At 42.3% G+C, this 72089-nt stretch overlaps 1 protein-coding gene and 1 pseudogene across 2 annotated transcripts; one reads left to right on the forward strand and one right to left on the reverse strand.

Annotated features, from left to right (window-relative positions):
* Positions 1–20268: 20268 nt before the first annotated feature.
* Positions 20269–58377, reverse strand: SEPSECS (Sep (O-phosphoserine) tRNA:Sec (selenocysteine) tRNA synthase). Its single transcript, XM_081303277.1, has 11 exons — positions 58141–58377; positions 57233–57387; positions 55215–55333; positions 54520–54678; positions 53561–53714; positions 48594–48696; positions 39723–39852; positions 39498–39589; positions 27864–27957; positions 26215–26305; positions 20269–24834 (listed from the first exon to the last, which is right to left on the reverse strand). Exons 1-11 carry the CDS (start codon positions 58252–58254, stop codon positions 24528–24530), a joined length of 1518 nt encoding a protein of 505 aa, XP_081159403.1. The 5' UTR covers positions 58255–58377; the 3' UTR covers positions 20269–24527.
* On the forward strand, positions 50629–52742 carry LOC308654770 (dnaJ homolog subfamily A member 1-like; annotated as a pseudogene). The gene has a single exon. The product of its transcript is annotated as a dnaJ homolog subfamily A member 1-like (transcript).
* Positions 58378–72089: the final 13712 nt, after the last annotated feature.

Raw genomic sequence — 72089 nt, forward strand, 5'->3', positions numbered from 1 at the left:
GCTCACTCGAGCCCCTGGGTTCGGGGACAGGTGGTCTGTCTCTGCTCCTGCTTCAGGGCATGGCCACCTCAGGACAGCATTCTGCCAGGGGAGGAGAAGCACAGGTCTCCTGAGGTCTGGGCTGCAAAATACACCTGTTGTCCTTCTGCATGTTGTTAATGGGGGGCCCTGAAGCAGCAGAGGGGCGGCAGGAGCTTGCACCCTCCTGTTCTGTCTGCAGGGCCTCAGCCGCAGCTGGCTCCCGTTCCCCACACCCGCCTTCCTCTCTTTCCCTACACATAGTAGGTGCTTAATGAATACTTGTTGAACTAATACTATCATTATATATTGCATATGGTATACATGTATATAAAATATAACATATACATAAAACATAACATGTGATATTCATATTTTATAGATAATACTGTATTTATAAACATAACAAATATTTTATTATGTAATATTTATATTTTATATGTGTGTGATATTATATTTTGGAGTGTGTGTGTGCTGCATGCTCTCTGTATTGTATATTATTTATCATACACACATTACATGGTATGTGCAGTAATAATGCGTCTTCTATTCCAGGTGCATTCTATTTTCTTTGCATATTAATTCATCCTTCTTCCCAGCAGCCCCAGGGGTTGCCCAAAGGTGCAGAATCAGTAGGGAAAAGACCTCAGGCTCTGGCTCATGCTAAGGAGAGGGAGGTTGGCCGTTTGGGTGTGGTTAATCTAGCAGGCCCTGGGGGCAGGGTGAAGAATGCTGGCTCCCTGGGTGCTGGCAGAGAAAGCTGGGGACCAGGCAGTCCTGGGTAGAGCTGCCTGCTGTCCCTGCTCCTCAGTCCCCCGGCCCTATGTCAGCCACCTGAAGGAGCAGCTGCCTCCCTGGCTTCCCAGCAGAGAGGGTTATGATGATCGCAGCCCACGGAGGCTCAGGGTACAGGCTTGGCTGCTTCAGGCAGGGCCCAGCTGGGCACATCAGGCCTTTGGTGGGAGTTTCGGGGGATTGTCGGGGTGCGTCCCGCCCCATAGGCATTCAGTGACTGGCGCCAGACCACCCTGGGTAGCTCAGGGCTCCTTCCCATCTGCATCATCTCTGAGGCTGTCACTTGGCGGCTGTGCTGGGGCTCTCTCCGCTATCTGGCAGCATCCTTGACATGGCAGCTCCTCTGTCCCCACCCAGCTTCCCACCCAGCTTCTGTCAGGACGGGTCCTGAGCCTCACCTGTGGGAGAAGCAGGCCCGGGCTGTATGCCCACTGGGCCGATGACAGCGAGATCTGGCCACGTCCATTACCACCTTCACCTGCCTTCACCTGCTGGCCGCTGGGCAGAGCTGCAGGTGGCAACAGCACAAATGGAACTTTCTGGTGTGATCACGAGGCAGACCCTTCCTCAGGCCTCCAGGCAACTACTGGAAGATTCTGGCCGCTGCCATGTCCTCCAGCCTCTGCCCTGGCCAGCTCTCCTGGGGGACACTGCCCCCTCCAGGCAGGGAAGGCCACTCTAGGGACAGACAGGGGAGTGGGAGTGTGCTGTCCGGGTGGCCCCAGAAGAGGTGACCGCGGCCCTCCCCGATGGCCAGAGAAATCTCCAGAGAATTTCCCTTTGTGTGGACAAAGCCACACGAACCCCCTGTCACAGTGACATGAGCATGCACCCTCAGCCAGTTCTCTAGGTGTCTCACGCACTCCACCTGCACAAGGTGGCACAGGGGGCAGGAAGGGAGAGGTTTCCCTGGTCGGCTGCTTGTCACCTAGACAGTGGTGACAATGAGAGGTTGTGGGGGTGAGGGGGGGCAGGGCAAGCTGGCTGTTTGTTTTTGCGTAAACCCTAAGTCCTCATTCTCCGCTTCCTCTAACACCTGGGGGTCCCCCTGAGCCGCTGGCTCCTGGGTGTGGGTGTGTAAAGCCATTTCCTGATGGAGGTGGCAAGACCTGTCCAATCTCCAGGGACCAGTTTGGTGCTTCAAGGTGACGGTGGCATGCGTTTCAGCCAGCCCATGCAGGGTTCCCTGATAGGAGGTCCTCAGCTGAGGTTTATCCGGGCCCCAGGCTGCAGCAACCAGACCCTTCTCTGGGCCGGGCCTGCTGTTGGCTGCTTCCTGGTTCCCACCCTCATGACCCTGGATGGTGGCAGCTCCCTGGGCGCATCCTCTGTGGCCTACCCGGGTGAGGACTGGGCTTTCCATTCCCCCGCCCACGACCTTGCCTCTTTCTCTCCAAAGACAGGTGCAGGCCTGCTGGGTCACCGGGTCTCCTTGTGAGCTGCGGCAGAGCTGATGACACGCTCCTCTGCATGTCCTCGGGTGCACAGCATGGGGACAGGCTTTATAAATATTCTGGCCCAACTGCATGAGATATTTATTAAGTACTTACCTTGCTTCAGGCCCTGAGCTCACTGCTGGCAAGAGGAAGAAAGAGCAGACGAGTCCTCCAAACCCAGATGGACATACAGGGCTTAGAGTTGAGCATCCAGCCCACTGGACGGGCAGGGATGGACACAAGGGGAACAGCCGACTCGGCAGAGGGTGAGGGCTGCCTCTAGTGGGCAGAGCTAGAAGGTAAGCTGGCACTGTGTCACAAATGTCACAATGCCTACTCCCTGTGAGCCTGAAACTCTCCTTCCTGGAACTTTTCCTAAGGAGATGATACAACGAGACAGAAAGCCCTCTGTCGGAGTCATTCCCCAAACATCTGCAGCACTGAGGAGCTGCTGCATGGTCAGGGCGCAGAGCTAAGTCGTGGGCAGAGCGCAGATCAGATGGGCTGTCAGGGGGCAGCGGGGTCTGGAAAGGCTCACCTGAGTGGACTCTCATCACCCGTCCACGGGTGGCTGAGTCCATACCTTTCTATACAGCGAGGTAACAGAATCCTATGCAGTCCCTAAAAATATTGACGTGTGTCCACAGTCACTGTTAGAGGAAGCGCTCTACGACATTGTTAAGCGAAACAGTGCAAATTGGGAAACAGCAAAATCCTCATTCTGTAGAGCTACACCAGAGCGTCTACACAGTACCTACGTAGAGCCAGCTATCCTGAGTGTCACTGTCACGATGCTCAGAGGACTCGTTTCTGGTGGATGGAGAGTTTGATCTTCTTTGGACCTTTCTGTACTGAAAGACATGACCCCAGTTCCCAGACCCCATCTTCGTCTGCAGAGGGATTGGAGGCCGAGAAGAAGAGGGGAAGCAAAACCGTATCAAAACCCACCCGAGCAGCCGCTGGCCTGGGAAGCAGAAGAGCCCTCGGGAAGCCCTGGTGCTTTACTGACTCTGCCCAGGAGGACCGGAGCTCGTGGAGGGCCTGGGCTGGCCCATGGCGAGCCTCTGAGGCCTGTGGGTCATTTGCGATGGCTGCTGCGGTGTGCTGATGCCCACGCTGTCCCTCTGAAGGACTCCTGGGCTTCCTCTGCTCTGACCACGGCAGGACTCCGTGGCCTTCCCTGCTTGGCCCAGCTCTGAGCCTCTGAGAATGGCCTGGCACCAGGGAACAAGGAAGCTCAATCCAGGCCCAATGTCAGCCTGGGACTTGGCTGCTGGCCCTGGGCTGGCCGGCGCTTCTTGTCTCCCGAGGCTGCACAGCCCTGGCTGACTGACAGGCCCAGCTGAGGCAGTTAAATCTGCTGAGCAATGCTCGTGGCTGTCAGGGTTATTCACCATAGTTTGGGTCCCCTGCCCAAGACCCCGTCTCCCCAAAGACACCCTTCCCAGCCCGACTCATGACTAATAACCCAAACCCAAACTGAGCTCCAGCTGTTCTTCAAATGCAGCGCCAACCTTCTGGCAGAAGCCAAGCTGTTTGGACTTGCAGTAAATCGGGGCAATTTCTCCTCTGGGGCTTGTCACTGGTTCAGAAACTGTCCTCATTCAGCAGAGCCTCTCATAGAGACGGGAACATGTCTTGGCAACATCATTAATTTGGAAAACTGGCTTTCTCCTACCACCCGGCACCTGGGCAAAAAAAGACCCCCTCGACCTGCTAATGCCTGCCCATTTCTGAGTGGCTGCATGATGGGCTCACAGAAAAGAAGAGGGAACACCTTGTCCCCGTCCCCACGGCTTCCTTCCATCCAATGAGGCACGACTGCAAACCACGTGGCCCAGAGGCTGCCCCGGACAGCAGGGGTCAGCTCAGCACTCGGTGGTCGGGGAAGAGGCCGAGGTAGTTGTCTGGAATAAGGCATCCAGCAGTCATGGAGGAAGAGCTGCAGGCCACTTTCAGACCAGCGGTGGCACAAGCCCTGGAACCAGCTGCCACCATGGTGGCGATGCAGGGGGAGGGGGGACGAGCACTTCTAGCAACGATGTGGGCAGAGCTTTGCTCTCTGCAAGGCACGAACCCAGACATCCTTCCAGGAGCTCCCGGGAAAGGACGGACCGCACCATTCATGTCCTCACAAGACTTGTGGCCACTCCGCTGGGTGACTGCACTAGCTGCGGTTCTCCAGTGAAACAGAGCAACAGAATGTGTTCATATAAAGGCAAAGGTTTACTTTAAGAGATGCACTCAGTTATAGAGGTTAGCAAGCCCAAAACTGCGGGGTGGATAAAGCCAACCGGAGGCCCAGGAAGAGCTAAGGCCACATTTGAGTCCAAAGGCCACCTGCTGGCAGGATTCCCTCTTGTTTGGGGGAGGTCAGAATTTTTTTGTTGCTGCTCTTCTAGTTAGGCCTTCGACTGATTGGGTGAGGCCCTCCCCTACTATGGAGGACAATTTGCTTGATTCGAAGTCTGCTGACATCCAAGTTCATCTCAAACAAAAATAACCCGCAGAGATATTCAAAATGATGTCTGACCGAATTTCTGGGCACCGTGGCCCAGCCAAAATGACACATGAATTCACCACCACCTTCATGTAGACATGGAAGCTGAATGCCCTGCCCTGTAGGTGGTCATGGGTTAGTAAGTGGAAGCGATCGTATGAAACCCAATCATAGTGCAGGAGCGGGTGACACCCGAGGGAAGAGACACCTGACGGTGCCACCAACCTGCATGCATCTCCTTTAGCATTAGGAGGAGCAGGTGTTCACAGAAGGCTTTCTTGAGGGCTCTTGAGATGTCACCTGGAGGGGGGGTGAGACTCACTGGGCACACAGGGGACACATGGCATCATGATGAGAAAGCAGAGGGAGAGAGACACAGAAGCTGTGTAGAGAGCATCCAGGAATTGACTACAATTGTGGATGGATGGATTTGCTGAGCACCTACTATGTTCCAAGCACTAATGGATGGTATCTGACTTAGGTAGTTTCTAACCCCCACTCAAAGAATTTAATCAGTGCCCCCAGGGCTCCCTCAAAACTCTGTGGTACAACCAACTTGCATACCCAGGTCTCTGATGTGGGACCCCTAGCTCTTGACACCCCAACGGTTCAGAAACACCTGGAAAGATTTTAAGGAACCACAGAGACCCAGGCCAGCCCCTGGAGATTTGGGTCACCCGTCGTGCATGGGGTCCCGCATTGGTGTCTTCTCAAAGATCTCAGGGTGCTCCCTCCTAATAGGCTGCCAGGATCAAGGTCGGCTGCGCCAGGTCAGGGGGCGAGGTTCTTATTTCTAGACAGTCGTTTCAGCCATTGTACAAAAATCACATGGCACCGACCTCCCAAACACTCCCGGCAGCTCAGAGCGACCCCGTGTTTCCGTGAACACTCTCCGTGGATTGCTTGAGTGACTCTGGTCACCCCTGACGGATGGGACCGCGGCTGACTTGGAGGATGGCGGTGTGGACTGAGAGGGGGCCGAGCAGCCAGACTGGAAGAAGAGGAAGTTCCTCTCTCTGTTTTATGCAGTCTGTCTGTCCAGAAAACACCCTTTAGAGAGCCTTGAGGCACTGCTGGGGAACTCGGGAGGGGGTGGGGGGGACAACTGCGCTGAGCCTGTAACAGCCATGATCCGTGCTCCGTTTCACTCCACTTACAATGTAGAACAAACATCCTGGTGATGTTTGGGGACAGGGTACCCAGCTGGTCCCACAAGCTCACCCGGCGGCAAGGGCCGGGAGCAGCCCGGCTCAGGTGGGCGAGAGCTGGCACGCCCTGTCTGGGGGCCGGGTGGCATTTCAGTGGTTGGGGGCAGGGGAGAAGGTTATTTGGATTTTTCCCAGTGTTTGGCCCAATGTGATCTTTCGGGACTTCCTTTGTGAACATCCTTCCTTGCTTTAAAAAAAAAAAAAAAGTGTCTGGACTGCAATTTTGCCTTTATGGCCTCTCTCAGGAGATCAGCTTTTATTTCAAAAGTGAAACCCAGCACAAAGGGTAAGGTGGCTGCAAACCTTGGAGGATGTATAGCAAGAGCTGGCACGAAAATGCTCCCGCAGCTCCTGGGCTATCGGGAGATGCCTCTGCACTTGGGCTCAAGAAGTCGCTTCCTTCCAATGTCACGACTGTGAATCCCCTCGTGCCTAGCACACTGCCTGACACATAGGTGGTACCAAGAAAACGTGTGTGTGTGTGTGTGCGCGCACACGCGTGGGCAGTTCACATGTGCAGTGTTTATTTATTTATTAAAACAAGAGCAGAAAATAATGCCTGGTGGCCCGCTAGCTTCCCCCCTCATCAGCAAGGCCCAGGAAGGCTTCTGTATGACATGAAGCATCCAACGAATTTTGATTAAATATGTCACCACTCGGGGGGAAAATTTTTTTAAATGCAAATATGAAACAATCCTAAATGTGTTGTAAATATTTCAATCTGCTTCAAAAACAAACAGGAAAATCTTTGAAACTGCATTCAGAGCAGCGGAGAAAGAGAATCTTCGATCCAGCAGAGGCGAGCCTGTGTCCCAGTTAGTGGAGAGTTGGCGCCTGGGAGTCAGCTCTGGGGACCTTCCCCTCGGGCTGATTGTCATGTGAGACTCTTTGGCTACAACCCAAGAGGGAATGGCCCAGCTGAGAAGATCAAGTTGCTGTTTCTTGTCCCAAAGGCTGTTGTGAGGGCCTCTAGTAACATCTCCCACGATTAAGTTCCCTGGGTCTTTTTTTTTAAAGAGAGAGTGAGCGAGAGAGAATTTTTTTTTTCATATTTATTTTTTAGTTCTCGGCGGACACAACATCTTTGTTGGTATGTGGTGCTGAGGATCGAACCCGGGCCGCACGCATGCCAGGCGAGCGCGCTACCGCTTGAGCCACATCCCCAGCCCTCCCCTGGGTCTTTGGCATCTGCTCCCTATCACGGGAGGGAAGCGGCTTGGGACGGCTGGTTCCTAGTGACCCCGAGAGCGCGGGTCCTTGCCCCTCTCTCCCACAGGGGCCCAAGCCGCCGGATCGTTCCCTGAGGGATGGTTACATGCCCGTCCGGGAATGCTGCAGTTCACCCTTTTCCACGTGGACCCAGGAGCACGCGGGTGCCGGGCTCTGGGCCAAGGGCCTTCCTCTGGGCTCACACGGGGTCCTTCCACAGCCGGGTGACGCAGCTGGCTATCAACCCTCTCGGGCAGAGGACTCTGATGCCCAGGAAGGCAGGTCACTTCTCCAAGGTCACACAGTAAGAAGTGGCCAAGGTAGCATTCACACCCACACCTTAATCCACACTGCCACGGGGTCTGTCTGTCCTCTGTCACTTTTCCTGAGATTAACAACTCAGATGAGATGCAAAACTCCTTGATGATGGGAGGATGGGAAATCACTTTGGTTTCAGTTTTTTGCATCAGGTGGTCAGTTGTTGGTAAAGCCCCTGCAGGTGGCCCCGCCCGGCTTTCTGAGCCCCAGCCGCCCTCCCACCAGGCACTTCCGACCCCAGGCTCTGGTGGGCTCCTCGTCCCTTCTCATGTCACCACGGCAGGGACACTGCCCTGCCACTCCTCACCTGGAGGTCACCCTGGCCCTCCCTCCTCTGAACTCTGTCCCCATCTGCCCTTCCAGAACCACAGGCCTGACCACGGCACCCCAGAGTGTGGCCTGATCTGGAAGTGGGGTCACTGCGGATGTCATCGTCAGGATGAGGTCACGCTGGTGACCAGAACAACTGATGTCCTCCTAGACAGGGAGACTGGGGCACAGACGCCGGCTGTGGGAGGGGGCGTCGAGGCCCGGGAGCTGGTGCTGTGGCCACGGGGCACTGGGAGGTAGGGCCTGGAGAGGCTCTTGCAGCTCTGGAAGGAAGCAGCCGCTGACCTTGGCCTGAGCCTCCAGCCCCAGGACCCTGAATTCCCCGAGTGTGCAGCCTGGTCACTCAGCCCAGGAAACAGACCCAGATGTCAACCACAGAGGAGGGAGCCAAGTCCAGTCAGCGGCTCCCCCAGCCCTGCCCTGCCCTTGGGGACCCTCCCCAGCCCCTGACCCTGGGCCGGAGAGAAGCCGGGGGGATGGTGTTGCTGCCATGGCACCCTAGAGTTGGTGACGCCTGTGGGTGGCCAGAGTGTGACTCTGAAAGGGTCTGGAGTCCAGCCTGAGCGCTCCTCCCACCTGTCCCTCCCGTGGCCCCTCCCGAGCCCCTCCCTTCCCTGTCACTCCCCCCCCCCCATGCCCTGATCCTGGGACTGAGCCCAGGACATGCCCCTGGGTCACCTCTGTGCTTCCTGCCGGCCTGCGGTTCCCCTGTCTGATACTCGTTCTGGATTTGCGGGTTTCGATGAAGGGACAGCAGGACGCAGCCCCCTGGGGACAGCATCCTGGGGCACCTGTGGATGCTCCTGCAGAGAAACATGATCATTCACACGAATGGGGTCAGCGGAGGCTGCGAGGAGCCTCGCGGGGTTTAAGTCAGGGGTTCAAGTCAGGTTGGGGTCCCTCCGACTGTGGCTTTTCGTGGCACGGGGCTGGGTGCCAGGGCCCTGGGGCAAAGCCCAGCGGAGGTAGCGCCTCTGCCCGTCGGTCTCCTTCCTAGTGAGGGAACTGGCCGGGGCAGACCACCTCTCCCCGCCGTGTCCTCGGGTCACAGGGTGAGTTTGGGGTTAAGGGCCCCCAAGAAACCATTAAGGACCAACCACTTGCTCAACGTCGGAAAAGCGCTTGGTCCTCGGTTTAAAGCCAGTGGGAGAAGCAGAGAGAGAGGAGCTGCACGCACCGCCCACTTCCGCGGTTCTAGGGCCACCTTCCCGCTGCCCGGAAGGCCAGGGCAGGTCTGGGGAGCACGGGGCGGGCAGGTGGCCCTGGAAGCTCGCCCTCCTGGGGTCCCTGGCCTCTGATCCTCGAGGGCAAGGCGGCCAAGAAGGGATCTCTGCTGTCGCTCAGGGTCCTAGAGCCTCCAGCCCAAGGCTCCCTCCTCACCAAGAGGATGAGAGGAGGGGGGCTCCGGTCCTACCCACTGTCCAGGCAGGAGGAGCCTGTTTCCTGCAGGTGGGCATGGCGCTTCAACAGTTCCACGTGACACCGCCTGGCCCGCCTGGCCCCGAACACGCTCCCAGTGCTCGCGTTTACTGTCCCCTGGACCATTCGCTGACCCGTCCCGGGGAGGGACGTGGGAGGTGGGCAGTGGTGGAGGGAGCCCTGGGGGACTTGGGAGCTTGGCCTCACTGCCCTGTGTCCCCCGAACCCAGGCTGGCCCACAGCTCTTGGGACCTCCAGGACTCCCTCCGGACAGTGGGCTGGACCCTGGAAAGGCCAGTCGGCCTGAAAGCCTTCCCTTCCCAGAGGTCAGTGCCAAAGCTCCCAGCAGCGCCGGGGTTAATGGCCTTCCTCCCTGGGGCACTGGGCCGCCACGGCTGACCTCACCCCTGTGCCTGGGGACCCCTGCCCTGGGCCACGTCCTCCACTCTTCCCAAGTCAGGGGGCTCAATGTTGGCAGCCACAGGGTCCTCAGAGACAGGGAGGGGACCCGGCCAGCTCTGATGACTGGTACTTACACACAGGGCAACACAGGCCTCCTGAGCTTCCCAGATTCCAGAATTCAACCGGTTAGGTCTGGAAAGATGGACTTACCTGTTCCCTGTGATGGGTGCCGTGATGTTGGCTCCTGGTGTCTCTCTGTGGATTCTTCATGGTCTAAGATGGTTGCATGAGCTCCAGCCATCATGTCTGTGTCCCATCTCTTCCCAGGAGCCCTACCAGCCGGATGATCATTACTGAATACATGCCTGGCTGATATGGGGACTGGTTTTAAGCACATCTACAAATTCTGACACTCCTACAAAGGTGGGAGTCTGTGTCCCCCCTCCCTGGATCTTGGCCAGTCTTCTGGCCAAGGAAATGTTACCAATGAAATGCAGGTGGAGAGACCTGCCGCTTCCCGCGGTGCTCTTGTCCCTCAGGACAGCACTATTGGGAAGCCTCCTGCCCAGCCCCGCCCCACGTGAAGGTCACATGTGAAGAGAGGCAGCACTGCTGCACAGACCCTGGCTGGGAACGGAGGTCCCTGCGGTTGGGTGGTAGTCCCTCTGCGTGCTGCCTTGCTGTGCACTGTGGGACTGCTGTGCAGGGCTACAGGGAGGAGGCCAGGGCTGGGATTCTCAAGCCACCCCACCCTGCATGTCCCTCTGCAGGCAGCGTGACCTTCCATCTCCCCGTCTGCAGTAGGGGACGATAAAGTCACAGAGTGCATGAACATGTCACTGCAGGAGACATCTTCGGACCACGGCTCTCAGGTCTCACCTTTCTTGACTTCGTGCCACCACTTATTCCAGGAACCCATAGAACGTGAGTGTAAAGGGGCAGGGACCACATGGCCATCCTCGCGACTGTCTGTCACCCCTTGGATGAGACTTGAATCCTTTGGATCAGATAAACTCAAAACCATGGTTTAGTGTGCAGCCGAGTATCTTCCTCTTCCGGACCATGTCGGGAGGGTGTGACCCCCGGGGCGGGGGGCGTCGTGGACCTTTCATCCATCATCAGAGCCCCCATCTACTTCCACCTCACTACCCCACCAGGCTTCGTGTGCCCACTTCATGGTCCAAGATGGTGGCTTGAGCTCCAGTCATCACATGTGAATTCTTTGTTAAGGACACTCAAAAAAAAAAAAAAAAAACCTTTCCCACAGTCCTATTCAGTGATTCAGCTAACATCTCACTGGCCTGACCGTATCTCACATGGTTATTGCCAGTTGGGAAGTTTAATCCATTGGAAGGGTGGCATTATTTCCAGTTAAAACTGGCGTTTTCAGGGAGAGAGGGGAATATTGATAAGAAACTAGGAGTCCTTGGCCAGGCTCAGTAAACCTCAGTCGGACTCCACCTTCCAACCATGCCATGGGGGTCCCACTGCCCGGCAAGTTAAACCATGGTTGACCTGTGGTTTGTGCAGCTTTGCTTAGTGGGTGGGGGCTGCTGCTGGACTGACTGGTTGGGAGCCCGAGGGCTGGCCCAGGAGAGGGGGCGCTTCTGGCCCCGCTTCTGGCCACATGCCTGCGAGGGAGCAGCGTCAGGGCTCAGGAGGGGGTGGGCAGGCACCGAGGCTGTCCCGAGGGGTGGTCAAGGACCAGGCCGACCCTCGGCTCCCAGCACTCAGCACTCCCTTCAGGACGCCAGCAGTGACCTTGCAGCCCCGGGCAGTGGGACGCCAGCAGTGCCCTGGGCAGGTGCAAAGGTTCAGCTGACCGCAGGAAACTGCAGGCCGGGAGGGGGGACAGTCCCCCTGTGGCCTCCTGGGTCCTGAGAGCCCCTCTCACCGGGGCCTGCAAGCTGCAGGGCTCCAGGTGTGGGACCTTGAGGGGGTTGGGTATTGGGTCAGGAACAGGTGACCGTCACACGTTCCTGCTTCAGAGAGGGGAGCACCACCAGCCAGGTGTGGGCACGCTGCCGGGCTCCATGCTGAGTGGGCACACTCGGGACTCCTGGCGGCTCCCTGTGCACCTGCACCGCCCAGCTCCCCACCCAGGCTCCCCCGAGGCCCATCTGAGCCCCCTGACCTTGAGTCCTGGCCTGGGACTGAGTCCTTGGGGTGCTGGGGGTGGAGGATTTCCCAGTTCCCAGTCCTCGTCCTCAGGAGGTGCTCCTAAGGCTGGGGAGGTGATGGAGAGCCCAGAGCCCCAGGGGTGTGTTTGGGGAGGACCAACAACTTCCCGGGACTCAGCATCATCTAATCGCCACCCTCCCTTCTCCTGAGGGCTGCAATGCGACAGTCACCTCACTGCATGCCAGGTCCCCGCTGCAGGAGGCTCTGGCTGCCCCCAGCGTGGTCATGCAGGTAACCCGCCGGATTACACACTCCGCAGAGGGCAGAACCGGCTCTAAAGGAGGGTCGGCAAGGCATGGGCGGGATCCAACCAGCCACCGTCTGTATGGCCCAGGAGCTGCGAATAGATTTTACACCTTTAAATGATTGGAAAAAGTGAATCAACAGAAGAGCATTTCAAGATTCATGAAAAGTATATGAAATTCAAATTTCCACATCCATCAATGAAGTTTTATTGGAACACACGATGCCCGTTCGCTAACAGGTCGCGGCTGCTTTCCGGTATCTGCAACAGCTAGTGTGGCCAGCAAGCCTGAGATCTCCTCCTGGCCCTTTAAGGGGAAAAGACGGCTGACGAGCCCTGCTCTGCTGTGAAGGTCCCCATCTTAACTCCTGGCGCAGTGTCTCCAAGAAAGTGCCAGGTGGGCGTCAGAGCCAGTCCGGCCCAGGGTTCCTTGTGTGGTTTGAATGTGCAAGATCTGGGTGTGATGACGCAAGGCTGCCCCTCGTGTCCCCTCTTGTGCAAGCCCTTGTTCCCCCTCCTGCTCTCTGCCATGAGTTGAAGCAGCAAGAGACCCCGCCAGAAGCCAAGCAGCTGCTGCCTCTCAGACCTCTCCACCTCCAGGACTGTGAGCCCAAGTTTTCCTTATAAATCACCCAGTCTCAGGCATTCTGTTATAGCAACGGACAGTGACCTAAACACAGACCCTGCCAGACAAACCATGCCAATCACCAAGATCCTCTGAGGCTGGGTTGAAAATAAGCGTGCTCAGCACACCCTGCGTGGTTCCAAAGACCGTCTGAAAACCAAAGCAAGATGCTGTGTTCCAAAGCATGTGTGACCCGGGAAGACGTCCACACCAATGCACGACATGATTCAGAGACATTTCTATTGTTTCAAACCTGGCAAAGCAAACCTTTGTGGACCAGGTTCACTTTACCTCTATGGGTTATTTCTAGCCTGAACAAGTTAACTGATGATTGTTTGTTTAAAAAAAAAAAAACAAAACCTGCTAAGGTCCCACACGATGTGGTAAAGCAACAGACCCCAGGGAGGATGGGATCCGATCGGAGGGACGTCAGAGGAGGCTGAGTACGTGAAGTCGAATCTGGGGATGTCGCCATGCTGAACCCAAGGAGAGGCCAGGGCTCAGCCAGTTTTGGGGTGGCTGGGTCGGGGCAGCTTTGCAACTGATGGGAGCGAGGGGGCGGCAAAGCCCGAGAATTGTGGAATGGAGGCACGTTCTGGTTGTGAGGAGGGGGTCGGAGCTGTTGGCTGTGGCTCCAGGGTCCCCACTGCTGCTCGGGAACCTCTCCAGGTGGGGGGAGCCCGCTGTCCTGGCTCTCAGCAGGAAGCCAGTCTGGAAGCCAGAGCAGCCCGGCTCCCCCTCCCCGCTGCTGGCACCCTGGAGCCTGACACTCAGCTGATCTTTTAAGAGTGAGACAAACAAAACTGTGTGTGGAATTGGATGTTTATTCCCACCATCTGCGTGGCGATCCCAGTTCAAGTTCTAATGGCATCCGCTCTCCATCAGTATTAGGGAACCACTGAAACGTCCACAGCCATTTACTGATTATAAACACACACTGGAAAAAAAGCGGCGAGTGGCATGTGGCCCCGCACCTGCTGCCTCTGTGTGCATCAGTCAATTTCATGCCTAGGAAGCTCGGGGCTCCATGGGAATGGCTGGGGAGCGGCCTGGTTGGGTAGATTGTGTTTCTATTCCCATTTATTATTTTTTTTTTCCTGGGGAACAGCATAAACCAAGCTGGCCCCAAAACACATTTATTGCAAATAGATGAGAATAAATAGAAAATAGACTCTGATCACAAATGCAATCCCCCCCCCAAAAATGCTGAATTTCCCCCATGTTAAAATGCCTATTTACTTTTTATTAGTAGGTGAGTATTTTTACAGGCCTTCAAGAAGTCAATGGAGGTCGGTCGGTGTTCAAAAGGCTGCTCCACCCCATCCCACCCAGGAAGGTCTGAGTCACTGGCAATGGGGACTCGCATGTCCGTCCGTCCACTGGACATAGAGAGCAGACTCTGGAAACAGAAGGCACAAGAGAAGCAGAGGCATGGTCTGTCCCGAAGCTGTGAGAATGTTCTGGGCCAACGTTTTGCCTTGCAAAGGGTTTCTCCATCTCCTTGGGCTGTTCCTGCCCCTGGCCTGGCCCGTGGGTGGCGCTGGCCTTTGAGAGCTGCCTCAACTCTGACCTTAAGCAGCTGTGCACTGTTGTGGGAATCTGTTCTCACCTGGAAGGGTCACGGTGGGGATCGGAGCAGCCCTGGGCCTTCCCAGGCACCCCTGAGCTCACCTTTCCGGGTGAATGGCTCCAAGGTCAGCTTGACTTTGGATTTTCTCTTCATAGGTTTCTACCTATACCTCCTGCCATTTGGGCGCGAAGGACCCTTTTATTGTGGGTGACCAAGATTTGGGGAGGGAGGAGCGTAAAATCACTGTTTAGTTCTTGATCTGGTCACAGATGCCAAGACCCTCCTAAAAACTCCGTTGTGTCTCTACTGTGATTCCCGAGACACATCGGGCAGAATCTTTCCCCGGGGCACCCCACTCTGCTCCTCTGGTCTCTCCGGGGACACCTTTCCACCTCCCGTTCCCAGGGACCACTGACGTGAGCTGGTGCTCCCCCTACACAGCTGGTTAAGCCCGTGTAGCTCTATGCACCTTCCATCCGCTTTAGAATCAGGGTGACCTCTGGGTGGGCGAGGACGATGACCCCAACCTGCTGCTAGGCCTAGTCCTATTCAGGATTCTAACTTAAAACCTCACCTTAAGGAAGTGGGTGTTGAAACTGACATGGATACGAGTCCTTTTCTCATCAGAACCAGAGGAAGTTGGAGCCAGTCAAATTTCAATTCCTCAGCAGGCTGCAAGCTCCTGGGGGGCTGGTGTGGAGGGGGCAGCCCCCACAGCCCAGCTGTTTCCCCGGCTGCCGAGCATCGCCACCAGGACTTCTAGACCCCCTGATGTGGGAGAAGCCCAACCTATAAATGGCCCTACAGGTGGAATTCAAAACCAAACTCCCCTGTACTGAGGGCCCCCGATCGGGCCTCTGCAGAAGCACTGTGACTGCCATCCCCCATCAGTGCCCCTTCTCAGCCTGAAGTAGCCAGAGCGGTCATGACCCCTTTCCCCTAATGGTACTTGGGGCACTCCTTCAGAGGGGGAAATGACAGGGCTCAGGCTGCACAGCCCATAATGCCAGCCCAGCAGCCTGGAACCCACCAGCGTCTGCAATCTGTGGCCCTCAACGTCCTGGGAAGCCGGGAGCCAGGCCACCTGCTGGGAGGGCAGAGGGCAGCAGACCTGAGTGGGCCTAGCCAGTCGCATTCGCCCCCTTCCAAGCCCTGATTAGCATAAGTTGGGACCAATAGCATCGACCCAGGTGCCATATAAACCTTTAGACCAGCATACTAAGAGGGCAGGACTGTCCAGTCCTCTTTCCCTCTGTGGAAATTCTGTTTTTATTGACACCTGAATAAATCCTCCTCTCCCGCTCACTCATCCTCGTCCATGAATTTCAGTCTTTGAATTTGTGAGACAAGAACCTGGGAAGAAGAAATTGGTGGTGAGCGTCTGGGGTCTGCGGCACCTGGAGGGCACAGCCCTCAGGAAGACCTGCACCACATTCCTGGGCTGCAGAGCCTGCGGTGCTGAGACCCCAACCCTGAGCAGTAATGGAAGGGAACCGAGCAGGGCCAGGAGCTCTCAGAACCTCCTCTCTGTGCTTCCTTATGCACTGGCTCCAACGCTCTCTGTTCCTCAACTCTCACCCTTTCCCACTAAAATCTACCCAGAGGTGCCCCCATTTGGATTCCGACTCAAGTGTAAAAGGAAAGTAATGAATGAGCCCTGGCCTTGTATTTGAATGATCTAGGTTCCCTAAGTCATTGCCAACACTTTTAGGTGGGCTAAGGATACCACAATTGAAAAAAAATCAAAGTCCTTTGCTTTGGAGGTACATATTAAGATGTGACCCTCACTCAGAAATGATGCCTGAGATTTGCTTTGACATACTAGAGGGCCAGTGGGTGTGTGAAACAAAATGGGACTTGGTGAATGCCAAGCTCAGCGAGGGACATGCGGTGGCCCCCCTGTGGGGGGCGGGGCATAGGTTTGAAAGTTTCTATGATAAAGAGGTTTTCTGTTAGTTTAGCTATTCTGTTACCCATTCTTGCAGTAGCAGTTGATAAACTCACCCAAACCAATGAACCAGTAACTGATAAGGATAAATGGCAGTTTCTAGTTCCCACAGCATCTGCATTTTAACAAGAGAAAAAGTGAAGCAACAGAAATGACCCCCACCATGGCAGAGCCAAGAGGAGGCAGGAGGTCATCTCCAGAAGGGCCACGTAGGCCAGGCACTGTGAATAGAGTCCCCAGCTCAATTTTCTTTTTAAACCTGGATAACTTGGTCTTAATCAACATAGGTTAACACACACACCTACGTCTCACAAGGACTACTTCTGTGCTATTTAGTAAAGAGCTTTTCCTTGGCCTTGCTTGTAGTTAACTTCCATTTAGTCATAGCGACATCACACCGCTCACCACATACCTGACTCCTTGCTCAGTACATGTATAATTTCATTGATCTTTTTTCACCCCTGTGAGGTCTTATTATCCTCATTTTACATGTAGTCAAAAGAAACTCGTGCCCAGTCTCTGAGTGGCAGAGCCAGGGTTGAAGTCTGGCCTCTCACTCTGTTGTCACTCTATGGCTTTGAAGGAAACTTCCTGAAGAGTGGTTATTGCATGATTGACATCTCTCACTGTCTGTGGACCACTTATCAAAGGTGTGCCAAGGCGTTAAGTCTGGATCCACACTTCAAAATGGAAATTTGTATTTTAAATCAGGAAATAGCTTAAAAAGGCCAGACAGAAACTGTGTGGATCTGTGCCGGCCAGCACAGGAGACTCAGGAGGCTGCGGATTACTGTTTGAACAGGGCCACGTGGTGCATGCCAGGGTTTGGCAGGTTCCTTTAAAGCAAGGGAGGAGGGAGCAAACCAGAGTAGAAAAGTAGGCGGGGGCCTTTGGTCTCAGGTATTGTGAATTGGATCCTCTGGAAACCAGAGGAAGAGCAAAGGAAGCAAAAGGTTTATGGGGGACCAACACCTGTCAAAGAAAACGGAGCAGCTGGGCGGGGGCGAGCAGTGGCCTGTCTGTGATGGGGCCTGACAAGAGTATCTGCCAGCCCAGCAGGGAGCCCCCCAGGTGAAGCTGTCTGCTGCAGGACACTGCCTTCTGACACCTGCCCCCTTGCCTGACTCAGAAACTGGCCGAAAAGCATAACTTTGGCTCAGACAGGAGGGTGTCAGCGGAGCGGCTGGGAGCAAGGCTTCCCTGCAGGGAGATCTTTGTGTCTGCCACCTCAAGGAAAATTTTTGGAGAGAGATGGAAAATTACTGAATAGTTTCAATTACTCACGATGGGATTTCATACGTAGTTATATAAATATTTAATAATACCTACTGAATCATTCATAAAAGTATTTGAGAATGCGTCGTGTGGCAGGTGAAGTTTAGGTGCTTGGGATACATGCGTAGAAGACTCTGCTTTGATGGATCTTCTGGTCTAGCATGGGGGACACACCAGGTGACATAATGAATATGTAAATTGCATAGCATGTTGGACCTCTGCTCCCCAGTGTGGTCCATGAGGCCCATAAATAGTATAGGTATCACCTAAGGATTTACTAAAAATGCGGCCCTACCCCAGACCTACTGAATTCCAACCTGAATTTAAATTGGAACACTGAAACAGAGTCCTCACTGTCAATTAGGGTTATGGTTTGGATCTGAGGTGTCCACCAGAAGCTCACCTGTGAGACCATGAAGGTTTGGAGGAGAAATGATTTGGCTGGAGCCTTAACCTAATCAGTGAGTTAATCCCTGATGGGATGACCTGCGTGGTAACTGGAGGCAGATGGGTGTGGCTGGGGGAGGTGGTTCATTGGGGGCGTGGCTCTGGGTATATATTTGTACCTGGTGAGTGGAGTCTCTGCTTCCTGGTCATCACGGAGCTTCCTCCCTCTGATAACACTCTTCTGCCATGATGTTCAGTCTCACTTGAGCCTCGAGGAATGGAGTCTACTGTTTATGGATTGAGACCCCTGAAACCATGAGCCCCCCAATTCTTTTCCTCCTCTACAGTTGTTCTAGTTGGGTCATTAAGTCACAACAGTGAAAAAGCTGACTTTTGAAATAGTGTTAAGGTCGGGGAGACAGCTACAGTATTTAAAAGGGTAGTCTTTGAAAAGGAGGAAATTTAATAAAAACTGCAAAGGAAGTGAGTTAGCCCGGCATGTGGGTTTAGAGGCCGGGGAACAGCCAGGGCTGAGGCTCTCCAGGTGTCCTGGAGCTGAAAACGTGGCTGAAGCAGAGGGGCAGGGGTGAGTGTGGAAGAGACGAGTCGGCAGGATGAGGGACTGGATAGCAAGGGTGGATGCAGCAGAGCCTTTGGGGACTTAGGAAGGACTCTGGCTTGTACTCGGGTGGTACAGGGAATTACCCGCAAGAGTTTGAGCAGGTAAGTGACAGGATAGATTTCAAGGGTCCCTCTGGCAGTTGCACTGAGAAAGAGACCGCACTAGGGCCAAGGTTGAGGCACGGAGACCTTTTGTGGGGGGAGGAAGAAGGCGCTAAGCAACACAACCAAGGAACACTGGTGGTTCAGAGCTGGCTGGTTACAGAAAGGAGAAAGGGCTTGATCCTGGGTACAATTCCAAGGCAAATATGACACAACTACTTGATTAGATGTAGAGTGGAGGATAATTCCCAGGTTTGGGGCCTAAGCAGTGGAAAGATCAGGAGCATGAACAGCTGGCATCCAAGAGACGGTGATTAGGCAGTTGTGTACAAGTAGAGGGATCAGGAAAAAAGGTTTGTTCGAGATACAAATTTAGAGCCATGACCAGCTGTCCTACATAAAGTTCTGGAAGAACAAGGCTAAAGATACCGAACAACTGTTATGCTTATAGGTCTACTGACTCCACCAAAATCCTTGCTGTCAGATAACACAATCCCGTGGCACCACTGTGATACAAACTTGTTCAAGGTTCAGATTTGAAGTTTCAGGTGCATAAAAGTGAATAATTGCACTTTAAAAGTGTATTGTGTATGTTTTCATCCTCAAATTTAAATGCAAAACCAAAGGAAACTCATAAAAACAAAGTAGGAAAACCCTAAAAGTTACACAGATTTTTAAAAAAGGTCATCTGAAGTCAACTATCAATGTTTGAAATTTATTTCCACTGGAGTATGGACAACATTCATTGACAACTTCCCTTAAAAAAGTTCTCTGGAATAAACAGATGATAAAGAAGACATTTTTACTTAGATCTAACACTGCTTAGCAGAGTATCACAGCAGTCAACAGTACTGTCTCCCACACTGAGTTAATCACTCCAAGTGTTATTTCACTCAACCCTCAATCCTATAAAGCTGTGTCCACTTCACATATCATTGATAGGAATGAGATTCAGAGGGGTCATGTGAGCTCGCATGGTAATTACCAGTACAGAGATGTGACTCCCAAAGACACCACCTCCATAATTCAAACAGCAAAAGAGGTTGTGGCTCAGCAGTAGAGTGCTCACCTAACATGTGCAAGGTGCTGGGTTCGATCCTCAGCATCACGTAAAAATAAATAAAGGTACTGTATTCAACTAAACTAAAAAAATATATATTAAAAAAAGATATCTGAAGTTACACTGATTAGTTTATTTTATGTTCAAATAAAAATGTTTCTTTTAGAAAAGGTTAGATACTATTAAGTGTCCAACTTTATATAGTCAATCAGCCCTTTGCAAAATGTCATCTTTTCCTTTTAAAAAAATAATTCAAGCTGGGTGTGACAAATGCCAGTAATCTTGGCAACTCAGGAGGCTGAGGCAGAAGGATCACAAGTTCAAGGCCAGCCTCAGCAACTTAGTGAGGCCCTAAGCAAATTAGCCAGACCCTGTCTCTGATAAAAATTAAAAATGGGAACATGGTTCAGTGATTAAGTGCCCCTGGGTTCAAACCCTACTACCAATCATCAAAATAATTCAGATCCCAGCCGTATGTCAGTATAGGTCTAACTTTTCTTGCTGATTTTTTGGGCAAGTTGATACTGATAACAAAATCAAACGACAGGCAAGTAATTTTGTGTCAGTTATTTGTACTTTTATGTTTTATCTGTAATAATGACTAGGTAGAATGATATGAGGTACTATTAGTGTTTATTAAAAATTAATTTCATGTAATAAATTATATAATTCAATTTTATATTCAAACAGTCTACACCAAAAATATCCCAGGAAACATTTTTTTCCCTTTGATAAGACAGGCTGATGTTAGCAGGCTGACATCAGCTTCATATTCTCACGGCTGAAACTGCTCCCAGTTGTACGTACAGTTGAACAGCACCTTTCCTCACACTGCTCCAGAAGCCCATGTTGGCAGCACCTGACACAACAGAAGAACATTTCCAGGTTCTGCTGAAGGCCTCAGTTTGAAATGTAGAATATTAGGTGGAAAGTGACAAAGGCATTCGTTAGCCCTCGACTCACCATCTTACGCTGTACATAATGGACAGAATGAAAGTAAAAAGCAAGGCACAAAAGGACAAAGTAGGTAAGTCAGACCTGGACTAGACCAGACCACAGGAGTCACAAAGCAACCTGACAAAGGGAAGACTGCTGCAGGGACTCTTAAAAAAACAAAACAAACCTGTAACAACATATTCAATCAATTCTTATCATCAAACTTTTCGGAGGTCTGAAATGATTTCTAATGTATTCAAAACTGGATTTTTCTAAAATTGCAAAAATAACCTCAGGCTCATGAATGTAAAACATAACAAAACCACGTGAGGGCTTGGCAGAAATTAGAACAAGTTAGTGGGGAAAAAATAAACCCAATTTTTATGTGCAGCAAAATGTGTGTATATTCCAAAAACTTCTCTTGAGTATAAGAGATTTGTGGATTTTTTTTTATTGCTGTTGCTATTGTTTTCAATTGTTAATTATGAAGGAACACAGAATTTAACTCTCAGAATGAGCTAATTCATTATTAAAGCAATATCACCAGTAAAACAACAGTGGCAACAAAAACACCTTTGTTTAATTTAAATTTCACTAAAATCTATGGAAACCACTGGCATAGTCTAAAAATAAAAGCACATCTAAGCTCGAGTCTCAATGACAGTTCTTATTATGAGTAGTTAAAGAGAACCACTGCAGAATTATGTGAATTAGAATTTAATTTATATTTACCATTCTGTTCATCAAGTGCCCATTGGCTAAACAGAATTGCATTCAATAATTCATATTCTGCAACTTAATTCAACTAACACAAAAAGCTAAATAGTAAGATTTGTAGTTGAACATGGGGTTCCTGAGGCTGGAATCACATATCATCCCCTTATAGAAAGACTCATCTGCAAAGGATCAAGAGCCAAAGTAAGAGCACGATTTAAAGCCCCTCTCCCTGCTCTGTAAGTGACCAAAACAAGAGTTCATGTTATTCCATTTTCTTTTCTGGGCAGACTCCTCCAATATAGCCCAGTGACTTTAAAACCCCAACTCCCAAATTTTAACCTGATGGCCTTGTTAATAAGGGACCACAAAGACAGGACATTGAAAATTCTTCCCTATTGCCCCTGACAGTTCAAGGATAACAGATTATGAGGCTAGCAATTTACAGAAAGTTATGTATACACTTTTTAAGACTTTTATATAGAAATGGGAGAGGGAGGAAGATGACACTGGGGTGGGGGCAAAGGAAGCCTGAAGAGATAGAAGCAACATCATCCCTTCAAACACTTGGTGAGTTCTGTGACCTCAGGGTCCATGTGAAGTCAGCTGGAGCAGACCTGGAATTTCAAAAACACTTGACAAGGGAGGGGGCGGTTACAGTAAAAATTACAGTTGATTTTGTGCATCAGGAACAAAATGTTTTAGCGTATCTATCACTCACATATGGGTTCATGTAATTTATCTTCAATTAGTTATTATCTATTCAGCAGCTGAAGCCCAAGAACTGCTGATGCACTGCAGATGAAGAGATGTGCTCGTCCCTTGACTCTGGCCTTTCTTAATCTAAATGATGGCCACACGGTATAGATTACTTGCTCTACAAAGCAGTTTTGGCTCACACGCAGGGCACGCCACACTGCCAGCACTTATATCTGCAGCATCGCTCTGGTCCCTTCTTGGACTCCAGGGGTTGGTTTGTGCCTGGTTCATCTTTGTTGGTTCTACAACTTAGTCCCAAATTCACACAGAAAACATTACGTAACTTTGCAACCCAATATTTACTCCTTTGGAATGAGTTCTTGTAATTGAAATGCGTGAAACCCCCAAATATAATAGATTTTAAAATAACCTTTATAATATTTATATGAACTAAGTATTTCATCTAAACCCAGTTTTGACTTTTAAGGCTATCAAACCAGTGTCTGAAGCATTCTGACTTAGACATTAAAGGGAGCGGTCTCTGCCCAAGTTTGTGTTTAAAAGGATCTAAGATAATGCAAACATCACCAACATACCAGGAAACTTTCTCGAACAGTTGACATCACCAAATCAGGAAAACTACAACCTGTGAGTCAACACAGTGTCTCCCACTGTAGTTTGAATGTATGCTGAAGGGGATGTTAATAAGTAGTATCTTACTTTAAAAACAGGTTTCTCTTTGGATTAGGACATAGTCAAACTGAATTAATCTTTACTAAAGGAGTTTTCTAGAGCCTTCAATATGCCATGAGCAGGTCTGCAAAAGTGTTTCCCAAATTATTTGTCTACAGGACCTTCCCCCCTCCACGTCCCCCCACACCACCCCCCCCCCCCCCGCCAGCATCTCTCAATTGAAAAAATGCTTCACAGCAGGTTTTAGGAAACATGGCCTTGGCAAGGTAGTGTATTCAGAGGCTTCACCAACTCCTTAGGCTATGAGACATTAGTCAATTTCTTAAAATTAATAAAAATCATTGTTAGTCAATAAACCTGGAATTTTAGACTCAGAATATGAGCATATGGGCACAGAAAAGAGTAATACATCCATTTATCGTACAACATAATTTTTACCTCCCTAGCAAAAATATGTTACAAAATACCCTTGGTTAGCCAATCTTGATGGTGGGTGAGCACACACCTGAGCAAACTAATCAATATACAAATTTGTTTAAAGCAAAAACAGCAAGTGAAATAAAGTTTTCACTTGCCCAAATGGAAAAATGTGCAAGTTCCATGAAGAACAATTTATAATGACATGTTTAGAACTCATTACCCTAGTTATCACTTAAGGTTCTCTATGCAGTATAGTTGATAAAATTTCTAGATCTAGCTTCTTGGAGGACAGTCATGTGTTGCTTAATGATGGAGATGTGGTCTGAGATCATTAGTGGAGCTGTTAAGTGAACATGAAAGTAATAGTTACACAAACCAAGATGGTTGTGGGCTTGGTGGAATACTCTTGTAATCCCAGTGACTCAGGAGGCTGAGGCAGGAGGATCACAAGTTCAAGGCCATCTCCAACAATTTAGTGAACCCGTTTCAAAATTAAAAAATGAAAAGGGCTGGGGATGTAGCTCAGTGGAAAAGTGCCTCTGGGCTCAATCCTCAGTACCACCAAAAAAAACCCCAAATGGATATGATGTCACTAGGTAATATAATCTTATGGAACTACTATCTAAGATGTAGTCCCTTGCTGCCGTCATGCAGCACATGACGGTAACTACTGCATAACTAAGGTTGTTATGGAAAACTCCTCTACATTTGAGGATTTCATGGATTTCAGAGTATTGTGTCTCAACTTCAGCATCACTGACATCTTAGACTGGTTAATTCTGTTCCAGGAATTGATGCATTACAGGATGCTGGGCAGCACCCATGGCCTCTCCCACCAAATGTCAATAATATCCCACCAGCTGCAACAACCAAAAATGTCCCTAAACATTGCTTAGATATAAGCAAATCATCCCTAGTTGAGAACCGCTGCTCTGGCATCTAAATGGAAGTTTACGTCTTGCCTCTGCTCCTTTGATAAGGTCTCTTACAGGCACGCTGTGACACCTGAGGGAAGGTTCAATAACAGCAGCATTAGAGATTCTGTATGATCAGAAATGTAAGTGATTTGTGAATACTAGGAAGAAGCACTCTACGTTTCAAAGAGAATTAGAGGTGATTTTACAGTGATTATATTTCTATGAATTATCTGAACCATGATGTTTCATTGACAAATATTCTAACAATTATAAAAATGCTAATTGCATATTTTAACCTGTCAAGAATCAAAAAGATTGAGGCAGTCGAAAAATAAAAAACAGCAACCATCAAGAGCTAACTCAGACCACAGTCTAGTCCTCAACTGAATATTCTCTATAAAATTCTCAATTCAAAAATTTCAGTTCTTTTCTTTAAACTGCCTTTATGTACTGTAGCCATACCATTTCTTTCAGATTATCAAAAAGAAACATTTCACACATCATGAAGAAGTATCCTGATACGTATCAAGAAGTACATTATCTAGTTTTAAAGCCATTTCTTCAATATGCACATCTTTAGTTTTGTCATAATTGTCAACTACAGATACATCGCTGTCCTTCTTTCCTTCTTTCCTTAGTGTCTTTAAACATCTGTCAAGTCTTTTTATGAACAAGTCCACATCCTGTATCTTCATCCCGATGGCTGCTGCAGCATTGAGGTAAGCACAAGGGTAATTATCTGTATGGGACATAAAGCCACTGAAAGTGTAGCCACTCACAGTTTGCACAGACCCAAGAGGCACAACCCTGAAAGGGAGAAGATTTATCAATTTAATGTCTGGTGATGTTAACAGAATGTCACCCATAAACAAGATATTTGTCTTACTAAGCCATTCATCTATTAAGAGGCTTAAAAATAGCCATAAATCATGGCCTATGCAAATGGATTGTCAGCCTTAAAATGAAATTATATAATACACTGATATTTTACATTAAAAAGTTCTGCCTGATGATTACCATTTATTTATCATCTATAAAAGAACAACAAACTCTAGGAATCTCAAACATTTTTACATCTTCAAAGTAGAAAAAGAAAGCAAATTGTTTTTGTGCCAAATCTGGAATCTGAATTCATACATAGACACTTTAAGTCCAACCACTTTTAACTGTAGTATGTCCCCTCAAAAAATCAACAAACTAAAATTCCAACTATCTGATCAGTGCTATGCAATACAGAGCTTTACAGCAAGGAGCCAGAAGAAATGATGTAACCACTTACAATGGGGTGCAGATCAGCAATCTGCAATACTGAGCTCTGGCCCATGCATTTGCTAAGCTTAACATCACAGGCATACGAAGATAAAAGCAGATTTCTAATCTTTTACCTTTTTTTTTTTTAAGAAGTCAATTAATTAAGATCAACCTAAATATAAAGACAAATACCAGCAATACTGAAAGTCAGGTCAAAAAAAAAAAACATTTTGGAAAAAGCATTTGTCAAAACTGTATTGCATACAGATAAGAGTTTATCAAAGTATAAGCTAAATTAATCTAAGATTTTCTTCTTTCAAAAAAGCTGTCCTTTGATGTGAAATTTCTACCCTCTGGTAGTCAGAGTGAAATTCTTTAACAGAAGTATGTGAAGAAAAGCATTTAGAGCAAGATACTTATTTTCAAGACATTTTTCTCTGACTTCAACAAATTTATCATGCTAAATGAGATTCATTTTCATGCTAAGTATATATTAGAGAAAAAAGTACATGTTTCCAAGGCAATACTTAGGCAAGAATTCCATAACCCTTTTAGTTTAGGAAACAGCCATTTCTTTAGCAAAATTTCACTTGAACTTAGTAATCACTTATTTCTAATATCATATATGATATCAATGAAAAATCATCTAACAAAGGAAATAGGCAAAAAACTGTAGAGAGAAGAATGAAACTGTTTCTATACACTATTAAACAAGATTCATATCTTTCTGGGACTATTTCAAGCCTAGAAAGTCTTCAGGTGCAACTACTATTCTTACAGATCCTCTATCTCATCATTCTTTGAGTACACAATGAATTCTCAGGCATAGTTTAGCATATATTTGGGGGGGGGGCTACTGTAAGAAAAGTATTTTATTAGACTTAACTTGGAAAAGCCATTAAATATCCTAAATATCTTTTAAAAAATTACTCTTACCTGGCTCCAGAAACCTGTCTGGTAAAAAGCATTGAGCCAAGCTGAGTGACAGCTCTATCCTGGTGTTCATCTAGTGTCTTCAGTGTCACAGCTGAAAAAGAAAAAAAATATCCCTGTAAGCTCTGGTTTACTAGCACCCCCCCCAAAAAAAAAAAAAAAAAAAAACCCCAAAAAACAAAAAAACAAATTACTTCTTATTCAGTGTCTGTCAAGTGGCACATCACTTTAAAATGCACTTAATAAGGGATTTGTTTGAATATCAGACAAACATAGTTTTATGTGAATTAATATGGTCACAACCAGGAACAGAATTTCCACATTGCCTTCCCCAAAAGTGAGTTTTTCCAACTCAATAGATGATGCAATGACAAGATTAGTAATGGTTGTTTATTCAAACTCATCCAAGTTTTAATAACTTATAAAATGAGAATATGGGAGATTGTTTAGTACATATTTAAGACTGTAAGATCAACTTCTTATGGAAATGATCTTTCTGATAGTATGGGGGGAAACTGTGGACATGCCTGAAGGCTGACTTACTAGATACTTTACAAACATAACCTCGACAAATTTTAACAATTTTGCATGTGAGGGATAATTATCTCTATTTTAGAGATAGGGGAAAAACTGATGAGAGGCTAGCACACAGCAGAATTGATATTCTGATATCCCAAACCAGCTTCTCTGCCTACCAGCAAGGGATTGGGATAATATTACGTTGGTGCCCTCAAAGGTTTTCCACAGAAGCCTATTCTTAAAAAGGCTGCAGTTGCAAATGATTCACTTTCCATACTACTATGCTATATAAATATACATATATATTCACCAATTAAAGGGGTAATTATGAAGTTAGTTAAATGCATAATTCTATATTACCATTTTTTCTTTATACAGATTAAGCTGGGCATGGTGACACAGCCTGTAATCCTAGCAGCTCGGGGGGCTGAGGCCTGAGGAGGATGGCGAGTTTAAAGTCAGCCTCAGCAACTTAGCAAGACCCCAAGCAACACAGTGAGACCCTGTCTCTAAATAAAGAAGATCTAGGGATGTGACTTAGTGGTAAAGTGCCTCTGGGTTCAATCTCCGGTACAAAAAATAGATAGATGTATAGATAGATACAAACACTCACACGTGCTACGTAAGCTAAATACAGATTTCTCTTAAGTAATAACATTTTAAAAATAAGAAAAAACTTAATTTCTGATATGTTGATATTGCTAAGTGGAGAGAGTTTTACTTATTTATTTAAGTCTGTAGTACTGGGGATCAAACTCAAGGATTCTGTTATACTAGACAAGTGCTTCACCACTGAGCTTCACCCCCAATCCTGGAGAAAGTGTTAATTATTTAGAGTTATTACTAGTGACTGAGGTATTTTGGTTAGAAGCAAGACTTAAATTATTACTTTATGTATATTCACTATAAGTATCATAGTGATAAAAAGGATTCACTGATCCTGATTCAGTGGATAGATTTTATTTTTGAAATAATTAAAGCATTTCTAAAGGTTAAATTTTTTAAATTTACGAATTAATACTGCAATAAATTCAAAAGAGCATATAGACAAAGAGTTCTTTTGCTGTAAAGACCGATTTCTTCCTAAGGAAGGATAAGAAGTAGAGATTTTCTTTTTTTAAGGAAAAAATTACCTAATGAAATGGGATTGTGAGGTGTCTGCAATAATCTTTCACTGTAGGCTTCTGACAACTTCTTTAGTTGACTGGACAAATATGAAAACATTTCCTGCAATAAAAAGTCACATTTAAAATTTAAAATAAATCGAATAAATATTGCAACTCATTAGTTATATTAATACGAAATCTGAGTGTATGAAGTGTGTGCTATAAATTACTTCATTATGTGCCCTCCTTTGCCACATATAATGAGATTCAAAGCTGCCATAACCATCAGAAACCATAGGATTTAGGTAAAGGCAAAACAAAACAAAAAATCCCAGCCCTCTTCCTGCCCTGGGGCTATGACCTGCCCATACCAAATCCATCTCTTCAGAACCTCCAGAGGTACCCACTCTAGTCTAGCACCCAATCAACTCCACCCCTTGACATGGCAGAAGAGTCCATGTTGTTTCTCTGCACTCCTCTGCCCCCCCACCCCCCACAATCTTCTCTATACACAGCCAGAGTGGCTTTCAAATGCATAAACTAGTTCCCACCACTCCTCTCATGACTTTTTCCTGTAATCATAAAAACACCACTCTCAACTCCAAGGCCCCACATGATGTAAACCAGCAACATACCCAACCCAGTGACTGTCATCCCCCACTCCACTGTCCACCATCCTCCTTTGCAACCCTTTCCTGTCTGACCTTTTTTATTTGCTTTCCCCACATTTCCCAGATAACTCCTTAAGTGGCCAAAACCTTTTGTCACATCCTAAGGAGACCTTCCTTTGTCACTTCTTTATTAAAATAGCTCGACTTTCCCCACCCTCAATTCCCAATCTCCCTCTAATACTATTACCTATTTTGTTTTCTTCACTATACTTACTACAATCTAAAATTATCTCATTTATTTGATTATTTGAATATTGCCTATTGCTGCCTATCAGAATGGAAAAACTCCTTGGAAGTACGAGCTTTTCCCACTATTTCCCCAATACCAAGAGAAATATGCCAGGCTGTAGTATGCAAGTTAAGAGGTAAGTGAAGTGAGGTTACCATGGTGGTGTTGGTGGTGGGTTGTTTTTTGTTTGTTGTTTTTGTGGTGCTAGGGATTGAACCCAAGGCCTCAGACACACTAGGCAAGTGTTCTACCACTGAACTATATCCTCAGTCTTAAAAGTATTTCCTTTAAATCACATAAAGTTAAAAATTGTCCTAATCCAAAGTAAACTGATATCCTATAGCTGAAAATATAATAAAAATGTTTGTCTTGTTAGTGTAAAATGTCCCAAATAAAGTGGGACAAACAAATACTTAAAAATAAATTTTAAGTTGGCAATTATTTGAACCAAAATTTTACTCTGCTTTCTTCATATGGCCTTGGGGCGGGTGTTCAAATGAAAACCTGCCCAAATACATCTGCAGGTGAATCAACCCATTTGCACTGGTCCTACATCCAGTTAAATATAAACTTGAAAGATATACCAAAGAGCCAAAGCCAACAGAGTACCCAAGTGGAGACAGCAGGAAATCACACCTCTGCAACCTCAAAGGCCATAAGAACTTCTTCTGTCTGAACTCTTATCTAAGAGTTAGATACTCTGGCTGGGCCCCAAAAGGTCTTTTTCATGTCTAAAGCACCTGGATGACTAACTCCATCTTTTATTAGGTAAAAATTAAAAGAACAGGAAAATTCCTTCCAATTATTAGTAAGTCTATTTATGACCACAAACATTTTACCCTTGTCAAGAGTGTGCATTTTATATTCTCACCTAAAACATATTAAGACAAAAATCATTCTTAAATTTTAGGATACTTTATAAAGATTAATTCTAAAACAGGTTAACATCTACAACTGCCACACTTAATGAAGCTATCAGTAATTATTACTATTACATGTGATAAGACTTTCTCTTTTGCCATTAAGAAAAGTATAGAGACATATTTAAGGAGGTAAATATTATTTTCAGAAATGGGAAAAAAAATGTTATAGGCATCTTTTCTTAGATAAAGATTTCTTGGTTCCTCCTTACACCAATATTCCAAACTCCATCAGAAGGTGAAATATAAAATATTTAAATGGAAACAATATGTCAACAGTTTTTAAAGCAATTGGAACAATTCATAATTTTTCAGTACCACGTGAGTCTTAACAAAAGGTAGAATTCCTGGGTTTCACTTATATATTTTCAACTACTATAAAGTACCTAGGTCACTAATTTAAATGCTCTGTATATTTTTTATTAACACAGTCACATGTTTTCATTTAGCTATTAAATGCTGATCTTATTCATCTATTATTATTCACCGAAGTCGTAATCTGCATCTAATTCTCCCTTATTCTCAAATTCATCAATCTCTCTTAAGCAGAAACAAATCTCACAGCTGGGAAATACCCTTTTCAGGCCACTGTGTGTGTCCCTTCCAACACCAAAACCACCTCCGCCTTTCATTTATCCTTAAGCATTTATTAATGAAGCAAAGTTTTCTCCAGTTTATATATTTTAGTGGTAAAGACCAACTTAAAATATCATTCTATCTGGCTAGGTTACCACATTAAACACCAATGTGGTCACATTTGTAGATTAAGAGGAAGTTAATGAGTACTCAGTTTGTATTGAATTAGCTATTTCTGAAAAAAATAGGAACTGTTTCCTCAGTAATCCCCTAGAGTGTGCTTTTAAACTTACTGATGCATACATGACTATTAAAAAACTGAATTTGCCCAATGTTCAATTTCTAATACTCTAATAAATTAATTTTAGCCAGTTCCATCAATTGATAATACTGCCAAAATTCAATTTTAACTATAACTAATATTACAATTCTTCAGACTACAAAGATAACATTGAGGTAACCAAATCATACTAGTATGAGAGTAATTAGATTAAAAAAGAAGAGTATTTTCAAATCAAGTTTACATTCAACAGAAAATATTTATAGTATCTCTACACTGTGTAAAGGGTTATGATTGGCAAACCAATAAACAAAGAAGCTTTAAGTATTTTAAAGGTACAATGCATTGAATTCTACAATATTCCATGTACTAAGGTCCTAAATGCTCTCCTATTAATATCACTACATTTAAAAAATATCTTTTAGGAAATTGTACTATTCTACTACACTAATACTTAGCTAAGCAATTTTTTACCTGATATATTAAAGGTACTACAGAACCTGCACTATTTTTTGCTACGATTAAATCCATAACTGACATTTATTACAAAATACTTCTGTAAAGGAAGAAATTTATAAGCAACCCAAGCAAATGTATATAGAAGGATCTTACTTAAAAGAAATGAAATATTATTGATTTTCTATGTCCTTTGTGCTGTATATAACAATTTTAAAAGACTTTCACTAGAGATAAACTGAACTGTATGCCTAAATGCTAATGTCAGCTATATTTCTAGAATAAAAATACAAAACTTACACCATAGTTCAAGATGTTAATGGAAAATAAGTTGAATTATATTAAGCATTATCTTTCATATGGCCTTTTGCAAGCTGATTTGCAGTCACGAAACCCGACATCCAGACTATCCCTCCCCATAATCCAAAGATGTGCATAACAGCTAAATATTAAAGGAAAGGGTCTCAAGTGATGATGTCTTTTGAAACATACTGTTTCATGTTCTAGGATAAAATAAAAATGGTACTTCAGATATTATTTCATTATCTCCTAGAACGGATAATAAATCAAAACAGAAACTTGACGTGTAGTATAACATCTCGTCGATGACCTGAACACATGGATGGAAGACACTGCAGGTACATTTTCACACACACCGATGTCCATATTTGAGGCAAACAGTACTAAATGTGATGTACTGTTGTCCATGGCTGGCCAGTGCCAAGAATCTGCAAGGGCTTGCCTCTGAGGCAAAAACACTGCTCAAATGGTTGAGGCTTCATATCCAGGCCTGAAATCTGACACTTTTGGATATTTAACTATACTACTTTTAGAGCTGCAAATTTACTCATGTTTCCAAATTTTGCTCTGTTACAGGACACTGAGGTTGTATCTGGTGCTCCCTTAGAACTTAGTTTGTCCTCCAAGCTTCAGCTCACAAATTCTAGCCTCTGAAGCAGCCATTCGGCTGTCATTCTTCTTCTGTACTTGGCCAATTCAGCAGATGTTTGCAACAATAAATGATTACCTGCCTGCCCTGTTCAGCAAAGCACTTTTATAAAAGGAAAGCTAAGCAGAATAATGGTTTTCTCTGGAAGCAAAACAAAGTGAGGATAAACTTCTAAGCCAGATCTTTCTTTTTGCATAGAAAAACTCAAAAGAAACAGTCTCTTAAATTTTAACCTCTTTCCTTAAAGTTGTCTTTTCCATTAAAACTCCTGGTCATCTCTCCCCTCAATGAAGCATATGTGCTGCTCAGGAAGGGCCTAAGGGCAAAGAGGCTCAATTGGCACACAAAGTCCCACTTTCTCTGATCCTTTCACCCTTCAAAAAGGAAAGCTTGAGAAGAAATGGCTTCAAGCTGAGTTCTTGTCTGTCTCTACTGTGAAAAAGATAAAGCCTTTCCTGAAGAGAGATAGCTAGATGAAATAACCTCTAAAAATATCATTGTGGTGAATAAGGGCACAGAATAAAAAGAAATGCGAAGTTTTCCTTTAACACTCCTTTTTTTAGTAGGCATAACACCAATAATATAAAAAGGAGCTCACAGTGATGGTATATAAATAGCTCTGGCTGGAGCAAAATAGCTTTGCCTCAGCTTCTCCAGAGCTGAACCAATAAACTATCACGATTAAATTTTCACAGTTCAAAACCAAGTCCATTTATACACAAAGAGGTTTTATTTCTGCAACAAATCCAATAAAGAAACAATATTTATGCTACATATATGCAATTATGGTTTATGGAGGACATCCACATTTTTCAACAGAAAGACCTACCTATTGAATGAAGTTGTTAAAGAGCTAAGTTTTATTTATAACAACAGTTCTTAAACAAGTATTTTAACACTTAGAAAACTACTCTTATAGATAATCCGTTCTAAATAAATTCTACACATAGAAGTTTAAATAAAACCAATTATTACATTAGAAAGGCTTTGAGGTTTTTAATACCTCCACTAGACAGAGTAGGAAGGTCACAAGATCAATCATCATCTTATGGCTCAATACCTTGCTTGGAGTGATCGATCAGTCCCTGGGCACTGAACGGGTGATTGCAATTGGGAGAAGACAGTGGTGAGAAAGCAAGCTCGAGGGCTGGTGCATCACCAGACCTCGGTCTCCACAGCAGGTCTGGTACTCAGCTCTGTACTCAGTCCCTGGGCAAGTGCTGAACCCCTCTAGCCACAATTTCATGTAAAATGGGGATAGTCTTACCTCAATAACTTGTGGTGTATTACTGGAAATAACGAATATAATCAACCTAGCACAGTTGCTGACATACAGTAGACATTCATACAAACCTCAGTTCCCTGCCCACCTACTTTTTTTACCTTAGTCTCAAGAGCTTTCAGGATAAAAACAAAAACTGGGGCTGGGATGATGCTCAGTGGTAGAGCACATGGTTAAGATGCATGAGAACCTGGGTTCAATCCCCAGCACCAAACCCCCAACCCTAACATTACCTGGCAGATCTCCTCTAGATGTGTGCTAACACACAGGAGTTGACAGTGATGTTCTTGTCCTGTCCCTATTTATTCTACTCTACTACCTGTATCTAGATAAAAGGAAAAGAACAAAGCTCTGAGTGTTACAAAGAGGTTACCTCTTGACATCTGAGATGAAGCCATCCAATCCATGAATACCATTTGAACATGAAATCCCTCCCATAGTGTTTACTCAATGATAACAAAGAAGAAAGTCCACGAAAAGCTGAGCTGTGATGCCTGCTGGGTCCCTCAGTAGCTGAGCTACATATTCTTGCAGGTCCTTCTCAAAGCAAGAGCATTTTCACTCATGCTAAGCAAACTGTACACACACTGGGTACGACTGAATAGCTGAGTGTTTAAAAGTCAAACCCTAAATATGAAAAGACAAAAGAACCAAGACATAAAAGAAATTCTTACGGTTTCAAGAAGGTGACAGAACATCCCTAACACATCAACAATTCTAAAATCCTGAAATGAGAAAAGTAGGCAGGAGATACTATGCCCAGAGGTACAATGCCTGTTAAACACCATTTAACTCATTTCTTTCAAGCAGTTTACCTAGGTCCATATAAGCAATGAAATACTTCCTCTGTGTAAAACAAGGGACAACTAAGCAATATTCCACTCAGGTGTCCCAAAAACTCTTTGCCAGTTCACCTAACAAGCATCTACTTGTTATTAAGCATCTGATGAGCATCTACTATATATCACATAAAGGATGCTAAGAACAGAGGGATAAATGGCAAACTCCATGGTGGCACTAGTCTACCAGATCACCTGGATTCTTGATGAGTAACCAAGTTAGGCATTTCATTTCAGATAATGGCAGATTTTTAGACGTGTGCACTCAAACTATCACTTTAATGTGCTAATTAAATAATTTTAATACAAAATTATTCAAGGTTTATATATGTTACACAAATATTTCATACTATTATTATTCACAATTTAAATTCAAGAACAGAAGCAAGAAATACTAAACAGCATGCATATTTAGCATTTTAAAATGACAGCATGTAAAAGTCATTTTAAGGATTTTTAAAGATTTTTAAAGCTATCTATATGATAAAGTGTATTTTAAAAATGATTAAAACTGTAAAATGTTCTTATCAGGAAAAATATATTCCACCTATTTCGTTTGAAAATGAATCTTAGCAAAATTTGCCAAATAATCAATATAAAACAAAAAGTAACTAAGAAAAAATACTGTAGAAGATAAAACAGATAACAAGTTACATTTTCGAGCTTTGATATTTAGGATAATTAAGTGGTCTATCTAAAATGCCATAAACTATTATCTATATAAGTATTAAAATGCTGTGACACTGCGTGTTTCCAAGTTTCTATTATATATACAAATGACCTGTGTATGCCCTAAAACAACAGGTTTATAATTTGGGTGTGCATCACAGGAGGGAAATCTGTTTAAAATGCAACTGTCTGAGCCCTACTCCAGACCTACTGAATCTGAATCTACCCTAAAAGAAAACTAATATTTACAAAGTGATCCAAAACATCACTGGTGGGTGCACAATACTTTGCTTTCTAGTCACAGTTTAAAATACCCTTTCAAGTTCTACAGTTGTGCTGGCCAACAATGCTAGCTTACGACCACAACATGAATATTAATAAATAAATGTACAAACTGATTTTTTTTTTTTTGGTACCAGAGACGTTTAACCACTGAGCCACATCCCCAGCTGTTTTGAGACACAGTCTCACTAAATTGCTGAAGCTGGTTTTGAACTTGCAATCCTCCTGCCTGAGCCTCCTGAGCCACTGGGATTACCAGTGTGTGCCACCACACCCAGCACAAACTGTACTTTTGCAGAATAGATATCACCTCTTCAGAGAGGTCTTCCAGAGTTGCTTTGCAATGGATGTTCTCATATATATGCTGCTTTTCCTTTCAAAATTCTCATCAGATCTATAATTGTTTATTTAATATCCAGACTTCCCCTAAACTATAATTTCCATGAGAGTATAAACTGTTTCAGTTTTGTCTGTGAGTTTAACTTTAGGGTCTATGCATAAATGTTTGAATTAATAAATGAATAAGTAGGGCCAATATTGCTAAAGAAATGTGGGATCAAATTATAAACAGGATGGCAGGCTAAGGAGTCTGACTTCTGTCTTACAAATAACAGGAAACTTAAAGCAGAGTAACTTGAAGAAAACTATATTTTAGAATATTAATCTGGTATCACTCTACAATATGACATGTAGTCATACTGCAAATTAAAGTCAACATGACAAATCAGCCACAACTGAGGATCAGGAGAAGAGTTAGCAGGCCATTGAAGCCACCCTGCCAGGATAGCGTAAGGGTATGGTGTAACAACAGCAGAAAGGGACAAGATGTGACATGTTGAAATCATTACAAATGGCTTAATGACACAAGGAGTTGAGGATATAGGAAGAATCAAAATATCAGTGTTGGAAATCTAGTTTAAAACAGAAAAGGGAACTTATTGGTTCATTTAACAACTGTCTACAGGTAGGTATGGCTGGATCCAGAGTCTCAAATGATTCACTTCTTTTTTTCCTCATGTTCTCTAGTCTCAAGAAATCTCTTTTGGCACAGCCAAAAACATGGCAGCTGATAACCATAAAACCATCCTTATAACTTGCTATGTGCAAAGCAAGAGGCCTTTTATCCCTGGAGGATCTATAAACTTACTGGCAGACTCATCTTCCACATACCTACCAATGAACCAAGCTAGCCACATCACACGCCCTTGGCTATGAAAGAGAAGGAAGGAACACTGTGACTGATCCACCAAGACTACCTGCATCAGTGGGAGCTGCTGCCCAAGCATAGCAATTCTACACACGCAAATAACATATATTCCCTCTAAAATATAACTGTACTTTATTTTGGCTGGAATAGCTAAATTTATTCATTGTTTTTGCCTCCTTTAGATTTTAGTAGACCTAACTCTTCAGAGTTATAGCTATATGTAGCTACACAGCTACCAGCTAGCAGGCTAGACTATACAAAAAGGCAGTAGAGTCTAAAGGTTAATATGGAGAATAAGAGGCCCAACTGCCTAGATTAAATCTAATTTCACAATTTATCTCACTCATGGTACTTCTCTGTCCCATTTCCTGAGAAAATGAGGGTGACAATAAAACTTACCTCACAGGGATATTGTAAGGATTAAATGAAGACGTGAAAATGCACTTAGAAGAGTGCTTGCCACATAGTAAATGCTCAGTACTAGGTGTCAGTATTTCATATGCCCATAATGTATGTGCACATATAGATAATTCACAGAGATAATATAACCCTGCACCAAGTTACACTAAGAAGGATGTTACAAGAAACTTTTCTAACAAATGGTCAAATCTTAATCTCACCCTAACTGACTGGATCCATGGTATTAGTTTCCTCCTGGAAATCCTCCCTTCACTTGGCTTCTAGAACTCCATGCTCTTGTGTGGTTTTAACTGACAGCTCCTTCTCAATCCCCTCTGCTGTTCCTTTTTCTCTTCCCAGACCTTTTAATGTCAGAGTCACCAGAGCTCTGTTTTATTTCTACAGCACTATTCACCTTCAAGTAAACCTTAGAGTTTGTCTTTTATGTTGTTTGCTCATTGCTAATCACCCCACGTGCAACATGTGCTCCAAAAGAGCAGGCTCTCTTGGTCAGTGAATTAAGTATTTACTCAATGAAACACCCCACACTCAACTTCACTGACAAAATTTCAAGAAACACTTCACAGAAACATTTGTCCATACTTTAGACCATGCTATAAGTGGGCTTGTCACTGGGGCAAGGAGGCCTGAGATGGATGGAAATGAATATGAGGCTCCATCATCTTAAAAAGAAAAACTTCAAACTTAGAAAATGTCTGATTTCTAAATTACCAATGTGCCTTATACTGACTGACTTAATTAGACCATCTCCCATGATTATAATGTCCAAAGCATTTTCCTAATGACTCCTGAGTATCTTTATATTTTAATAAACACTCTAAATTATTTTAGAAATAAAAGTGGCCTGATATATCGATATTTCTTTTATAAATAAGGAAACAAAACCTAGAAGTTCAAGTAACTTTTCCAAGGTTAAACAACTAATTTATATGATAGCTAAAACCTTTGGTATCTGAAACAACCAAACTCTCAGACAAACCAATAAGTGTAACACATACATAAACAAGAGTTGTCATCTGATGTATGGAGAAATTTCCTTGAAAGATCTGAGATTTTCTCTTGGCTACAACAATCTATGACCATGATGTTCCTTTTTGTAGTTAATAAAACCACAGTTTTATTCTTACTGTATAAAAATTTGGTCAAATTTATTGAAGTATAATTTAAATAAAGTAAAATTTCAGGTGTCCATTTCTATGAATTTTAACAAATACACAGAGCCATGAAACTCACTCTCAAGATATAAGACATTTCATCATGCCAAAAAATCCCCTCCTTAATCCCTAACCTTTGGTAACCGCAGATCTTTTTTCTGTCCTTATATTTTCTTACCTTTTCCAGGACAGCATATAAAGAAACCATACAAAATGCAGTATTTCGAGTATGGCTTCTTTCTTTTATATAATGTTTTTCAGAGTCATGATTGTGTTGCATTATCAGCAGTTCATTCCTTTTTATTGCTCAGTATGGATATACCAGTTTGTTTATCTATTGATCAGATGATATTTCAGTTGTTTCAGGTTTGGGCAATTACAAACAGAATAGCTATACAAAAGTCTATACATGAATGTCTATAGTGATTCTGGTCAGAAATAGCCAAATTTGAAAACAGGTTCCATTTCTCTTGAGAGAAATATGTAGAAGACGGCTGGATTATATGCTAAGTTTATGTTTCACTTTGTAAGAAATGCCAGAGTTTCTCCTAAGTTGCTGTATTACTTTTCATTCTTACCAGCAATGTCTAAGAGATGTATTTGCTCATGATCTTTGTCAGCATTTGTACTGTCAGGTTTAGTTTACATTAGCTGTGTAGTAGTATCTTACTGTTCAATCTGCATTTTCCTAATGACTCCTGAGTACCTTTTCCTTTATGAAGATATACCTTAAGAAATGTCCTCACAATAAAAAGTAAACAACTTGCCCATGGACTGAATGAGTGGGAAAAAGATGAATAAAGTAAAACAGGGCATAAAATTTTTAAACTTCTGTTATTAATTCATCATAATACTGTTAGAAGATGTTGGAGATTACAGACATGTATATAAATGTTTTAAATTATGTAAAGTAGTAATATAAATCTAAGGGACTACAATAGCTAATAAGTGCTAGAAAGTTAAATATACACAAAACCTGTACCTGGACCTTTAAGCTCTCCCAAATGGGAGGTGAACAAAACACCTTAATCTGACTTGCTCTGCCAACACTGTCTGGTTCTGGAGTTGTCCTGAATAAAGCTAGTTTTTGGTACTGAAGACAAAGCCCAGTTTTTAAACATAAATGTCACTTTTCTTCTCACAGCTGACATAGTCCAATGAGTTCAGCATTCCAAAAATGGCAAGAGAGAAATTTATTATTTTAGTATGAGAAGCTGGCCAACTTCTGACCTGGTTCTTCCTCCTGAGATTAACATCCATAACCTAAACTGTATTTAGGCTTCCAAAACCTAAAAAGAAGACTTTTCTATTTTTCCTTTAATAACCTCTGTCTTTAAGTGATAAATAAAATTCATTTTACTAAATAAGATCCCCCTTGTAAAGTTTTTATAAAATAAATAAATAATAAAAGTAAAACCACCTGTCCAATATTCCTCAGACTATGAGGATAGACCGGATGACAATGGCTAATTGAAAACCACCTACAGTGGATCTAGATAAGAGTACATTCCCATATCATATATCTAAACTCCCAATGGAATGAACCAATAGGCAAAAACACCAGTGATTTGGAACACTGTTCTAGTGAATAGTTTACATACACACACATCAATCACAGATTCTCCAACATTTTTATGATGGATGTACAACAGAAGTTGTTCAATTTTGGTGCCCTTTTTTATTCTAGTCATCCTTTTCCCTCCAGTTCACCTAAAGGGAAAGCTCACCTTTCTTTCTTTTAACAGCCTCTTATAGCCATTTGATCCAAGTGATAACAAAGTAATAAGGACATCTAAAGAAGGTGAAGCTGAAGCTCTTCCTAAAATAAGAATGGACAAATTACATTAAAAAGGGTATAGAGGAAGCTTTGGAGATTAATATTTATTACAGCAGTGTATATACAAATGGGTTTCTGCTTGTTAGTTACCTTTTCTGAAGAATAACTTATTTACCTGGATACATCTTGCTGATTTCCTGTATGAAGGTATCATTAAAGCCAGCAATTATAGCGCCACCTACTGGGACCATAAAATTTTTGTCCAAGCTCTGAACGAAAGCATCTATTCTACCAACCCGAGCACCCTAGAATAAATAACATTTAATATTACATATTAGTTGCTAGGACAAACAACAACTATCAACAAATAATCACCACAACAAAAAATGTTAAGTAGGTGAGGTGATGGCTATGTTAATTTATATGATTTAACCACTTCATAACACATACATATTTTAAAATATTATACACCATAAATAAATACAATTATACCTTATACCTTAATTTAAAAATACAAAATTAAAATAATGCATAGAAATAAAAGGTCAGAGACTTTTATTATTTTTGTAACAGTGCCAGTAAAATGTTTTTAAGTCTTAAACCAAATTTTTAAATGATGTTCTTTTTAAGCAGTATTTTATACTTTACATATTCATCATTCAATTCTCACAAAAACCTTGTGAAGTTGGCAGGTTTTCATTATTAGTTCAGGTGGGAATTTTACTGAAATAGAGCTTTACACCTTAAAACTGGATTCTTCCCATGCTTCTTATCTGCAATCCTTTATTTGACAATAAATGTCTACAGTGAGTCTTGCAACAATTAAGCAGTTTTAAACACCCGTTGTGAGTTCAAGAGCTGCCACTGTAACCTAATGGATTACAGCTACCCAAGCGGTCAAACAGTTAGACAGTTGAGTGTCTCTTTGAAGCAAGGACAATCTTATACCTTTGTAACCACTGTAAGCAACAAATTCTGCTCCCACTGCCACTCAGAAACAAGAGAGAAGCCAAATTTTAACTATCTTTTATATGTATACTCTTGGAAATTTAACAAGCAATGTTTCTACGTAATGCATGTTGCCTAATATTATAATCTTAGATAATATCATTCCACTGCAAAATGAACTTCAAATGAAAATCTAGAAAAACTGAATATTTATTTACCTACTAGAAATATAAAACTAAGTTCTGGTTCCCATCCAACATAGTCTGTGACCTTCTGTCTAATATGCTTAAAGTCTCTCCTCTTAAAAGTAAAGATACTATCTAAATTTCAACTAAGATCGTTTTTTTTCTTCTTTATCTGTAGGCACAGATTTTCAATCTGTATTTGCAATCTACATTCCTATTAATATTATAACCACATTTGACCTTCATTTTCACACCTCCTCTCCATCTCCATATCTCAGGGAGAATGGAAGGTGCAGATAGCCGGCCTAATCAGAGAGACCAGATCCAGGCAAAAGGGAGAGGCAGCAAAAGCAGGAAAAGGTAGCAAACTAGACATAGACTATCACGGGACTGTTTAAATCTTAACTTCCCGTTACACCTCTAATTCCCCAACATACTGTAATTAAAGAGAACGCCACTGTATCCTAGGAAAACAGAGGGAAGCATGTAAGACCAATAGAATAATGGAAAAATACTCCAAGTTGCAGCATGTAAGAATAAAATGGCACAGAGATGCCTTTTTATTACCATTTAATTGCTGCCCAAGGCTTCCTGAAACATGAACCTCAGCCGGGAGCAGGAGTACGAGAGGAATCAGTGCACCAGACTTAGCTAGAACCCTTTATCACTAAAGTGCAGGATTCAAATGACAGCACTCTCAGAGGCAAGAAAACAGGCAGGCCAGACCCAATCTCAAGAATGGCCTAAGGACCCTATTCCCCCATTAATGATGGATGGAAAAAACATTGGGAGGATGAACTGTTGAAGCGGAGTAAGGAACACTAGAATACAGCCTATGAGGTAAAGAGCCGCCATTTATTAGTTCACTCATTTATTCATAAAGCAAATGTGTGAACACCTATCACACGGCAGACACTATTCCAGTTAACATATTAATCATTAATATTTTATTTAATTTTATTCCCTACTGCTATCCCCAGAACCTATTCCTATAAAACAAATAATTGTTCACAAAATAACAACTGCCAGATTTACAGAGTGCTTAGTGTGTGTCAGACACTGCTCTAAGCACTTTACATTCAACACACACTTAACCTGCATAATAACATATGAGGTAGATGCTACTATAATGCCTATTTTACAGATGACAAAATTAAGCATAATGAACTTAAAGTGACATGCCCAAGATCCGCTATGATTCAAATCCTGACAGCTAAAGCTCCTTACTGAAGGTTACCCAAGCAATCAATGCCCAGCAGGATCAGAATCTAGATGAAGAGGCCCTGTTTAAAAGAAAGAATATTATCCTATAGCATTTCCTCTCTTCCAGCCACTCAGACCAAAAGCCTAGAAGCCCTGAATTCTCATTTTCTCACATCCTACATATAATTCACCAGCATATTTTATAAAATCTATTCTAGAAATATGTCTGAATCCAATAATTTCCTATCACCTGCACAGAGAATACTCTGGCCCCAGCCACCAACATATTTCACGTGGGCTGCTACGACAGCCTTCTACGCTCGCCATCCTACATTCTGCTCACCATATTCTATATCACTCTCCTGCTCCAAACCTTCCAAACAGCCATACCCCAAGTAAAATCCCAAATCCTTAATACATCTCAAATCTCTACCACCACTATTCCCCTCATTATGATGATCTAGCCATTCTGGCCTCCTTGCTAGTCTCAAACTTGCTGTAATTTTCTGTCTGGAATCTCTCTCTCTCCCTTCTTTCTCTCTCACTCTCTCTTCACTTTTTCATATCATTCAGGGCTCCAGTTGAAGGTTACTTTTTGAAGAGGTCTCTGGATCACTCCATATAATCTGACTTCCCTCTCTTCCAAATACCAGAGTATTTCTCAATATCTGCATACTGTCTGCTTCCAAAATCAGAATGCTTCAAGAAGGAAGGATTTCCATGTATTCACAACTGCAGCACCAGCACACGCCCCAGGGCCTGGCCCATCAGTGGGAACCCAGCAAACATCTGCTGAACAACAAACAACCAGGTCTGTGAGTGAGTGGCAGTGACATACTTCAAACTTGTAGTAAGTTGCTGCTTCCCACACTTTGGGAGGTTTACAATCCATTTGACTAAAATAATTAATCCTGTATGTGTATTTGATACAGTACTGTATCACTTGCCATAAATCCGCCATCATCCATATTCCATGAGACTCAAATCAGTCACTTTAGCAAATATAAACAGAAATGTATTTCTTGATCTGCTCAGAATTAAGTCATTCTGGGGAATTCCCTAAAAACACTTTAAGAAATTCTTAAAACAGTTATAGCTCGCTCTTCCATTGATTGCCTTATTATGCAATATTATTTTCTCAAGAAAAGACTTGCAGCTTTAGTACTTTGTTTTTTAAAGAAAAACATGGGGCTCTAGCGTCATACTGAGCTAGATGGGCTATTTTGCAGCTATGGGACCTTGAGCAAGTCACTTAAGCCCACTGAGTTTGTTTCTTCATGTAGAGAACAGGAACAAAAAAAAGTACACCTTCAACTGTTAGGATTAGTTAAGAAACTTTAAAAGCCTGGCAGGATGCCTAAACACACATGGTGGGCAGGCAGTAAGTGGTATATACTATCAATAAGAGCTACTGGATGAATTAAAGGTGACGTTAATTACTTAGAATGTCATGAAAAATCAACCAGCACTCAATAACACCCATGTATTTATTTGGGTTAAAGTAACAGTGACACAGCCTTTTTTCATGAAAGCAAATTTGAGGAAAATAGAATGTTTATTTACTGCTTTTTATTTTTTTCTTTTAAAGATACATCAATTTTAAAGGTAACACAGTATCTAAAACAAAGCAATATCTGCATTTTTAAAATCCATCCACTCATCTCAGTTTTATTCTTCTGGTTAAAATGTTAGTAAAATACCTCATAAATGCAGAGAGATGATGACAAAGCAGGGCATTATGATGTACAGCTTTATGGAGCTCAGTTTCTTTTAAGGTCTTAATCTCAGGTATGCCACCAAATTTTCTAATATTCAGAAACAGATTGTGAATACTAAAACACTGGGCACTTCTTGACTAAGTAAATAACATTCAAGTAACTGTTAAGGAATGTTAAAGTGATCATTAATTACAAAAACTTTATAAGCATGTGAAGAGAAACACAACACAAAATTTAAAATATTACTGTTGGGGCTGGACTTATGGCTCAGTGGTAGCGTAACTGCCTAGTATGTGTGAGGCACTAGGTTCGATTCTTAGCACCACATATAAATAACTGAATAAAATAAACGTCCACCAACATCTAAATAAATAAAATTTTAAAAATTCAATGTTAAATGTATATAATGACTATATGTAAAAAGTAATACATATAAAGAGAAAACACAGATACATAAAAATTACTAGTGGTATTTATAAAGGTAAGATGGTTATAAATGATCTTCTACTTTTTCTGCACTTTTGTAAATTTTAATGTGATATATTTGAATTTCAAAAGAACTGAGAATACTAAACATTAAAGAGAAAAAGAGAAAGGAGGAAAGAGAGGGGAGCAATACAAATGAGTAATTGAAACAAAATGTCTGCCAAAATTTCCAGTTTAGAAAACTGTACACTCTCCCCTTGCTTCCATACAAATTAGATATAATCTAGTCTAGAACTGTGAGAAAGCCTTAAAAAGTTAAGGAATAACAAATATGACACCAAGCAAATGATAAAAATAAAAATGGTGATCTGGGCTGGGGTTGCAGCTCTGTGGAAGTGTGCTTGCCTAGCATGTGGGAGGCACTGGGTTCCATTCTCAGCACTATATATGAATAAATAAAATAAAAGTCCATCAACAACTAAAAAAAAAGAAAAGAAAGAAAAAGAAAAATGGTGATCCTAGTAATGGTTTTAAGAAATCCTGATATATCATGGCTAAAACCCACTTCACCTTTGGATTTAAGTTACCTACACTAATCCACTTCCTTATTGCTTAAGCCAACTGGAGCTTCTGCTACAGATGCCAATGACATCCCAACTGATATAAACTCTGAATAAAGAAATTAAGCAAATCAGCTACTACTATCATAATAACCATGTTTCATCAAAGATGAAACTAGCAACTCAAAAATAGATTAAAGACCTAGGAATTAGACCAGAGACCCTATGCCTAATAGAAGAAAAAGTAGGCCCAAATCTTCATTATGTCAGATTATGCCCTGACTTCTTTAACAAGACTCCTAAAGTGCAAGAAACAAAATCAAGAATCAATAAGTGGGATGGATTCAAACTAAAAAGCTTCTTCTCAGCAAAAGAAACAATCAACAAAGTGAAGAGAGAGCCTACAGTGTGGGAGCAAATTTTTGCCACACACACGTCAAACAGAGCACTAATCTCCAGGATATATAAAGAACTCAAAAAACTTAACATCAAAAAAGCAAACCACCCAATCAATAAATGGGCCAAGGAGCTGAACAGACACTTCTCTCAGAAGAAAATATACAATCGATCGACAAACATGAAAAAATGTTTAACATCTCTAGCAATTACAGAAATGCAAATAAAAACTAAGATTTCATCTCACTCCAGTTAAAATGTCAGTTATCAAGAATACAAGCAACAATAAGTATTGGCAAGGATGTGGGGGGAAAGGCACACTTATACATTGCTGGTAAGACTACAAATTGGTGCAACCAGTCTGGAAAGCAGTATGGAGATTCCATAGAAAACTTGGAATGGAACCATGATTTGATCCAGCTATTCCACTCCTAAAGACTTAAAAACAGCATACTACAGTAATGCAGCCACTTCAATGTTTATAGCAACACAATTCATAATTGCTAAACTGTGGAAGCAACCTAGATGCCCTTCAATAGATGAATGGATGAAGAAACTGTGGTACATATACACAATGAAACATTACTCAGCATTAAAAGAGAATAAAATTACAACATTTGTAGGTATATGGATAGAGTTGGAGAATATCATGCTAAGCAAAATGAGCCAATCTCAAAAAAATGGGGGCTGAATGTTTTCTCTGATAATTCATATGGGGGGTAGGGGGTGCATGAGATAAGTGGAGGATCGGGCAAAGGGGATGGGTGAGGGGCAAAGGGATAGGAAAGACGGTGGAATGAGATGTGCATCATTACTCTTGGTACATGTATGATTGCATGAATGATGTGACTTTACTTCATGTACAATCAGAGAAGTGAAAAATTCTGCTCCATTTGTGTACAATAAATTGAAGAGCTTTCTACTGTCATGTATAACTCATTAGAACCAATAAATAAGTAAATAAGAAAACATTAAAAAAAGATGAAACTAGTACATACAAAATTTAAAAACCAAAAAAAAAAAAAAATACTAAGTAGTATTTACTAGGCCTTAGTACATTCATTATGTTGGAAAAGGTCATAATTTTTGAATAACTTAAGTATACATAACACAAATCATACGTGTCAAAACTGAGTATGTGGTCAGGTGCAGTGGCGCACACGTGTAACCCCAACAGCTTGGCAAGCTAAGGCAAGAGGTTCGTGAATTCAAAGCCAGCCTCAACAACTTAGCAAGGCACTTAGCAACTCAGCAAGACCCTGTCTCTAAATAAAATACAAAAAAGGGCTGGGGATGTGGCCTAGTGGTTAAGTGCCCCTGGGTTCAATCCCTGGTACCAAAAAAACTGAATGTGTGTATTAAAATCATTATCCACACAGGTAAATAAACATAATACCACTTCACTTATGCTTTCACTATGTTCAGTAGTCAGTTACTGAGTGTCAATTTTGTATTAGATACTAATTATTGTCCTAAATACATAAAAACTAACAGTAAACAAAATTCTAACCTTAACAAAACCTTAATTCTAACTACTATCAATTAATAAAAGTAAATATAGAAGAAGTGATTAAAAAAGCTATGAAGAAAAATAGCAAGAGGCCATCAATTTTAAGATTATTATCTTACTTATCACTATTGATAATTTACGTCATAAGACATCACTGATCATAAGACATTCCAATTTCAGAGACATCACAATGTGGAACTATGCATCTTAAAATCAATGAATACAAAGCAGGCATGGTGGTGCACACCTATAATCCCAACAACTCAAGAGGCTGAGGTAGGAAGATCACAAGTACAAATCCAGCTTGGGCAACTTAGTGAGACCCTGTATCAAAATAAAAAATAAAAAAGGCTGGAGATGTGGCTCAGTGGCTCAATCCCCAGTAATAAACAAAAATAAAAACAAAACAAAACAAAAAAAACAATGAATAGATAAAGGAGGAAAAAATACTAGCAAGGAATAGGGGAGTGTTATTTTAGATAAGATATCTAAAAAAGTCTTATTAGCCTAAAGAAAAGTGAGGGGAGAAGCAATAAAAGTCAACAAAAGGAATCCAGGAAGAAGGATGAGCAGGAGCACAAGCCTGGAAGCAGGCACACCTGCGGCATGATGGAGGCACTGAAAAGCAACCACTGAAAGGCTCTGCTAGAGCAGAGCAGGTCAGAGGCACGTGGTCAGAGGGGCAGCAAAGGCCTGAACATGCAAAGTCCTGCAGGCCAGACCTCGGACTTATTCTGAATGGAATGGGAAACAGGCATATTTTAAACTTAGAACCCAAGACAGATCATCAGGATCTAGCTGATGCTTATATTAAAAACAAAACAATGCTGGCCATAGTGGTCCACACTAGTAATCACAGTGTTATGGTTTGGATGTGAAGTGTCCCTCAAAAGCTCACATGATAGAAAATGCAAGAAGGTTCAGAGGCGAAATGATTGGGTTGTGAGAACCTTGACCCAATTAGTGAATTAATCTCCTGCTAGGGATTAACAGAGTGGTAACTGAAAAGGCGAGGTGGGGATTGGGGCATGGCTTTGGGATATATATTTTGTACCTGGATATTTATTCTGTATCCCTTTCTCTCTGCTTCCTGATTCTGATGTGAGCTGCTTCCTTCTGCCACACTCTTCCTCTATGATGTTCAACCTTATCTTGAGCCCCAGGGATTGGAGTGGACCTTCTATGGACTAAGATTTCTGAATCCATGAGCTTCTAAATAAACTTTTCCTTCTTTACAGTTATTCTGGTTGGGTCCCTTTAGTCACAGCAGTGAAACAGCTGACTAAACCGCCCAGCAACACAGGAGCTGAGGCTAGAGGATCACAAGTTCCAGGCCAGCCGTAGCAACTTATGTAGAGATAAAAAATAAAGAAAAGGGAACACAGCTCAGTGGTAGAACCCCCTGGAGTCAATCCCTAGTACCATAAATAAAACCAAAAACAAACATAAAAAACAAAAAACAAAAAATCCCCATAACTCGACAGTTTATGCTAAAATGTTTCTAAATGAAATAAAATCTAGAATAATAAGGTAAAATGATTCCTTAAATACAAAACATAATCATCAATTGTTTTTAAAATAGTACATTTTTTTAAATACTATAAGGCAGCTATAATGAACCAATAGGAAATGTGAACAAAATACTATAAATTTCTAAAATACTATATTAGAAAAATGAGAATCCTGGTCATGAAACATTCTCAGAAAGTTAAAAACTACTGAAATACTTTCATACCGATTTGGGACTAACAAAAGTATTGTCCAAATACCATCATACTAACAAGGAATAAGGACTTTTACTGAGAGGATACTGAATGCAAGTTTCTAATGCACCCAATATTTAAGCAATATTAGAGAGTGCTACATAACTGTTTTTACTATTTAAGGTTGTAAGATAAAAATAACTACCCTGGTGAATGTTAAAATCTACTTTTAAAATATTTTATTTTTCATTTGTCAATAGTCCTTTATTTTATTTATTCATATGTGGTGCTGAGAATTGAACCCAGTGCCTCACACATACTAGGCAAGCATTCTATTACTGAGCCACAAACCCGGCCCAAAATCTACTTTTTTTAACATATCTTTTTAAACTCTTACCTGCTGAATAAGATGCATGCACTTTGAAGACTGCACTCCATAGGCATTGTTGACTATATGTGGAATGTCATAATTAGCACAAATCACAGCCAGCTCTTCTAATCTAAGCACAAATACACAACAGGAAGTCATACACTGTGCTTTATAAATTACAATGTGGAAACTTTTTTTAACTTAACAATCAACATTAATGTATACAGGGGGCAGGGGGACACTGAAATTTCTTCTGTACTCTCTCAGCATATATAATTCAGCAGTTTGGAAATACAAAACAAGCACTTTAGAAAAGCCTAAAAAAAACTTTTAAATTAATGTTACCAATAAATAAGAAAAAAATATAAAAATTTACGTAGATAGTAACTTTTAAATCATTAAAAAAATTCCTGTAAACAAAGCAAGAAGATTATTTATATTGACCCCTCACAAAACGATATATTCTTTTTTAAATTCGACCAGTTGCTTACCATACCAATGCTAGTATCTGCAAAATAATTAACACATCTGGAAATCTTCAGAAAACTCACTTTAAACCATCATAAAATATACATTTTTAAATAAGTTTAATGTATTAAAAGTATAGGATGTTGAAATGTTTCAGTACCAAAATAAGTGCCATTTTCTAATACCTTGTATACCAGCAGAATCTTTTAAATAATTGCTTAAATCTGTAATTATTCACTCACACTTTTTCATTTTACACCTCTCACATTAAGACAATTTCAATCTAACTTTAAATGAAGCTAATAAAACTCAGTACATAATAAAAAGGGTCCTTCACAAAACCAAATGCTATTTATGACTGAAGTCATCTGTAATAGAAATGTCTTCACTATGAAACTAAAACTAATTCCTATGGTTTAAGAAAATTATTTCTTTTAAAGCTTCCTTTCACATAAAAGAATTTGAAAGCAAAGTATCTTTATATAATAAAAATTTTCTTCTAAAAGGATATATTTCAAATATACATTATATATAATACATTTTATACATGATATTATATATTATACATGATACATTTTCTTTTTTAAGTAGATGTGTATTCATGTTTTCAAACTATAAATAGAAATAAGATTATTGTGCTCAACAAAAATTTTCATTTTCAATTTGTATCCCTAAATTTTATGAACTGAAAACTCATTTTATCATCTATTTTCATAAACTTCACAAATCAATACAGAAATTATTTTGTTACTTAAAAGTAATCAGATGTTTTTAACAAATCAGACCTTCTGTGATTCATATATTCACAAGAGAAAAGGCACTTTCACATATATGTGATCTAATAAAAACATTCCCTAATAAAGAACTTCCTTGGGGCTGGGGATATAGTTGGTAGAGTGCTTGCCTCACATGAACAAGGCCATGGATTCAATCCCCAGCACCACAAAAAAAAAAAAAAAAAAACTTCCTTGAAAATAGTGTACCATAATAAAATCAAAATTATATTTTAAAAAGAATACAATCACTTGTGAGTATAGTTTTAAATAATCTGATCAAATGCATTAATAGGATTATGAAAATACATTAAATAAAAAGCAAGAAGCAGAAAAATAATTTCCATAGGGATCAGATAATCCAACTAATGTAAGCTAATTTATGGTGTTAATTAAAAGAAATGATACCCTTCTTTTAACATCTCTTTTAAGAATATTTCCCCTATAATATTCCAGTTATCTAATCAAAATAAAATATATGCCATACCATTAAAATGAGGTATTAAAGGAAGTACACTTGACATAAAGGAATCAAAATGTAATTGTAAAATTTAATAAAATCAGAAATTCAAACATATCACTAACTATACATGCCATTTTTTCCTGAACTTCCCTCTTAACAGAAACATTCATGGGGCTGAGGTTGTGGCTCAGCGGTATAGTGCTCGTCTAGCACATGTGAGGCACTGGGTTCGATCCTCAGCACCACATAAAAATAATAAATAAAATAAAGGTGTCGTGTCCAACTACAAAAAAAAGAAAAGAAACATTCATTACATAACACTACTAAAAAGTGACAAATGAGAATTTTGCTGATTAAAAAAATTTAACATTTTTTTTCTAACAGAGATAATAGATGTAAAATACTCAACACTGCGCCATGCGTACTATAAACATTAGTCAAAATAAAAATAAAACTCTCCCCAAGGATAGATAATCCAACCAATGTAAATATCCACATGCTATTATTTATTTATTTATTTATTTTAGTTGCAGATGGACACAATACCTTTGTTTTATTTATTTTTATGTGGTGCTGGGAATCAAACCCAGTTATCACATATGCAAGGCAAGAGCTCTACCACTGAGCTACAGCCCCATATGCTATTTTTGGAAACATGAGTTCTTTATCACATTAAATTTTTTCCTAGATAGCAAAACGAACAAACAAGAATAGAAATGTTTATTTAATATTTCAATACAGGGGAACTTTCCAGAACACTTGGGGAGAGGTGGAGGAGCTGCAGCTGCCCAAGCTGCACAGTAAAACCCTCCCACCCACTCCCCTATAATGGCCCCAGCCTGCTCACCAGCTGTAGAAAATGGTGAAAGAAACCACTTACTATAATGTTTAGGGGGGGTCAAACCCAATGCCACCCAGGAAGAATTGAAAAAGGCTTACAGGAAACTGGCCTTTACGTACCAAGGATAAGAATCCAAAGGAAAGAGAAAAGGCAAAAATGTTGTGCATCAGCTCTCAGTAACATTAGAAGATTTATATAATGGTGCACAAGAAAACCGGCTCTGCAAAAGAATGTGATTTGTGACAAATGTGAAGGCTGAGGTGGTAAGAAAGGGGCAGTAGAGTGCTGTCCCAAATGCCAAGGTACTGGAATGCAAATAAGAATTCATCAGATAGGACCTGGAATGGTTCACCAAATTCAGTCTGTGTACATGGAGAGCCCAGGTCAGCGGGAATGGATCAGTCCTAAAGATAGATGTAAAAGCTGCAATAGAAGGAAGATAGTTTGAGAGAAGATGATTCTAGAAGTTAATATTGACAAAGGCATGAAAGATGGACTGAAGATAACATTCCAAGGTGAAGGAGACCAAGAGCCAGAACTGGAACCAGGAGATATTATTGTTGTGTTAGATCAGAAGGCCCATGCTGTTTTTATTTGACAAGGAGAAGGCCTCTTCATGTATATGGACATATAGCTGGTAGAAGCATCATGTGGCTTCCAGAAGCCAGTATCACTCTTTGATAATCGAACTACAGTCATCACCTCTCATCCAGTCATACTGTCTAGCATGGAGATATAAAGTGTGTGCTAAATGAAGGTATGCCAATTTATTATAGACCAAATGAAAGGATCACCTAACCATCAAGTTTAAGGTAAACTTTCCTGAAAATGGCTTTCTCCCTCCTGACAAACTTTCTTTGTTGGAAAAACTCCTATATCAGAGGAAGGAATTAGAAGAGACCGATGAAATGGATCTGGTAGAACTGATGGACTTTGATCCAAATCAGGAAGGATGACGCTATTATAATCGAGAAGCATATAAGGATGAAGAACATCAGCCCAGAGGTGGTGTTCAGTGTCAAACCTCTTAAGGGGGCCAGTAAATAACATTGACTGCAGGCATTTTATATGCAGTAGTGAATGAGTGAAGGACTATGATCATAATATGCTCACTACTTGCTATTGTTTTTGTTTTAAAAACAATATTCAATTATACTAGTATTTAAAAAGTTAAATGAAGAATAAACACAAATATAAAACCTCTGAAAAAATATTTCAATACAAATTTTAAATGCTTTTAAGAATAAAAACCACTAAAGTGTACACAATATAATCAAAAATAGAATTCACAGGTTCATGAATGTAGCAAGGTAAATTTTCAAGAGCATGGTTTAAAAAGTCTCTCTCCAAATCTGTCTATAATACAAGCTAACATACATTCATTACTGCCAAATAATGAGATTCTATGAAAGCCAGAGTGTAACTTATTAATAAGTCCAAAGTCAATATAGTTCTTACAAATTATTAGTACTTCTGTTCAAAATACTAAAATGAAACAAAAACAACTACTTTTAAAAACAGAAATCTGTACTAACAAACTAAAGTGCTATTACATTTTCAGAATAAAACAAATAAAAATATTTGTTTTTATTTCCTGTTTACTTTTATTTTCTTAAATATTTATACCATTCTCAAAATAAAAACAACCACTATGAACATTTAATAAACATCAGAATTTAATCTTCCAATTAAAAAATAATCAAAGGAAAATAAATAATCCTAAAATATTCCATTTAAAATCTGTTAATACTAATAGTTCCTATATCTGAAAACTAACAATAAGGTCAAAGAAGTAAAGAGAGCAATGAAAACAACTAAACTCAGCATTTAGCTTGGAAAAGAAATTTTTATTTAAAACAATGAGGAAATGAAAGTGCATAAATGCATTCTACTGTCATGTATAACTAATTTTAAAAAATTAAAATTTTTTTTTAAATAAGGAAAAAGATGTTAAGAGACTGGAAACAGGATACACAGCAAGAAAGCAAGCTGGGAATATGGTGCAAACCTGTAAACCCAGGAACTCGGGAAGCTGAGGCAGGAGGATGGCAAATTCAAGGACAGCCTGGGCAACTTAGCAAGACTATCTCAAAATAAAAATAAAAAAGACTAGAGACAGCTCAGTGATAGAGGGCTTGCCTAGTGTGTTCAAGGCCCTGGGTAGAATCCCTAGTACCACAAAAAAACAAAAAAGTCAAGAAAATATATGGCCTGCTTCTATTCAGGTGACAAAGGGATCTCCACCCCTATACTAATTGTTTTTCCTTCTTCTACAGTAAATATTTACTTTCCCAAGTCATTATGTTATTTTTCCAAAAGGTTAATCTAATCTCCTAGGACCATCCACTATTTACCACCAAATGTTATTTAAGTATATTTTAGAATTAGTATATAACATTATTTCAGAGACTGACAAACACGTAAAGGTCAATATCCACAAATCGTTTACCTATCAGGCACCCTTGGAGCAAAACAGGATGTAGTAGAATGAACACACAGAACATTATCAGGCCCAAGTTCCTGGACTTTAGCCTCCACAGCTTTCAGGTCTGTGCGCAGCTCATCACCTTCCAACACGTTTTCTATCACCACCGGCTCAAAACCTAACCAAGCCAACCAGAAATCTAAATGTTAGGGTGAACGAAAATAAAGTCAGATCTTGGAACTTGACACGGCAGTGCTGTTCCATGTAAGAACTCTAAATATTTTGATTGATGAGCCTTCCTCTAGTAATAAAGACCTGGCACAATGCTCACATTAGTCAAAGCCAGGTCAAAATGACGTGAAAGACTAGATAATTAGGATCACAAACCTTTTTAACACTTTGATGTGACAAAAAAAAAAAAAAAAAGAATAACTTTGGAAAATAATAAAAACAAAAATTAAATAGAATCTACAGAAGTAATAACAGATATTGATAACAAAAAGGATCACTAGTCCAAGTCTGCTCATTCTCTGGCAATATTTCAGTTTTAATTTACAGCTCACTTTATTTCAGAGATGGACATAAATAATAATATAAATTCAAGGACTGAAACAAATCACAAACATCAAAGTTTCACCTTTAAAGAAAACTGTAATTGATTTCACTAGCTTGAGGATCACTGACCCATCTCAACTCACAAGAGCCTTCTGTGATTAAAATATAAAATTTTTGTTTAAATTTTCAATAAAAAGAGTATATTTAACTAGCAATCAATAGGTCCCACAAATAATAATTACATAAACTTTAATGGTAAACATTTAGTATCTATAAACCTAAAAGCAATATATCCACTATATTTTACATCATGTATATTTTATTACATTAAAAAAAGAAATACGGAACAGATTTAGTTAATTTTTCATTTATCTATCTGTACATTAGGATATTTAAAACACTATATAGGCCACTTCTCTTTTTTTTACCTGCGGTGATCATGGATTTAAAACAGGATTTCTGGTCTATTCGTGGCCATATGATATACTTTGCCTTTGGTCTTCTGTGTCGTAATGTTAAGAAACACAGAGTTAGACTCATACCAGTTGCCATAGGAACTACAAAGCAATTGGCCACTGTGTGTACACCTACAAATAAGAAGTAAAACAAAAATTAGTTACCATTGAAAAACTAACATCCTTTTTAGAGAAATAATATATTTCTTTTTTCAAATAAATAAGAGTCATAGCCTGAGTATTTGTTTTTCTGTACTTACTCCCAGAAAGGTCACTGTCAAATTCATCCTCTGGGGTTATGACTGATTTTCTATCTTATTCAGTAACACTTCTTATATGTGTGTCCTTTTAAAAGCCAGTTATGCTGGGCACAGGTGCAAGCCTGTAATCCCAGCAGCTTAGGAGGCTGAAACAGGAGGATCATGAGTTCAAAGTCAGCCTCGGCAATTTAGTGAGGCCTTAAGCAACTTGGGGAAACCCTGTCTCTAAACAAAATATAAAAAGGGCTGAGATGTAGCTCAGTGGTTAAGGGACCCTGGGTTCATTCCCCCATACCAAAAAAAAAAAAGCCAGTTATATTCTTTTTAGAAGGAGGCACTAATAAAATAAATTAGGCGAAGGTATACACCCTTGGTCACCAAATGTCTTATGATTACTACAGTACATACCAGCCAACTTTATGATGTCCAGGACCAAAGAATTAGTAATCTTGTTCAAAAGGCTAGAGCCTGCAGCTTTTGGTTGCACAGCAGAAATATCCCCCGATCGTCCAATCCCATGAATGAGCCTGAGCAAAAAACAGGGCAAAGACTGGACAAATACACTCAGTATTTTAAGTGATTCAATACACAAGTATTCAATCACAATAACCAAAAAAGAACAGAGGCAATATTCAGCTATTGAATATATATGTCATCAACTATATTTAATAGAGTGAAAATATCCTATTTAAATTGAAATAATTTCATCAATTTTGTGATGGTATCTAGGCTCCAAAGATGGCTACCATCAATTTCTTTTTTCCCTGCCCACACCAGGTGATGAAGTCTAATTTCCCCTCCATCTGAATCCAGATTAGCTTTAGTGATTTGCCTGCCCAGTAAGAGTTTAGCAGAAATGACTGTCTGGAACCTCTAAGCTAGTTCATAAGAGGCCCTACCTACAGTTTCACCAGGATTTTTTTTTTTTTTTTTTTTAGTTGTAGTTGGACACAATAACTTTATTTTATTTATTTTTATGTGGTGCTGAGGATCGAACCCAGGGCCTCAAACATGCTAGGTGAGTGCTTTGCCACTGAGCTACAACCCCATCCCACCACCAGGATCCTTAAACAGCTCATTCTTAGGGTGCCCTCTCTCCAAATCAAGCTGCCATAATGGGAGGAGCCCAAGTCAAAGAGAGGCCATCGGAGTTCCCATATAATGTGAGTAAGTCATCTTGAATAAAATGCTTCAGAGGACTAAACTGGCTGCCAACATCTGATCACAACTATACCAAAGAGGCAAAACAAACAATCATCACTCTGCTAAGTCCAGTTAACACAGAGAACTATGAGAAATAATAATGTATAACTGTTTCAAGCCGTTAAGTTTTGGCATGGTTTGTTAGGCAACAACAGAAACTACACTATAAAACCAGAGAAGTTCTAATGGCAATGAACTTGTTTCAAAAATTGTCCTAATTTTAAAAGACATATATGCTTCTTAAAAATAACAGTGACAATCCACTGACTTTAAACTATATGACATTATACATTTTTTAAAAAAGTCTCTAAATACTTTTTAAAATAAAAAATCTATTTGTAATCTGAAATAATTTGTAATTTATAGTTAAGCAGATCAGAAATTCTGTGTAATGGGATTATAACAGAACAGTGTTGCACTTCCTTACCATCAAAATCTCATAAACAAAGCATTTATTACTTACCAACTATGTTATAAGCAAATTGTTAAATATGAAATCTTCATTCAATTTATGCATTCATGATCATTAGTTCTGACTTCAACAATTTAGCTTAAAAAGATCCTATTACGCCCAGGAAAATTTCATCACGATTTAAAATCATGGAAGACAGGAGTTTTTAAGAGAGTTTTTATATTTATCTTCCAGAAAGGTTGAAAAACAGAAAGTAATGATCATATTTAAAATCACTATCACTTCATAATTTCATGATTATCAGAACTGAAGAAAAGCTTTCTGAAATAATGAATAAAAGTGAATTAATAATCCAATACACCTTTTCCTACTTCTTTTCAACAAAAACAAATATTCATAAAATGGGACTCAGCTTAGATACAATGTTTTAAAGTTCTAACTATAAATCATTCTCAAACAAAACTTGCAATGTTAAAAGAGAAATGGAAATCTATAAACAACCTTAAAGTATTTAAAACCCTTACAACCACAAGATCAAACATTCTTTTCAGAACATTTGGGTTGTGCTGTTAACAACCCAGAACCTGACAGGGGAAACACCAGATATTAGTACTTCTACTCTTTTGTCTTCGAAAAGCACCTGCTCAGATAAACTGTTTCCATCTCCTTGTTGAATCTGGATTCCAAGCCCGTTTGAACAATAAAGTGGTTTGCCAATGGACAATTTTATAAGCCGAATACTGCCACCATTATGTTTACCATCCTTCAAAAAGAAAAAAAAAATGATTTCACATCTACTTAAAAAACATACCTGTAATGACGACGAGCAACTAATGAAGATGCCACTCTCCCTTCCCTTTCTCCCACACCACAATTGCCCAAGAAATTGTTGCTATCCATGACTGCAAGCTCATGTAAAAAGAGTTCAAGAGTACTTTCATCCCAACCATCTTCTGGACACTTGCCCTAAAAACATTAAAAAAAAAAAAAAAACCTAGTAATTATATTCAAGTAAACCATCGTTCTCAAGACGATGTAAACCCTACATCAATGTATTTTAAACTTTTTAAATGTGTATTTTGCCACGCTCCTTGCTCCTAAAATTGAGATAAAATTCAGCACTATGAAGAAACCTCAAATTGGCACAACATTCCTATTACACTTGATTACGACTATCTGCAGATTGCGAGAAGTGATGACAAACGCGTATCCTGGGGTATAAGTTTCAGTAAGTCTGAGTGAGCGGGAACCAATACGCCGTGTTGTGAGTGAAGACGACCCCAACCAGGGGCCATAATTAGAGCTGTCGAACTAGTGAAATTAAAGTTCAGGCACCCGGGCGGGGCGACACCCCGAGTCCCGAGCTGGCTCGTGGTGGACCAGTGTCCCCGAGTCCCTGGGAGCGCGAAAGACTCGGACTTTGCCCTTTCCACAAACAAGGGGAAACGAGCTGGGCTGGGACCCCTCGGTTCGGAGGGCGGAGAAGAGGTCTCCAAGCCCCGACCCCTCAGCCCCGCAGGCCAGGCTCCGGGTTCGCAGGCTGCGGCGAGGCTGGGAAGGACCTGAGCGCAGCGAACAGCGCGGGGCGAGCCGAGCTGCGACCGTCCGGGATGGACTCCACCCGGCAGCCTGCTAGCAGGACCCGACACGGACCGGGGCGCGGGGCGGGGCCGGAGCCTCGCGGGCGCGCAGCTGGGGAGGGGACCGACACCTCGGTACCTTCTCCAGAAGCAGCCGTATGAGGTGCTCGTGCGAGTGGCGGGCCTCACAGCCCTGCCGCACGTAAGCCGGAGACACCAGCCGCTCGCCCGCGGCGAAGCTCTCGCGGTTCATGACGCCCTTGGCGTCGGAGACGGGTAGACTGAAGTACAGTTCCCCTCACACCGGCCACCGACGGAACCAGAATGCAACTCGCCGCCTGGACGGTACGGCAGGACCTTGGGACAAAAACAGATAACGACCAGCAACGCCCCCTCTTGCGCATGCGCAAACCTGTAGCCGGGACACCAGGAATTTGGAGTATTTGAGCATGCGCAAGAGCGTCCTCACATTTAGCCGGCTTCTGGCGGAGATGGGAGGAGTCAGTGTTAAAATTCGGACTGTGAGCATCTGATTGGTCTAGTTAAACCCTAGTGTTTCTGAGACCAAGACTAGAACTTTAGAAAGGACTTCGCACTTGGGTGAACTGCTGAGCATACAGAAGTGCAATTGCATGGGCATCATAAGAAAAAAAAAATGCGTTCCTTTGTGTTCCAACCTTGTTGATTGATTAAGATCTGCGCAGAATCAACCTTATGCACACTGTCAGGTTCCAAGACATTCACAACTTCCTGACAATCCCATATGAAATGGCAATGTTCCACTCCTGTTCTTTGGCACTACAGAATTTTTAGCCATAACGTTTGTTCCCCATTACCGGACACACAGACATGTGTCTACATAGCCCCCCAATAAATGTAAGAGCCTTGACTTTTGCTGCAGTGCTCCTTCTCCCCCTAGTACCTAAAACAATGCCCAGAATATAGGAGGGGGGAAAAATCAATGAACTACTTTGGCTCTTGAATAACCTACAAGTGCTGAAGACATAAATAAAAAGGATCCCTGCCTTCCGTTTCCTCCTCATCTTCATCTTAGGTAAGCCTATAGTAATCCCTGGCATTGTCCTCACTCAGTAGTGTACTAGAGCCCATTTACACTGTTTCACACTTGATTGTGAAAGCTGCTTGTTAAATGTTCAGTATTTTTGTGAGCTAGTCTTTAAATAGATACTCCTAAAATTAAATTATATGAGCTTACACAGAATGACATTAAAAGCAAAATATTCAAAATTCACCACTTTCTAGTTATGTTACTATATTTATTATCTATGCTTCTCAGATTACTTTCATCCATTGTATCTGTGTGATGGAAACACAATAATAATGGTGCACTTTTGCATATCTTTTTCAACTCCCATTCAAAAGTTGGTGCCTTGAAATTAGACACAGTGAGAGCATTTACGCCACAGAAATCAGCAAAAACTACTAACCACAAGTACACAAAAAAGAGATTATTTCATAGAGTTCCAGAGGACATTCCATTCATAAGCAAGTTGTGTCCTGGTTTGAATGGACTGACTAGGTGGTAACTGTAGGCAGGTGAGGCAAGACTGAAGGAGGTGGTGACTGGCCTATGCTCAGGAAGGGTTCACCTTACCTGCTGGCCCTGCCCCTCTCCTGTCTCTCTCTGCTTCTTGACCTTCCCATAAGTTGAGCACTTTTCTTGCACTGGGTCTTTCTACCTTGACAGTGTCTAGTCCCTGATTTTGAAAAGAAAGAATAGGGAAATCTGATTGTTCTGCATGAAATTACATTTCTTCATGGAAATACTCATTGTAGTGTAAACCAATTGGTTACTATCACAAATCAGCATTAGTTGTGAAACTTTAAAAAAGACAGTAAGGTTATTTTGAAGTCATGTGTTACCTGTCAACAGCATATCCCTGGAAAATCTGTAAAAGGGAGGTAGGGCCTGGAACAAGACTCAAGAGTTTGTTTGTTTGTTTTAACCACTATCGAACCAATTTTTAAAATGTATTTTATTTACTGTGTATCTATTTTCAGGGTGGCCTATGGCACTTCCTTGCCAAAAAGCTACATTCCTTATAGTTTCTAAAAGCTACTTGATTTTATGTTTCCAACCTGAGGCAAAACAACTTTTATATCAAGTGACCGAGGCACACATTTTATGTGAACACTGTTAAGTCATTACCCTTTTCTCAATTGTGAAATTATTATAAAGAATCTATAATCTTCTTCCAAAAGTACACCATCCTTATGACCCAAAATCTTCTGTAGAGGTTGAAAGAATCAATGGCATATTTACATTTAGATTAACAAAACCTTGTGAACCATTTGAGTCTCCTTGATATTCCCATTCCAATAACCTTTACGGCCGCGTGATCCAGTTTTGGAAGGCCCAGACATTTAGAGATTCCACCTCTGATAGCAGACTCAGTTCTACTGCACATAGACATGTCACAATATTGCAAGAGATTCATGTACTATACTCGTTCCTAACACCAAGATCACTATGCTGTTAGTCCCACATCCTCCTAAATAGCCTCTTCATGATCTCCAACAGGGAAATGTTATCTATTAGAAGAGATATCCAAGAGGAACTATTCTTGAACTTCATTGCTAGGAGCCTTATCTGTACAATTAACAATGAATACAACAGTGAAATCCTGAGGAGCCAATCTCTGGGCTCACATTTCAGAACTAAAAAAAAAAAAAAAAAAAAAAATTGAATTCTGTACAACTGAAAAGCAAATCCAACAAGGTGCTTCAAACTGAGGATTCTCAGATACCTTCCAGAAACAGCCAGTCTTCTGAAGCTGTCAGCCAACCCAAGACCTTCAGAACAAGCCAATGACCTCAAATAGGACAGTTTTCTCCCAAGGCTTTAGGCTAAGATCCCTGCCTAACTCTCGTTGTTGTTTAATCTGCTTGCTTATTTTATATGGACCTCTAGCTTTTGTCTTTCCATAATGGCCTCATTCCCTTTTATTCCAGATAATTGTTAGTCTGGAACATACTCATTCTAATGACATTCTTGGGTTATCCCCAACAATAGCCACTTCCCTCAGTCTTACTGACTGCTGAATGTATCATCCATCACCATATCCCCATGATAAAAATCTCTGAACAATTTCAATCTCATTAAACAAGACCTTAGGGAATCACAACCGATGATGTTTCCGCTTGCAATTACATGGACAAATGATCTTAAGTGAATCAACCTGTAACTTTGCTAGTGTCCCTCTCTCCTTGAAAAGGAACCAATTATTAGAGTATTGATCAGACCCTGTGTATTTCTAAATTTAAATTCAACAACCCTAATAGGATGATGATCCAAATACTTGCCTCCTAAATGAGGCTAATTGCAATCCAAATATGTATCCCAGCTAATGTAAAGCTTGGGTTTTCACCTTATATCATGAGTAACTCTTTTTTCCTATATCTCCAGGTGTCCCTGCTGAATACGACTTCCTTTGGCCCAGGACATCTAATCCTGTTTGCCTCGGACTAATGCCTCACATACTTTAGAAATCCCCACCGTACATGAACTCCAAAACCAGGCCAGTCATAATTATTCCAGCACTCTCCCTGGGGGAATTACTGATTCATTGTTCATGCTGGTGAGAGTGATGCAGATAGCAAAGACTGCAAGAGACATCATTAGCTCAAGCAGAACTTGCAATGAAGCTGCCCTGCACTTAGTGGAATACAAATCAGTTGCACTTCCTCTGCATGAGCAGAGATGGACAATCACATTGCTCTAAATTTCTTCTTGGCCAGTCACAGGGGCATCTGTGCCATCACTAAAATGCCTTGCTATACATGGATCAATGAGAAAGGCCAGGTAGAAAAGGCATTAATGGAGACTTTAAGGGAAAGCTGTTCGGCTGTCTTAAGTTGATTCTCATGAGCTGTGAGATTTGTTCTCTGGGCTTGAGTTGGGCAGTTTGGTTCCTGGTTCCGAAGCGTCCTAAAGAAACTGTTACTTGATCTTGTTTTGTCGTAATTTTAATGATGCTGGTCATTTGCATTCCATCCTGTGCCTTAAATTCTGTTTGAACTTGGGGCTTGTGCATGCCAGGCGAGTGCTCCTGCACTGAGTTACACCCCCAGCCCTTGGAATTCTTCTTTTTTTTAAATATTTTTTTTAGTTGTACTTGAACACAATACCTTTATTTTATTTATTTATTTTTATGTGTGCTGAGGCTCGAACCCAGCGCCTTGCATGTGCTAGGCGAGCGCTCTACCACTGAGCCACAACCCCAGGCCAGCAGCCCTTGGAGTTCTGACCATCGATTCTGTCATCAGATTATCACTGTGGTGATAAAATAACATATATGTCCAAAAGATGTCACAGTAAAATGGACCATGGAGACAATTGAACAGTCCCCAAGAGGTAAGGATCTGGATCCCTAGCCTTCTCTAAATTGGTAAACCTCTTTCAAGAAAGAAAATGACAGAAAGAAAGAAAGAAAAAAGGACTGAGAGACTGAATATATAAGCCTAGAAATTAGGAAAATGGAAAATGGCTTAATCCCTTATGAGCTGCTATAACAATATATCACAAAATGGCTTAAAACAAGAGCAACTCATTGCTCACAGTTCTGGATGCTGAGAAGTCCAAGATCAAGGTCCTGGCACATCCAGTGCCTGCTGCGGGTCTGCTCTGTGGTTCATAGATGGGTGGCCTGCTCTGGTTTTACCCTCATGTGGCAGAAAGGGTGATGGATCTCTCTGGAGGTCGCTTCTCAAGAGCAGAAAGCCCTTCTGAAAGCTGTGTTCTCAGGACCTCCCAAAAACACATCCCCAATACCAGGACCTTGAGGGGTAAGATTTCAACTTATTTTGGGGGGTTAGAGGGACACAAACATTCAGTTTATAGGAGAAAACAGAAAATGAGCAAAACCCAAAGTGGATTCTGTGAAAAGACTAAGAGGAAGGAGCGAGAGGGGCCCAGTCCCAGAGGCCATGGAAACTGCAGGACTGGGGAGGCCCAGCAGAGGGTGTACCAAGAGGAAAGGGGCCAGATTTTCAATAGGGATTTTGAGCTGGGACACTGAGCACTCCCAAGGAAACCTCACCCTCCTTCTCCCACTGAGATACTTGGTAAAGTCTCCTTTCTTATTACTCCACTTGTGGGGTTGGATCTACTTAGAGGATGCCTTGAGACACTAAACCCTGCTGTAAGGATGGGTGTAGAATGAAATCAGCTGGCTCAAAGGTACCTGGTCCCCACTGATTCACACCGCTAAGGACTAACACTGAGCCAGACGCGTTCTGAGGACTTTACCTGCAGCATCTCATCCAACCCTCCCAGCAACTCAGTGAAACCCGTGTGCCACATCTTCACCCCGTTTTACAACTAAAGAAGCCAAGCCGCAGAGACGCCAGATGGACTTGCACCATTAGACCAGAGAACAAGTCAGGGTTTGAGCCAGGCTGCCTGGCTCTGGAGACTGTGTCCTTAACCACCACAGTACTGTCAGAGCCCAGAGGCATCCATGGTCCAAGCTGTAGGCAGGTAACTGGGCAGCCTCAGGGTTCTATCCACTGGAATGTGGACGGACTAACAAGACATGACCAGAGGGGAGAGAGGATAGGTTGTCAAGAGTCATAAGCCCGTTAGCCTCCGTGGGCAGAAAAGCCCCCTCCGCCATATTGGTGCAGGATCCCATGACACTGAGTCCCGGCATCACTGGAAAAAAACACTCAGCATCAGTGACCCCCCCACTTCCCCACCACTCACATCCCACCCACACCTCTCTCCAACTCTTCCATCGCCTAGTCCATGCTGGGCAGCCTCAGTAACTGCTGTCCTCCAATTTTCTCCTCTCCCCTTTGTCCCAGTCCAGTCCCCACTCAGTCATGACAATTACTCTAAGTGGGCAGCCCATGCCTCCCCTTGAACCCTTTCCCGTCACACTGAGCACATAATCCCTCGCCCTACCAGGTCCTAAAGGTCTGGTCCCACAGACCCTGAGTCCGCTCCTCCCTCTGGCCAGTGGGACTCCTTGTAGATCCTGAAATGCCAACGCTTTCCTTTCCTCACTCGGCACCTTCCCACGTGCTGTACCTGCTGCTCCTCTGTTTTTCCCTTCTTCAATCTACACGGCAGCCTCCTGCTTTCCACTCAACATAAATGTTGCCACCTTTGGGAAGCCTTCCCTGACTACTTAAGTAGGAACCTGGTTTGGAGAAATTGGTTGCTTGTGGAATCTCTGCATTGGAAGCTTCTGGAAACACGGACTATTTATTCACCAACTCTTCTGAGCACTTAGCACAGTGCCTGGTAAGGATGCACAAATATTTTAGAATGAATAAGCAAGAATGGGTCCCAAAGGTGGCCTATCATTTAGTGGTTGCTGAATGAACCCCGGTGTAGAGAGAGGAAAGCAAGCAGGGACCAGGCACAAATAGGGGACAACTTGTGTCCTGAGGGCATTTTAAACTGAGGAGGTGTTTTCCAATGGCAGATGCAAATAGACAAGTGATATCCACACTCTTTACCATTCCGTTCAGGAGCGTTTTAAAATGTTTGCGGGAGGGGACGTGGCGGTTCTCTTAAGAGGCATGGTAGGATCCATCAGTTGCCAACTTCGTTAATGAGGCCTCTTAAAAATTTGAAGCAAATCCACGTCCACACCAAGGCCAAGCTCCAAGGAACAGTTGAAAGGGAGAGGAGGAGTGGAAGAATCGGCAGCTGGGCTGCTGGGAGAAGCCTCCTGTGATTCCAGGAAGAAAACAGAGTGGAGCCATTACATTTTGCTGAGACTGAGAAAAATCCGTAAAGCAGGGTCTTGCCTTCATCTTCCCTATTTCTGTTGGAGAGGGATGGAAACAAAGCAGAAGTGGATGTAGCAGAGGCCATTTCAGACCTTCCCTGGGATCAGTGAAGCAATCCTCTCTCCAGAGGGAAGAGAGTTAGCAGAGAAAGCTTCCTCTGAGCTCTAAGACTGCAGAGATGGTTCCTGTTCCCTATAAAAGCAGGAGCCAGAGAAAAGCCGCAGGAGACCTGTCAGGAGCCTGTGAACAGCCCACAGCCTGGGGCTTGCTGACACTTGAAACAGAGTGAGGGAGAGTTTTGGAGCCTGCGACTTCAGCGTGGTGGCAGGTGGTGAGGCAGTGATGAAGAGCAGGGTACGGTGGCCAAGGACGGCTGGGGAGTGTGTCTCTGCAATCAGGCAGATGGAGTTCAGAGCCCACTCCCCTCCTCACAAACATGTGTGAAAATCACCCAAGGCCTCTAGTTTGCTCTTCTGTGGAAGGGGGTGATGACAACAGGGAAGGGGACAGCCATGTCCCCGTGGACAGTGACTGTGCTGCTTGATATTAGGTGTGTGGCAAGAGCAGACCCCTCCAACAAATACATTCTCGAGACTCACTCTTACCCAGTGTCTCAGAAGCCGGTTAAGTTTGGCCAATCAGACTGTATGGTCAGTTTCCCATATCTGCAAAGATGAACCAAAAGTATTCAGAATAGAAATTGTGTCTGTGTGAACATGTACTGACTTCTCCTTGTCATTATTCCCTAAAGAGTCCAATATAGCAGCTGTTTAGATAGAATTGATGTTGTGTTGGGTATCTTAAGTCACCCAGAGATGATCTAAAGTGGAAGGAGGATGTGTGGGGGTTTTATTCAAATATGCCATTTTACATAAGGCAACGGGCACCAAGGATTTTGGTATCCACAAGGATCCTGGATCCAGTGCTCTTGGGGACAACTGTATTCACCTGAGACTGGGAGGCAGCTCCAGCAGAGGCCACCTTCCCCAGTCCATTCAACCTTTTCTTGTCGTTGGCAAACAAGGTAGCAGACACATGAGGCTTTGGGCCTTTGGGTGAATGTTCTACAGCCTTCTGAGTGTCCACAGGCAGTGTGAGTTGGCAGTGTGGCTTCCTGACAACCCGGTCTCAGCAGAGGGCTCTTGAAACCAGCAGCCCTAGAGGTGGCCTCCAAGGTAGAGCTCCCAGGGAGGTGTTCCTGTAGTACCCTAGGAGTCTTTCTAGCCACCCGGCCTAGAGCCCACAGCACAAGACCTTCCGGCAACTTTTAAAATTCCCCATCCCCTGCATTAGAGTTCAAAGTTCAAGTATCTAAGATTGTGCCTGTTTCCTGCACTTAATCCTGACCCTTCCACTGAGTGTGTGCACTGCTCCTGCTCACAGTCTCAACTGAGGACCCTATTTTTCATACGTGAAAATATTTCTTTTAGAAAAAGAATCATTCACCACACCTGGTTGTGTTATTATTTTCCCTGCACTATTGACGTCAAGAGAAAGACTGACCAGCCACCCCATGTGTAGGTAACTAAGCTGAAGTCATTGTCCTCTCCTGAGACCAGGCTGCCCACACTACAACAGCCATGCCAGGAAGGGAAGAACAGATGCCACAATCCCAAACCAAGAAAGCGAAGCCCAATATTGATGTTTTTATGGAATATCCAGAATGGAAAGTTGAGGGAGAAGAATTTTTCCAGCAACATCCAAGAGTGGGAGCCTTGGTGACTCACCATGAGCCTCTTGTTGGCTTGGCAGAGTAAGCCTTTCTTCAAGAGTGACTCACAGGACTCAATGGGGACCGTGTTCCTTAAAAATAGCAGCTCCCTGTGCAAGGGTCTCAAATCCCTTTTGGAAGGAGCAGGAAGTAACCTCACCCTGCAACCTTCTCATCTTCCCTCAGTTTCCCTATTGATTAAAGAGGGTTGTGGCCATCTGACAATTGTGCCGATGTGGGAGTCCCTTCTCTATCTCCACAGACCCTAAGTATCTCGTGACATGGGTTATAATGGTTCAGTTCAACAAAGACTGTTGATCTCTAAGAGAACTGAGAATAATTTGTGAATCTATAGATCTAAGTCCAAAATCTGAGGCTGAGAAGAGAAACTCATTAACCTTGATGTCTTCTACCCCCAGAGCCTGACACTTACAGTATAACAAGTGCACGATCACATCCATCCTGGTCACTTCTTAATATCTGCATGTGGCTTCTTCATGAGCACTACTTTTCATTCAATTAGGAGATGAATGGAAAAGGACAGGATCCTGAGTTTAAGAGACAGGAGTTAAAATCCTGGCTCTGAGGCTTCCTAGCTCTGTGATCTTAGTCAAGTAACTTTAGTTCTCTTGTGCTTTAGTTTCCTATTCTGTAAAAAGGAATCACTAAGACTGCCTATATTTTTATGGGATTTAAAATATATAAAGTAATTGGTATAAGTAATAGCAATTGATATTTGTTGCATGATATAGGAATGCAAAAATGAACACAGCCCTTTAGAAATATCTGATAGAACAGAGGATGCATGCTACACACCAGTAACTATAATTGTTTGAATGAAATGTGTTTTGTAACTAACAACCTCATCCAATTTAGATATCAAGCTTACAAAGGAGCTAGTGATTGAAAGTGAACTGGGGCTGTATCCAAAGATAAGTAGAAAGAAGGTTCCAGTAAGAAAGAAGTGAAAGAGCAATCCTGTGGGATAAAAATACGCCAACAAGGCCTTTCTGGGATTGGCCTTAAAGGTCAACTTGAACTTGAAGAGTCCAATTTCAAAAGCAATCACAAATGCTTCCCCTCCCAGTGTCCACACCTTTGGGCAATTCTGTTCCACCCTGGAGTGGATGCTGCCAGTCGCTTTGACCAATGGGACAGAAGGTAGCAGATGTGATTTAGATGTGTGCAGCTTGCCTCCTTCCGTGCTGTGCCAGCAATGAGCACAACCAAATGTGTAGGAAGGAGTTTACACCTTGGGCTCACCCTAATGTATTTCTGCCACCATAGGAACAAACCCGCTCTGGGCAGTTGGAGGATGGGAAATGTGTGACTCAGTCCCCTGCAATGTTCCAGTCAATGCCAGCACCACCTGAGGAACAGCTCTCCAGCTCCTCACAGATGGCCAGGTGCACAGGTAAGCCCCGTAAAGATTGGTAATGTGGCCCAGTGGAACCCAGTCCAGGACTATGACCAAAATAAATGGTGGTGGTTTTAAACCATTGCACTTTAGAGTGGCCTGTGAAAGACTCCAAAGCTTATTGATAAAGGGGTCATTGGAAGGTGGGGGCATGTGAGTCACATGAGCAACCTGTCCAAGATGGGGGTATACTTAGGGAATTGCATATACATCAGAAATATAAGATTAATCAAAGCAACTGTTAGCATAAATTTGCTTCAAAATAAATACATTGATGAGTGATCATTGAGAGCAAAGGGTAGTAATTCTCGATCTCATACAGGCTTGCCACTCAAGATGTCTGGTGCTAGGAGCCACAAGCAAATATACGATGTATGGCACCTTTGGTTGTAAAGTGACGCCAGCTAGCCACTGAGATGATTATGTTAAGATTTACATTCATATGGAAATTGGACTCCCGCTGTTCACCTTGGCCTGCTACCGGACTCACATTACCAGACTCTTGGAGAGTTCCCATTGGTTGGGGAAGGATAGTAGGAGGAAATTCCGGGGGAGGTCCGGGGGGACCCCGGGTTCCGGGAGACGCGCGGTTCCGGTGGACGCCCGCGTGGGAGGACCGGGTTTGGCTTGCCAGCGGCGGTTTTTTCGAAATAAAGTTTTGTTCCTGCTTGAGTGGCTCGTGATTCTATGCCCAGCCAAGACTGCGGCATTTGGCGGCCCGTGCGGGGAACGCCTGAAGCTTAGAGGTGAGTAAAATTGCTCGCCCCTGAGGGAAGGCGACAGGATGGGTGCCCATCTCAAAAAACAGTGTGTTCTTGTTTTGATTTATTTTGTTTTTATTTCGAGCTCCCTAGCCCTAGAATTTTCTCAGGCGAACTGGGAAAAATGGTTGGCTCAAGGTTTGAAGTTATTCGGCCCTGAGAAAGAGAAAATCGATACAACCATTCTCTGCTTAGTTTTTGTTTCATTCTGTTTCGGCTTTGTTTTATCCTATCTTATTGGGTTACGTTACCTTTATAGTAGATTAGAATCCAGTAAAAAACAAACCGAAAAACTGCTAAGTAAATTGTTAGAGGTCCAGACTATGGTAGAAAAAACACTAGGTCAAGCAAAAGAGAAGGTCTCTCAAGCTAGTCAGAGGAAAATTTAAAAAAAGCAAGCTTAGAGGAAAAGCAGCCATCAGGTGGAGAATTACAACAGGAGGTTGCTACTAACTCCGTTCTATCACCAGAGGGCGTAATTCAACCAACAGCTCCATCTACCGCTGAGCGGCCCTCAACTCCCGTAGTTGATGGACGGAATTCTGAGACAGAACCCCAAAGATTAGCATGCCCTGTACTTGAGCAGGCAGGAGGGCAACGAATTCACCGTGCTTTAGATTTCAAAACAATAAAGCAATTAAAGGAGGCTGTAACAACCTATGGGCCGCAAGCTCCCTTCACAATAAGCATGGTCGAATCTGTTACCAACTTGGACATGACACCAGCAGATTGGGCTAACATGTGTCGATCTGTGCTAAACGGAGGACAATATTTGTTATGGAAAGTTGCCAATGAGGAATTTTGCATGGAGACAGCTAGGCGAAATGCAGAAGCTGGTTACCCTCAAAGAAATATAGATATGCTTTTGGGAAAGGGACCTTATGAGGGTCAAAGACAGCAAATTGAATATGACCCTGGCGTATACGCACAAATTGCTGTAGATGCAGTTAGGGCATGGAAAACTTTACAGGGGCATGGAGACTTACAAGGTCAATTATCTAAGGTAATACAAGGAACTAATGAACCTTACGCTGAATTTGTAGATAGACTTATTCAGTCAGCCTCTAGGATATTTGGTAATACAGAACAGGTAATGCCATTTATAAAACAACTGGCTTATGACCAAGCAAATCGTTGCTGCAGAGAGGTCATTAGACCATGGAGACATGAAGATTTAAACACATATATTAAATTATGTAGAGACATTAATGAACAAGGGCAAGTCTTAGCAGCAGTACAACAGGCTTTAGATGCTAGGCCAAAAACATGCTATAATTGTAATCAAACAGGACATTTTAAAAGGAGTTGCCCCGTAAGAGGAGGGTTTAACAAAGCTGGGTATCAAAGGAATAGAATACCGGGTATTTGCCCACGATGCCATAGAGGGAAACATTGGGCTAATGAATGCCGTTCTCAAACCACTATAGAGGGTATTTCGTTATCAAAAAACGGACAAGGACCAAGTGTTTACCCACGATATCGTGGAGAAAGGTATCAGGCTCCATTGCCAAAAAACGGACTGGAGGGCCCAATGCCCCGGGGCCCAAAACCACAAATATATGGGGCAATGGAGGAACCCAACAGCACCATCAAGGTAGTGCCCAGGACGCATTATCCAGTAAATCCCTCATCAGACAAACTAGAGGGAGCGCAGGGCTGGACATCTGCGCCTCTGCCAGGGCAGTACTAACTCCAGAGATGGGAGTTCAAATCATTCCCACAGGAGTAAAAGGACCTCTTCCCCAGGGAACAGTAGGCTTATTATTGGGACGCAGTTCTTCTACACTAAAAGGACTTATGATAAGTCCTGGGGTAATTGATCCCGATTATGAGGGTGAAATAAAAATTATAGCTAGTTCTCCAAGAGGTATATCAGTAATTTCACCAGGAGATAGAATAGCACAGTTATTAATAATACCCAGCCTGCATGATAAATTTTCCAGTTGTAATGTAGAAAGAGGTTCCAAGGGATTAGGCTCCACAGGTGTAGATTGGGCTATGCTGTCTTTAAATTTAGATTCTCACCCAATGCTAAAATTAAATATTCAAGGACATGACTTTAATGGGCTGCTCGACACAGGTGCAGACCTTAGCATCATCTCTCGTCAAGAATGGCCAGAACATTGGCCATTACAACAAGCCACTCAAACGCTTTGAGGCCTAGGAGTGGCAACAAATCCCCATAGAAGTGCTATGGTATTAGATTGGAGGGATCCTGAAGGATGTGAAGGAACTATACAGCCCTATGTATTAGATCATCTTCCCGTAAATTTATGGGGACGAGATGTCCTAGATCAATTAGGATTGACATTAACAAATAATATCAATCCTAACGCGCCCACTACTAGGGCTAAACAAGGCTTTAGGAAAGAAAAAAGATTAAGAGAACAAGAACAAGGTATGACAGCACCTAGTCAAATAGATCAAGAAATAAATAGACATGAATTGGGTTTTCAGAAAGGGCCACTGAGACAATCAAAATTACTTGGAAATCAGAAAGACCAGTGTGGGTTCCTCAGTGGCCCCTGACTAAAGAAAAGATACAAGTAGCCCATGACTTGGTCAGACAACAATTAGCGGAAGGACATATACAACCTTCTGTATCCCCCCATAATACTCCCATTTTTGTCATTAAAAAGAAATCTGGTAAATGGAGATTATTACAAGATTTAAGAGCCATTAATAATGAGATGGTTATTATGGGACCTGCTCAATCAGGGATTCCTCAATTGTCTGCTTTACCAAAAACCTGGCATGTTTTAGCTATAGATATTAAAGATTGTTTCTTTTCAATTCCAATTCATCCCGAGGATAGTCCACGTTTTGCATTTACTATCCCTGCACTGAATCATGAAGGTCCTGATCAGAGATATGAATGGAAAGTACTCCCTCAAGGGATGGCTAACAGCCCAACTATGTGTCAAATTTATGTTAATAAAGCAATCCAGCCACTTAGAAACCAAAATCCTGAACTACAAATATTTCACTATATGGATGATGTGTTATTGGCACATAAAGATAAAAACACATTACTAGAATGTTATGCCACACTTACAAACTTATTGAAAAATTATAATCTAGAGATAGCAATAGATAAGGTACAATTAAATCTTCCAATTAATTATTTAGGAGTTCTATTATCCTCAACCATGGTCCGTCCACCAAAAATTCAAATACGAGTAGATCAACTCAAATCACTTAATGACTTTCAAAAGTTATTGGGAGACATAAATTGGATAAGGCCTTATCTAGGCATACCAACAGGAGAGTTAGGACCTTTATTTGATATTCTAAAAGGTCCATCAGATCCAAATTCACCCCGCATGTTAACGCCTGAAGCAAGAAAAGCATTAAAAATCATTGAAACATATATGGGAAATATGCATTTGGATAGAATTGATATAAGTTTGCCTTTATTATTTATTGTACTACCAACA

This window comes from Spermophilus citellus (assembly GCF_964194105.1).
Source record: "Spermophilus citellus genome assembly, chromosome: 8".
NCBI lineage: Eukaryota > Metazoa > Chordata > Mammalia > Rodentia > Sciuridae > Spermophilus > Spermophilus citellus.

Excerpts from the sequence above, each read along its gene's own strand:
- SEPSECS (XM_081303277.1), bottom strand. The coding sequence starts at position 58,254 with ATGAACCGCGAGAGCTTCGCCGCGGGCGAGCGGCTGGTGTCTCCGGCT. Across the intron at positions 39,853-48,593 it reads GCATGCATCTTATTCAGCAG|GGTGCTCGGGTTGGTAGAAT; the intron begins GTAAGAGTTTAA and ends TATTTATTCTAG. Across the intron at positions 27,958-39,497 it reads GGCTGTTAAAAGAAAGAAAG|GAAATGTTTTCATATTTGTC; the intron begins GTGAGCTTTCCC and ends TTTTTATTGCAG.